This window comes from Saccostrea cucullata, unplaced genomic scaffold (genome assembly GCF_032062105.1).
Source record: "Saccostrea cucullata isolate Sc308-1 unplaced genomic scaffold, CSIRO_AGI_Scuc_v1 ctg490, whole genome shotgun sequence".
Classification (NCBI taxonomy): Eukaryota; Metazoa; Mollusca; class Bivalvia; order Ostreida; family Ostreidae; genus Saccostrea; species Saccostrea cuccullata.
In genome coordinates, this window is record NW_026921142.1 from 1 (window position 1) to 60,000 (window position 60,000).

Consider the following 60,000-nt stretch of genomic DNA (forward strand, 5'->3'; position numbering starts at 1 on the left):
AGGCAAATTAACAGTAAAATTGTATGATTAACGAGGTGAATTCTGTTTTTCCATCGTCAGTTTTCTATTTCTGAGTGGAATATACTCCCGGTCTTGCTTTAAATTGCATAGGTTGTTTAAATATCTAAATTAAATGTAAGAAGATAACGAACTGTATACAATATCAATAGTTCATTAAGCAATACAAAATAGGAGCAGAACAAACACGGACCTAAAAAACACAGGTTGAATCAGGTACGGTACCATGGAGGAGTGACTAACCCATGCCGAACGGTCACACCCGCCGTGTGCCCCTTGTCATGGTCGGCAAATAACGGAAAAATCCATCGACCATTAAATGTGTTTATAACGGCTAACAATTCATATGAAAAACGTCAGTCAGCATTTTACTTTAAAACGATTAATGGTATTTGCTGACAAGGTCATTGTATCGACCATAAAACTTACAAAATGATGACTTGAAACAAGACTGTTGATATTCTTGTTTCAGCACTTTAAAGGTATTTGAAGTTAATATTTTCTCTATAATATTACAACTTATATATTTTAATAGCATTTCACACAAAAATTAATTAAAAATCTTATTTCGTTTAAAAGTTATTAAAACTTTAAATTTTTTGGCGGGTTTGATTGACACATCCTTGCACTTTCACAAATTTTAACTTTATTCTTAATCCTTAGAAAAAGTGGCAATCCTGATGTGTATTAATGAAAAATATTAATACTATAATCCAGAAAATTCAGAGTAGACAAGTACTAAAGCAAAACAAACACACAATATATTGTCAGTCCGTGCAGATGTGGTGAACAGACTTTGGCGATTTAACGCACCCGATGAATCGTAAACACCAAACAGTAACTTTTTACAAAAACCTGTGTACATAACACAGTGTGATCGATTCGCAAAACTCTGTACACAACGGAATGACGATACTTGTGAAGGTGTTTTGCTTTCTAACATTTCTACTCTGAACAAAATTATTCTTCTTGATTTACGTTTTGCCAAAAAATTTAAAGTTTTAATAACTTTTAAATGAAATAAGATTTTTAATTGATTTTTGTGTGAAATGCTATTAAAATATATAATTCGTGATATTATACAGAAAAAATGAGAAAATATTAACTTCAAATCTGTTTCCAAGTACCTTTAACTTATTTGTTACTAACTTACATCGTTTTAAATGTGGTTCGATACACATGGATATTTTTCGTGTTTGATTTATTTTTAAGAGAAAGAGAGAGAGAGAAATTTGGGGGTTTTGTGAGATACATGTATCCTATTTCTAATATTCTTAATTGAATTCATACGTTTTTCAATATTTATGAGAATTAATATTAATATATGATCAATTAAAATCCTATCCGTCTAATTATTGGATGTGTTCCATTCAAGGCTTTTATGTAATCAAAATATTTTTTTCTTGTAAAAGATTATTCAGAACCTTTGACTTTTCCCACGTGTTGATTGTGAAAAGTTGAAACCTTTGCGTGACATGGAAATTTACAAACAGGAATCATATCTGCCAATCCCATGCCAACGTAGGTACAATTACTAGTAGTTCTAAATTTATGAAAAGTGCATTTTCTTGAGAAAAACTGTGTTCCAAGTTTAATTATTCAATCATTGAAAGAGATAAATAATAGTAAAGTACAAATTCCAACCACAGGCCTCAAGAAAACCGAGTTTGCACCGAAGATCTCTTTTAAATATTTATCTTTTTCACAAATAATTTTATTTTTTGTTGTTTATAGTAAGACTAAGTGAAAGCAATCACTCCGTTTTTTCAAACAGGAAAATGATTAAGTCAAATTATTTGCATTAATACATGTAATTTAGCAAATAATCGTTCTTTTCATTTTAGCTCTGTAAACATTTGTATTAGAGATATTTTGACACTTAAAACAGAGTAATTTCGACAGAATAAGTTTTCATAAAACTATCTATTTTACTTATATTTTACTTATATGCAAGAATGAAAGTTCTGAGAGTCTAATTGTCAATTAACAAGGACGAAGTATTGTTTTTATTAACAAACGGGGGATTAACAAAAAAAAACTGACAGCTTATAATTAAAAATGATATGTTAAAAAATATAAAAACAATTTTAAAACAAAGAAAATCTCTAAATACAAAATCCTATTTTGTGGGGGACGAGAGTTGTAGGGTAAGGATGTTAGGTTCCAACCTGCCATTCTTTAAATACATTACCTGATTACCATGATTTATCGTTTATCCTTCAACAAAATGGGGAGGGGGCAACAAACCCTTCAATGAACAATGATACAACGTGTCTTAATTATTCACAAGCTCAAATATAATACGCATAAGCACAGGGATGCATTTGGTAATCACCAGAATATTTCTTGTGAGAAATGAAGACTAGGACACTTTTAAATATTTCTAAGAGTTTCACGTGCAGGCATTTTTTTTTATTTCTGAAATTAATAAAATAAAATATCGTATGCTGACTTGTTCGATTTTGCAGGAAATTTTGAGGCATAAATCGAATTTTTATAAATCTTTTTTTTTTCTAATGAAAATTTTATTGTAATTTGCGAATGTGAAAAAATATATTTGAGAAATTCAATTCAACTTTTTGTAATTTGTTGATTTCTTATTTCTTTTCTTTTTTCTGACGATTTTTTCGTTATTTCCCGATCATGCCACACGGGATCACACGCCGGTGCGACGTGACGGCAGGGGTTGCTCACTCCTCCATGGCACCTGATCTCACCTCTTATGTTATGGATGTCCGTGTTTGCTCTACTCCTATTTTGTCATGATGAATGGACTTTTGAGCTTGAATATTATTAGATATCTCCACATAATTCATATAACTAAGAATGAAAGTTCATAAGGTGCACCTTACAGATCAACGACCGATAGTACATTTTTATGGATTATAATCAAATAAATAGCAGGTCATTGGTTGGAAAAAAGTTTGCATACATCAACAATATGGAAATCAAAATTTGAAAAAAAGAAAACACGAAAAGTATACAAGTCCATGTTCTTATCAATGCCATCATCTATCATGGGACCTTGCAATTTATGTTTATTTTTTAAGGGTGTTCATGTTTTGGATTCTAGCATAGGTTTTGTAAATCATATCCCTTCCACTGCTGGACTGTTAAAAGTATTGTTTTGATCATGTTTTTTTTTTGACAACATGACAAAGGGATTGGACACAAGTTCCAAAAACTTAGATAGTCCTATCCCATAAAAGTATTTAAAAAACTGAAACGTAACGTTTTAATGAAGAAGGAAATGTACAGTATTTAAAACTTCAAAAAGCAAAATACGTTTATTTCTCGTAAAAATCAAGATTTTTCTTATTTTTATAAATTATGATATCCAAATTTCTAATTTGTGCTACATCAATATATTTATGTAACCCCATCGAATAGTTCGCTTGAAATCATATTTTTTTTTTATCTTGCATTGCTTTTTCTTAGTCCCTTTCCCCTTATTTCACTAACTAATTATTTCCTATGAAATATTACATGTCCTCCTACATTTTAGATTTTATGTTCGTCTCGCACTGGCAATTGTAAGTCACGTAGAATTTTCTCAACGTTTGTTGTAAGATTATAATCATAATTTGTGATAAACAAAGTAAAGATGAACAAGTAATTTGGCTTACCTACTTTGTTTGCCATTTTACAGCATATAAATACCGTCGTCTTGCCAGTTATGATGTCATTTATGATGTGGTTTCAGTAGATTTTTCATTAGACTGTAAGCCTCAGTTTTTCAATTGGATAGTGTTAATTTTATGTCTGATGCTAATTTTTTTTTATGGCAAAATGATTTTTTAAAAATTGTTAAATAAATGTTCCTCGCCAAATAATTAGAAAATGACTTATAATTAATAGCTAATTTTGTAGGCGTTGAATGAAAGAAATAATTATGAAGAATATTTTGTACCTTTTTCAAACCCCAATAAGAAATTAAATATTCATTTATATACCAACCCAATACTTAGATATGCAAGTATTTATAATATGTTTTTCAAAAATCTGTTAATCAAAATTATCATCTTACGTATACAATTAATTTTAATGCTTAAAATTCATAAACAATATAAATTATTTAAAAAGGCCCAACTAACTTATATGTATCGCAAAGGACCATTGCAAGTAAAACATTACAATAAGATAGACTCTACATTTAAGATTGTAGTAAAGCAAAAACTATTCATTCCATGCAGCCCCTCCAAATAATAATTAAGTAATTCGAGTTTCATTTTTAATTTCATTCAAGACTTGGAAATCTTTTGATACAGAAATCTTGTTTTAAAAAAACTACATAGCTAAACAAAGTGTTATGCATCATATGGAATATTTAAGTTTATCATGTGATACATTTATTCATTAGGTAATTTTGTGAATTAGTCCTGTTATAACTCTTCAAAAAAATACACTCCTTTTTTTGTCCTTTAAAAGTAATTTGAATCGATTTTTCCAGTGATATGATATTTCTCTGAAAGAACGTTGAATTGCAAATGCCTGCATGTAGCATATTTCTTACACATTAATTCACAGTAAAATGTTGTATGTCCATATGCAAATGATATTATTATTACTAATCAGTCTGCAAATAAATCCTTCAACTGATAAATGTATGAGAATTTGTTTTTTATCTTTTGATTCATTTCAGTGTAGTGGTGCTTACTTTTCTTCAAATTTGTAAACGTGTAAACAATTTTCTATTGGATAAAGAAATCCGTCCTTCAACTGTTCTACATCTTTTGGGTAATTGTGGCTAATGGCATAAATTTTAATTAATAAACTCTTAATTCAATGACGTACACATATTTTTCATGAAAGTTTAATCAATCATTTGTTGAGGTGAAAAACCAAAACGCAAACATATATGTTAGACATGAATGGAGGTGTTGAAAGTACCAACCAAACATCAGAACCATCCAGAATAGTAGTTTAGCATATCTTTTTGCAAAAGGTATGAATAATCAATTCTTCCATTCGTGTTCCTTGTGGTTGTGCATGACAAAATCAAGAGTTTATTTCACATATATTTCTTAGTTTGCTGCGAACACGTCTTACAGAAGTGGAGTACATCAATCTCTTAGTTTTGATAAAATGTCATTTTTGCATTTTTGTGGCTTATTATTTCGAGAAACGATATTTGAAATGGGTGTGCATTTACAATAATTTAATGCGTGTGGCTTTCATGAATTTAGGAGATGATTTACAGATGTCTGAAGCAGTATTTCTGATGATGTAATATATCAGTCTATATATTGTCATATTAGGGCTTTTGTATGCTTCTTTTGATTTTGATTGAAGAGCATTTTCCAAAGATAGCAATGGTCACTTGCATCTGTTGCCTGTTTTACGTTTGTTTTTCGGATATATTTTGACACTTTTGCACTTACTTTAATGCAATAAATCTATTTTTTATTTCTTTTGTTTACAAAGTTAAAAAGATTAATATGTTTAATATGAGCCAGAATCATCAAAGGATCACAAAAGAAGGTTGTAGAGTTTTCCTGAAAAGAAAATCTCATTAACTAGATATTCGTTAGTTATATCAAAAACATATACTAGTACATAAGTATCAATTTAAGTTCTATGGTCGATACAATGAACCTGTCAGTAATTACAATTTATCATTGAGTCAAATGCTGACTGGCGTTTTTCATACTAATTGTTAGTCCATTATTTATACACTGAATTGACGACGGATTTTTCCGTTATTTCCCGATCATGACAGGGAACACACGGCGGGTGTGACCGGTCAGCACGGGTTGCTCACTCCTCCATGGCCCCTGATCCCACCTCTGATGTTTCGGAGATTCGTGTTTGCTTTGCTCCTATTTTGTATTGTTTTATGGACTTTGATATTGAATACTGTTCGTTATCTCCATATCTTTCTTCTTACATTTGATTTAAGAAGATAGATAATTGAACAATTTATAAATAATCTATAAATGTGGCGAAGATGTTTGTTTTCAGTGACATGTTTGGTAAATCATTTTCTATCAAGCATCTATCAAGCAATTTTTTCTTAATTTTCTTATTTTTCTTTAACTCTCTTGTTGAAAACAAAGTATGTGTTACCTTAGTCTGGTTACGGGAAGTCTGCTAAAATTTGTCAGTAGCATTTTGCAAATCCATAGTCATAAATAATATACTCTGATCTCTGGTCCAAGCCCTTGACAATGCAGCATTGCATAAAAAAATTAATTTTGGGGACTATGTTTTACATGTAAAAAGTATGTACAATGTATCACTTTAATTTACTACATACCTGTTTATGAATAATAAACGTCATTCTGAAGTAAATTAAATAAATATATAGGCTACATTGATTAAAATTATTAAAAATGAAACAGTATGTGAGAGCTCATGGTCAACTTTGTCACCGTTTGTTGAAGATGAAAAATATATTGTGGGTTAATGCCTTATCTATTCAAATATTACATGTCAAAAATAGAAATTTTTAATTAAAACATTTTCTTCATACAAATATCTTTGTAAAATTTAATATTTAATATAACTGTACGTACATCATATGTGAACCGTTTCACTTCTGCTTTAGCTTACGAAGGGGAATTGCACGTGTGCCGATTATGATATGATATTTGTCTTTTTTTTTTTTATTATTTTGTATCAGATGATGGACATCTGTTTCAATAAACTGTACTACGTGTTATATGGCATGGAATGGACAACTACATTAAGAATTATAATACAATTAAAAAGTGGTATTATGAAACATGCATAGTGTTTAGTTCATTAGAAGTAGGGTTTTTCAACATTTTAGAGATTGTGATGGACTGAATTTGTAATAAGACAATTACTTATTTAAAAATTTATTAAAGTACATCATATCAAATTTCTTGACCGGTGTAAAGATAAAAAGGCAAATCTTAGATGCATACTTAGTCTGAAATTTATGCGGGTGTAGAGTTATGACTGGTCACATGACCTTTTCTGAAACGGATCTTGCGTCTACTCACTACCTTTCCTTATATATCTTCACGGAAAGTACATTTATGCATGAAGTAAGGTAGAGATACTTTTAGCTTTCTACGAACATATGGTGTAAGAGAACTAAGCAATGAAAGCAATTAGATTATAACTTCGTTTATCCTATTCATGAGAAATCAAGCAAAAGGAAATCCGTTTATAAACTTTGATATGTCGCCCCACGATTAGATTAGGTATCGTGTAAGCTTTAATGTCTAACCAAAGTTTAAGATGTCCAAAGATTTTTAAAATAGCTCCAAAACTAAGTGAGGTATAAAGTTAAAACCTTTACAGTTTATAAATATATCATTGATTAACAGTTAGAAAGTATCACATGGAAATGAATATATATATTTTTTTAAACTGAGAAAAGATATATTTAAAAAAATGCATATTTTTAAAAAACGCACCTGCTTAATTCTGTACTTTTAGTGAAAACCATTATTGGAGAATTAATATTATGTTTATCAATGAAGGGCAAATTGGACGTAAATGGTCTCTGAAAAAAATACGTATAACGACAAGACCCCTATAAAATCCGCCATTTGCAATGTACTTTTGGTCTCAAATCTTAACATTTGGACAAAATAAACAGGGAAACAGCTTTCCAGAGAATATCAAAGTCCAACCTGCTCTTCATTCATAAATATAAACTGTTTCTGCAATGATGGCTTTCAATAAAGTACAGAATTAATTAGATGTTACAGTATTTTATAAAATATATACAATTTTTCTCGATAAATATTTTGTTAATATTTGTTATCAAGTAATAGTAATAGTATTTCTATCTGTTAATCAATGATATATTTATCAACCTAAAAGTATTATTTTTATAAACCATATAGTTTTGGAGCTGTGTAAAAATAAAATTGGATTTCTTGATCTTTGGTTAAACCTTAAACATAGTTCTGTTTGACAATCAGAAACTCTCGAATATTTATCAAGAAAATGGATTGAATTGAAATATTGGTAATTAAATCTCTCCTCCTTTGAAGAAAAATATTTTCAAGTATTACAATTGACCTCCTCTAGGAAAAAATGACAGGTATACAGAGTTTTTTTTTATAACATATAATACTTTTAATTCTTACTTTAGCCATTCTCAGCCCTATGCTTTGATAACCCCAATTATAACACTAACCCTATTTAACAATAATTGTTAATCTAACCTTGCTTATGTAAGCGTTATCTCAATAAAACTGCACTTGAATTTTTACATTTTTTATTTTCGTTGTTACTCCAATTTTAATTAACAAACACCATATGCAGATGATGTCGGGATATTACTAGAAAAATTGACATTGAAAAGCTGAAGTCTTCTCGTTTGCCATACAATTTAATTTTTAGTTGAACCTTATCTTCTATAGGCAGTAAAACATATGAAAGAACTAATGGTGGCTCTCATTTCAGCTGGGGTATATCGATTCAAAATATATATATATATATATATATATATATATATAGGGCTCTCCTTATATTCCTTTAACAGAGCGAATATATATATATATATATATATATATATATATATATATATATATATATATATATCAATAAAAGAACTTGTGTGTAGAATTGGAGTGATTTTTAGTAATGTAATTTTGTCGATGGTCAGTCGCAAGATGTGAAAATATTTGATTTCAATTTTTATTGAAGAAGCATTTGTCTATGATTATCAAAAAGCCTAGTTTATATTTTCTCGTGAGGAATGGTAACATAAAACCAAGAAAAGTTGTGCGTTTTAATGTTACTGGATTTTAAAAATTGTAGCAATCGTAACTTTTTCTAAATGTTTTTTGGATTTTTGAGAAATTTACATCTTATTCACACCACTTGTAGCGTAATAGTATGTTGTTAAGTGGTGAAAATATTTTGTAGAACAGTAAGTCTAAGGTTCCTCCTTTATGAGAGTTAATATTTTTGTGAGGAGTAAAGTTCAGTGTTTTAAATTGCATTTTTTGGACCCAGCGATTGTTTTCTATTTGTAAGGATGATTTCTATGAAGTTTAGGAATCAAATATTGGTAGGATTACTAATCGAATTCATCTTGGTTGATTGGAAAATTAAGTTCTAAGAACTAAAACGTGGTTTTAAGGAATCATGTGTTGAAATATAAAGACAACAAACGGTAATGAACTCACATTGCAACTTGAGATCAAGGTGCCAAAGACACCCCCTGAAAAATCAGAAGTGAAGCCAGAAAAATTGTGAAATTAGAAAATATCTACATTCAAGTTAAGAATGGTGTAATTTTTTTTTTCAAAAAAAAAGGGTCACTTGAATCAATCATAGAATTTGCAAAAAATGTTGACTTTAAACCAGGTAATTGAAACCCTTCTTTCATCAACTTATTTTCAGTAGCCTAATATAGTGTAATATAATTTAAAAAATTTAGCTAGAATATGGATTGAATTGAAATATTGGTAATTAGATCTCCCCTCCTTTGAAGAAAGCTATTTTCAAGTATTGCAATTGACTCCCTCTAAGATATTGACAGGTATACAGAGTTTTTCTAAAACTTATAATAATTTTTTGATTCCTACTTTTGCCATTCGCATTCTTATGCTTTGATAACCCCAAATATAACGCTAACCCTATTTAACAATAACTGTTAACCTAACCTTGCTTGTGTAAGCGTTATCTCAATAAAACTGTACTTGAATTTTTACCTGTTTTATTTTCAATGTTACTCAATTTTTAATTAACCAACATCATATGCAGATGATGTCGGGATATTACTAGAAAAACTGACATTGAAAAGCTGAAGTCATCTCGTTTGCCATACAATTTAATTTTTAGTTGACCCTTATCTTCTATAGGCAGTAAAACATGAAAAACCTAATGATGGCTCTCATTTCAACTGGGGTATATCGATTCAAAATATATATATATATAAAAATATATATATATATATATATATATATATATATATATATATATATATATATATATATATATATATATATATATATATATATAAATATATATGTACGATAAGCTACTGCTGAAGACCATTGTAGGTGTTTTCTTCTCGTGAAGAAATTCTTGAATAAATTTTAACTTTTAGGAATATTAAATCAGGGTTTTTTTTTCAACAGAGCGAATGTTCGTGAGCGCTCTCCTATATTCCTTATACCTCCAACAGAAAGTTAGAGACCGCTCGCTCTGTTGGACATGCATCAGGTCTGTTAGAAAAGGGGTATAAGTGCCCACCCTGAATTCCAACAATTCGGTGGAACACTGGTCTCCAAAAGCTCCATAAAATAAATGTTGCCAATAAAAAAAAAACATTCAGCATCCTTCTCATATCAATAATATAACTTGTGATTTTTAGTAATGTAATTTTGTCGATGGTCAGTCGCAAGCTAGATGTGAAAATATTTGATTTCAATTTTTATTGAAGAAGCATTTGTCTATGATTATCAAAAAGCCTAGTTTATATTTTCTCGTGAGGAATGGTAACATAAAACCAAGAAAAGTTGTGCGTTTTAATGTTACTGGATTTTAAAAATTGTAGCAATCGTAACTTTTTCTAAATGTTTTTTGGACTTTTTGAAAAATCTACATCTTATTCACACCACTTGTAGCATAATAGTATGTTGTTAAGTGGTGAAAATATGTTGTAGAACAGTATTCCGAATGCTTCTCCTTTACGGCAGTTAATATTTTTGTGAGGAGTAAAGATCGGGGCTTTATATTGTATTTTTTGGACCCAACGATTGTTTTCTATTTGTAAGGATGATTTCTTTGAAGTTTAGGAATCAAATATTGTTAGGATTACTAATTGAACTCATCTTGGTTGATTGGAAAATTAAGTTTTAAAATTAAGATTTAAGAACTAAAATGTGGTTTTAAGGAACTAAATGTTGGAATATAAAGACAATAAACGGTAATGAACTCACATTGCAACTTGAGATCAAAGTGCCAAAGACACCCCCTGAAAAATCAGAAGTGAAATCAGAAAAATTAAAACAGGCAATTGATACCCTTTCATCGTCAACTTATTTTCAGTAGCCTAATATAGTATAATTTAATTTAAAAAGATTCAAAGACTATATGCAAATCATCTGTCCTTCCGCTCTGCTCCAATTTTTAAATTTGTTTAATGGATTCAAAAGTTCAAATACAATTCGTTATCTCCATAATTTTCGTCTCTTAATATCAATAAAGGACAAGATAGGGCAATGGCCAAATCCTCATTTGATGTAAAAATCAGAACACTGGTAAAACTGAGTTTATACTTAAGACCTTAAAATGATGCTTGCTTTAAAACCAACACTGATTTGGATTTAAAACTTACATGGAAGCCACTAGAGGGTGCAGAAGAAGGACATTTTTACGAATTTCCTCAACTCTGGTAGAATTTCATTATATTTCAGATACATTTCTCTTCGGAAAACATAGAGCACAAGCTTGCCTATCTGAGATTTTTACATATAAACTGCATTTGATACTAGTATGAAATATATGTATTTGGTAGTTAGAGAAGCTTGTGCTTTAAGTTTTCCGAAACAAAATGTGCTGTAAAATCGATGGAAAATTGTATAATATGAGAAAATTCGAAAAATTTACCTTTTTTCTGACCTCTCTGTGACTCATTTCGTGAGTGGGATGACAACAGGTTTTTATGGATAAACTGTTGCATCACTCTGAAAAACGCCCAAAATCAGGGGCAAAAAGGTTTTTTTTTATATCATGGTTATGGTTGAATATTGTATTTGACGTGCAAATGCAACCAAACAATTCCTGTATGCATAAATCAAGGCTAATCTTAACGTTCTGCAAGCAAATAGTATTTCTTCTTTCATATGCATTCAGTTTTGCTCATTTTAGATACATATGCAAGTAACTGATTTAAGATGACAGATGCATGCGCAAACCTTGTCATTACAAACGCATTGCAATGAATCCCAGATTTACAGATGTTCTGCATAATTCAGAATCTTGCAAACACTATTCATTTTTATATTCGCGATGATTTCAACAAAAGTCTTTGTACTATAAAATCTTACTCTTAAGATGTCGTAAGTAACTGGCGTTCTCAAGATGTTAAAGTTACTAGAAATTACTCCTGGGTATAGATTCCGGAGAGAAACTGGTTCGATCAATTTTTAAACTGACGCGGGCTATCGACGGATAAGTTAATGTCTCTGTGGTTTCAAAAACATCGTTTAAAGTCAGTATTTTTTGTTGATTTTATAGTCGTTCTAATGACTTCAATTTGCAAATAACCTATCATTGAGTTGTAATTTGGCTGGGTTGTTCCATACCGATTCTTAGGCCTTTGTATATTTTGCATTACTGAATCTGACTACGGATAGTTTTGGCTACCTCATCAATACATACCAAGTAGGGCTCGCGGTTGGTGTGTCCAGTCAACAGGGAAATTGAATTATCCTAGGCACGCGATCCCTTTTCTGGATCGTGTTTTATGCCCTCGTCATAGATTTATACTGTTAATATATTTTCGATCGGTGACCTTTTTCACTGAGCTTGGGAAAAATAGGAAACTTTTTGGATATTATCAATGTTAACCTTTCAGTAGTTCCTTATACATTGTTCGTAACATTAACCTTGTTAAATTATAGATTAAGGATTCCATTCTTTAATAACATTTTAAGTAGAACGAGAAGCACTATTGCAAGAGGGCAATCTGACCCTTTTCAAGGATAAGATAACTGCCTTGTCTAAAATGCCTCTCCTTAAATCTCTTTATTCTACAATTATATGACAAAATGTAAAAGTAAAAAAATTCATTTACATGTACCTATTCTTAAATCTAGAAAGACCATTTCTACTTAAGAATCATAACAATGGAGATTTCTTGTTTTTTATATGTCAAATTAATTTCTTTGCTTGAGGAAAGAAAGCATTCATTTCAAGTCAAGGAAACGCTTTCGACAAAATATAAATATATACCAAATTATTTTTAGCTAAATATGAATTGTAACCGGAAATAATTTTCAAATGTTTTTTTCAGTTATAAGGTAGAATTTATCAAAGAATTTTTATATGCCAATAACTTAAGATGATGTCAAATTTGACACAGATTTCTAAAATAACAGAAAATTTTATCAAAGAAAAATCACTACGTCAATTCATAAATGACATCATTCACATGTTAGAAGAGACCTTGGTGTCAGTGAAACATACAAAAGCCATAAACTTTCACTTAATTAATATTTAATACACTGTCTGGCAAGGGAGATAATAAATCTTTTATGAATGAATATTCATTGTGATTCGACGTTACATCTGAGAGAAGTGTTTGGAAATACTATTTCAGGTGAAAAAAGTTATTTTTTGTATTGTTCATTTCCAATTCAGATCAAGAAACATGACATTTTGATATGACCATGGTGACTTTTACATAATTTCCAGGTCATAAAAATAGATTTAAGTAATATCGTTGATTTCTTCATTGATTATATATACAAAAATAATAGAGGAAACATTAATGTTAAATGGAAATATTAAACGTTTCGTAATTGTGACCGCCTACTATTTTTATTAAAGAGAAAAATGAGATCATCTTCCATGATGAGTACGTCACCTGACTTGACGTTCCAAGGCCAGGGTTGGTAATTGTTGCAGACGATTCGTCTGTATGTGGTCATTCTTAAATGCCTTCTCTCATTCACAACGTCATGGGCACAGACGTTTGTCTTCAAGATTATTAATACAGAAATGAGTCCCCCATTCATATCCTGGTAATTTCCCATGTTGGATAATCCGTTCACTGTCTGAGACCATCAGTGAGGAAATACATGTATATTGCAAATTACGAAAATAAGAACAATCTAAATTAGTAATTGACTGCCAGTTAGAGTTTAGTACCAATATTTTTATAATTCTAAGATATGAGGCTTTGAAAACCGGGGATTTTTAAAGCTATATATTTCATTTTATACGTCTGTTGGGAATAAGGGGATGCTTTCTCCCTCTTGACATCGGATTCTTCCACCTCTGATGACTTCAGAGTCTTGTGGCTGCTCTACTCTCCATTTGTTTTGTTTAATTTGACCTTTTCTTTATTTTTAAAAATCATATTCGGTATATTATGTAAAGATTTATTATTTGGTCAAACACGGTGTTTCATTGATTAAGCTAATATTATAAGTCATAAGATCAATTAAAAGCTGTCTAATTATTTAATGAACTATATGTAGAAAATGAACAGTATTCAAGCTCAAAAGTCCTTTACATAATACAAAATTGGAGCAGAGCAAAATATCAGAGTTGGGATCAGGTGCCATGAAAAGTGAGTATCGCCTGCCAACTGGTCATGCCCACCATGTGCTCCTTGTCATATCCGGGAAATAACGGAAGATTCCGTCGACAATTCAGTGTGTATGTACGAGGGGTGATCAAAAACCTAACAATTATATTACAAAAACAATTCAGATTAGAATGAAATTCGGTACTCCCATAGACATAAACTAGGTGTATATATATGTTTTGCTGAATAAAGTTTCTCTCCTTGTTTGTGACGTCACAATGTGAAAAAAATTTAGGTCACTTGTAACGAAAAATGATTTTGTCGATCAACAAAACTGTACAATTTATTGTAATATCTTAAAAATCCCTCTACAGTATCATATAATAATTTGTACACAGTTTATTGAGATAAATGAGTTCCTATAAATTCAATTAATGATTGGATTAATCGTTTAAGTGAAGGAAGGCTGATGGTTAAAAATGATACTTGTCATCTTGCCCAGTGGCAGCAAGTTTGAAAAGATATGTATTTTTAATTAAGCAATTTGCTATCAAAGAACTTCAATTAGCACTTTGAAAAATAGTTGAATATTTGAACAATGATATAAGTATTAAATACAAGAACGTTTACTTTAGATTTTAAACATATTTTGGCACACCAAATTCACAAAAATAGTTTCACAATTGATAAAATTCGACTGTACACACATAGTTTACAAACCGTAAACTACACAAGGTCTATAAATAGTTTTCATATGTAAAACTATAAAGTTGTTTATAGTTTCCTAATTAAGTTTATTTGTCTGTAATAAGCGTTAACAATAGATTTTGTTGATAAAATAGATTCACGTTTGTAAAGTATAGTTAAGAGTTGTTCACATAGTTTCACAAATCGTGGTATATTTATCAGATCGTTAACTATAATTAACGGTTTGTAAACTATAGTTTACAAATCGTGAAACTGTATTTATCAGATAATCTATGTTTTGCAATCGCAAATGATAGTTTTCGGTGTTAAGTATAGTTTACGGTTGTGAAACATAGATTATCGCGTTAACTATGGTTTACCCATGCCCTGTTCACACGGAGAGTCGAATTAAACGTAAAGTTATAATTAATTTAGCGTTACACAGTTTAATTGAGATATTAAATGCATTATCTCCGTGTGAACGCTAAGCGAAGCTAAAATTAAATTTTAATGAGGCCAGAATTAAGTCACATCGTGTTGGTGGTTATATATAGGTATTTGTGCTACATTTGGTTCAAAAATTGAGGGAAAGTATGTTAATCACTAAAATCAAAAACCTGTAGCCACTACATGATGTATCAAAGGATCTTGCATACATGACGTGATTTACAAAAGCAAGTTGACGCCTGACTGTAAAGAAAAAATTTAATTCGCATTAGTTTTTCGCATTAGCTGTCAAACGCAATTTAATTGCATTAATTTGATCATTAGTTTAGTCGCATTAATTTAGCGAATTAAACTCGTTGAAAAATAGATTAACGTTAATATTTTACAACAATGATATAAGTATTAAATACCGATGAACACAGTTTATCGATTGTGAAACTATGATCAGCTCATTTTTGTAAATTTGGCGTGCCATACATATTAGATATGATAAAAAGGATGCACCCATTCTCTATCCACCTTGAATAAAGGTCTCTCCTGAGACAGAAAATTTGTGTTTTAATGGTCGCCATGCTTATTTTTGGAAAGGATGTTATTATCCACCCATTCTGTTGCCGAGATATGACCATTTCTGACAAATTAACTGTTCTTGTCATAAAAATTAACTCACATGGAAAGAAATATAAAACTCGGAAAAATCTTTTAACTTTTGTGACAGAACGCTACGGAGGGGGTCACGTGACCGCCAATATCACGTGATTCGCGCATGCGCAGAACGGTGGTTGATGTGCATTAAAATCGGGGAGGATTAATTTAAAATATAATCAACATTAAAACCAAATATTGTTTCTTGTGTGGAAGTTATTCAATTAGTTTGCGAACTTTTTGATCACCCCTCGTAATGATCTAACAATTATTATGGCATGCCAAATTCACAAAAATGTATGGCACGCCAAATTTAAAAAAAATGAGATAATCATAGTTTCACAATCGATAAACTAGGTTTATCGGTTGTAAACTATAGTTTACAAACCGTAAACTATAGTTAACAATGTTAATCTATATTTCACATCTGTAAACCATAGTTAACGCGATAAGCTATGTTTCACAAGCGTAAACTATACTTAACACCGAAAACAATCATTTGCGATTGCAAAACATAGATTATCTGATAAATACAGTTTCACGATTTGTAAACTATAGTTTAAAAACCGTTAACTATAGTTAACAATCTGATAAATATAGTTTCACAATTTGTGAAACTTTGATTAACAACTCTTAACTATAGTTTACGATTGTAAACTATAGTTTACAAACGTGAATCTATGTTTATCAACAATATCTATTGTTAACGCTTTATTACAGACAGATAAACTTAGATTAACATTCATAAACTATAGTTAACAACCGTTAAATATAGTTTTACAGATGAAAATTATACTTAACGAATCGTTAACTATAGTTTACGGTTTGTAAACTATAGTTTACAGTCGATAAACCTAGTTTATCAATTGTGAAACTATGATTATCTCATTTTTGTGAATTTGGCGTGCAATAAAAATGAGCTAAACCTAGTTTCACAATTGATAAACTAGGTTTATCGACTGTAAACTATAGTTTACAAACCGTAAACTATAGTTAACGATTCGTTAAGTATAGTTTTCATCTGTAAAACTATATTTAACGGTTGTTAACTATAGTTTACGAATGCTAATCTAAGTTTATCTGTCTGAAATAAGCGTTAACAATAGATTTTGTTGATAAACATAGATTCACGTTTGTAAACTATAGTTTACAATCGTAAACTATAGTTAAGAGTTGTTAATCATAGTTTCACAAATCGTGAAACTATATTTATCAGATCGTTAACTATAGTTAACGGTTTGTAAACTATAGTTTACAAATTGTAAAACTGTATCTATCAGATTATATATGTTTTGCAATCGCAAATGATTGTTTTCGGTGTTAAGTATAGTTTACGCTTGTGAAACATAGATTATCGCGTTAACTATGGTTTACAGATGTAAAATATAGATTAACATTGTTACCTATAGGTTACAGTCCGTAAACTATAGTTTACAACCGATAAACCTAGTTTATCGATTGTGAAACTATGATTAACTCATTTTTGTGAATTTGGCGTGCCATACACATCGTTAACTGTACTTAAGAGTTGTAAACTATTGTTTACAAATCGTGAAACTGTATTTATCAGATAATCTATGTTTTGGAATCGCAAATGCTCATGTTCGTTAACGTTGTTAACTATAGCTTACACTCCATAAACTATAGTTTACAACCGATAAACCTAGTTTATAGACTGCGAAACTATGATTAGCTCATTTTTGTGAATTTGGCATGCCATAAATTATATAGTATGAAAAACCTCGGTCAGCATTTGGCTTAGTGATAAATTGTATTTAAGCTGACAAAGTCATTGTATCGACCATAGAACTTACGGAATGATAACTTTAAACGAGACTGCTGATATTCTTGCTTCAACAAGTTGTTTATCGATATTTTTAAACATAAATTGTTCATACGTAGAGCATGCTCTTGCTTATCGAAACAACTGAGAGATAGAAATACCGTATGGAGGTGATGGAGGTATTGCTGCATAAGTAAGGAAGTTGACGATTGAGAAGTCATCTCGCTCGTCTTACAGCTTGGTTGCTAGGTAACCATTAACGCCTTTTTCAGGTAAAATATCTAAATATTAAACAGATGTGTCAGACTCTGTGGTATCTATTATTTTAGGCTCACGGGTATATATCATATTAACATAAATTTGAAATAACCATTGTTAATACTGACAATACGTCGTCGATATATCTAAATCTCGAGTTGAAGGCTACATTAAGTGTTTTCTTCTTTTCACGTGTTTTCTTCTTTTTCACGTATACCCGACGAAATATAGCTGAAATATTGCCGACTCGGCGTTAAACAGTAGTAATCAAACAATCATTCAATCTTTTCACGTCTAAGATTTTGGACAAATTCTGCTTCAGATGAATACTTAAATAAGTCTGCTGAAAACGGGGCGCAATAGGTGCCCATGGGAATTTCAAAAGATTGTCTAGTCTCCAAAAACCACATATATACTGAAAGGAAAAAGAAACGCATAATAGCATAATAGCGAAAAATATTTAACTATGTGGCCGAAAATTGTGAAAATTGGTCAGATGTGTATTTTGGTTACTGTGCACTAAAATCGCTGGTCAAAATTACTCAACCATGAAATGTATGGTGTCACGTAGGGGAAGTTATAAAAAGCCAAATACACGTGCATGTTGATGATGACAATTTTGTGATCACATTTTGTAGTGCCAAGAGATGCATTAGAGTTATAGACATCGTTTTCCGATATTTGCAGTCAGTATAAATTTCTTGCAATCATGGTATGGCTGACGTAGGTTACATTGGGTCTAGTAATTGAGTTGCATAAGTTAATTAAAAGGCAACAACATGTTGCTGTGCAGTTTGTTTTTAACTTTCCAACCAAAAAAGTTTTTTCGGGTGTCAGAGAGTAACTTAAAAGGTTTCCAACCAACCATGAGGGTGACGTTGGCGCGTAACAACGTCACATCAAGATAGGGCTTTTCATCATGCTACCTCGGTTATTGTCAAGTCATTATCACTGAAATCAATTTTTTTACGGCAGGCAACCCTACTCATATTTTCACCCTAATACTGACAGAAACTCTCCGCTCTAGTTTGGTACGCAAGCTTGGCAACTTTACGTCGATTTTACTCTCACACGCGCACGTACGCGCCGTATGCATACTGTTTTTAGCATGTTCACGCAGTAAAAATGTAGCCAGTATTTGTCGATACTTCCTTACAAACATTCACGTGTACCAAATCAGCTAGATTCTGTAAATTCTATCCTAAATCGAAAATTCGTGGGATTCATTGGGCGGGGGGATTTCTTAGCTTTGGAATAATACAGCTGCTCTCAACCATTAAGACTACCGTCGGAAGGCTCTAATGATAATCCTTGAGAAAGATAAATGCTCTTTTATCAGAGATGTATCTCTTCCACTTGAAAAGATATCTCTTTCTCCTTTAGAGATATCTCTTTCGTGAAATGAGATATCTCTAAACGTTAAAGAGATATCTCTTTCACCTAGAGAGATATCTCTTTTACTTTTAGAGATTCCTTTCCAAGTTAAAGAGATATCTCTTTAAGTAAAAGAGATATCTTTCTCAGTTTATCTAAAGAGATATCTCTTAAAGTGAAAGAGATATCTTTCAAAAGTGTCTAAAAGAGATATCTCTCAAGCAAAAAGAGATATCTCTTTCTTGCAAAGAGATATCTCTCTTCATATTTTTTAATTTAAATTCCATTTCAAATGACTTCTCTCTACCGGAAGTAACCTTTTTATTGACGGAAATATTCAAATTAGGAATAATTGATTATTTCATAAACTGAGAAAATTCGGTCCATTGCATTTACGATTATATAATTATATGTATACTTTCGTTTTCCTGAATATTAAACTTTTAGCATTTTTATCAACGAAGTTACCATTATTATTTGTTGTTTCAAGTAGAGAATTTATAGCATTGTTGTCTACAGTACATGTATTATACTGGGTAATTGCTATATAATTGCTCAGTCTTTTTTTCTTATAACATCGAAACTCATCCAGAGACTTTACTTCCTGTTTCACTTTTGTTTTAAAGTGGAGAATTAATTATTCTATTTTAAGCATCACTGGAAAAGAGATATCTCTTTCATTGAAAGAGATATCTCTTTAGCTTATAAAGATATCTCTTTTTGAAAATCTAAAGAGATATCTCTCTAACTAAGATAGATATCTCTTTTAATCTTGTTAAAGAGATATCTCTCTAACTTTAAGAGATATCTCTCTAGCTTATAAAGATATCTCTCTAAGTAAAAGAGATATCTCTCTCACAAAAAGAGATATCTCTTTTGTTTAAAGATATCTCTCTCTAAGGTATAAAGATATCTCCTTTAGTCAAAGAGATATCTCTATAAGCTAAAGAGATATCTCTATATGCTAGAGAGATATCTCTCATATTGGAAGAATTTTTTATTTCACGAATAAATAGTAAAAGGGCTTGCCATAGATTTCGGTTAATTGTTGTTTAAAGTTGAATTAAAATGTTTGATAACAATACTGGAAAACATATTGGAAATAAAAGTTTTAATTCTATTCAAAAGTTTATTATGCGTTTCTTTTTCCTTTCAGTATATATATTGTCAATCAGAAAACTCAAGCATATTTTTAATATCAACTTCAGAGTACTTGTGTGTACAATAAGAAATGTTTTTTTAAGAAAATAATTTTGCAAATGACCAATTTTAGAGTTCCGGTTTTATTTAGAAAGCAGTAGCTGTTAATGATATCGAAAAGTCTGGACTTTAATTCATCGTGGGGATTGGTTGCATATAAAATTGAAAAGTAGTAAGTTTTTATGCTGTTGGTTTTGGTAAAATCTTTTGATTTCAAATTGTCCAAATAAGGACAAAAAACCCAAGGAAATATTTTTTTTCCTTCGTCTCTTTAAAATTTTGAAGTATCCACCTCTGATTTAAACCACCATTTTTGAAGATGTCAGCATTTCGCTTGATTTGTGCAAAAATTCAATCCTTGTAAACTATGATGGGATAAACATACTTTTACAGTAACTGTTGAACCAAATTTATCAATCATAAGCCATGAACTGTATCCTTCAGTCTAACGATATGTATACGTAACGGTAGTTACCAAAGGATCTGTCTGTAGTTCAAAATGTGGTTGTTTTGTTAATAAATTATCGTTAATAAATTTAATTAACATTCGGTGACCAAAGTTTAGAGTTGTAAATCATTTCTTATGATGTATCAAATGACCTATTGTTTTATATTTTGTAAATTTTTAATTATATAGTCAATGATACTTTTTCCTTTTAAACTTTATTTAATACCAGGAAACTGTAATTTAATACAGTCGTGAACTTAAGTCTATAATTAACATTTAACTTTATTAAAATCGTAAATTATAGTTTTCTTAATCTTCAATGAAAATATCGTAGAGAAGTCAAATCTAATGATACTGTAAACTGCCTCTCCATATCTCCGATTTAACAAAACCACTTTTATAATAATTATAATTTGAATTGAACACAAGTAATTGTTGAGGATTGTGAACTATAGTTTCAAAAAAAAAAAAAATAATATAATCATAATTTCATAAATTTAATTATTGAGACAAGTCCTCTCTTTTCATCTCTTACCTGAGAGTGTGACTTTCATTTGAGAAACTTTAGCCTTCTACAAAAGCTGCCCTATAGGGGCATCAGTGTTTCAAAAACACGCCTTTTTTGTCCCCCGCTTTCGCGAAAGCGAGGGGACATTAAATCTCATTCGTCTGTCCGTCTGTCATTCTGTCCATCTGTCCGTCCGTCACAAAAACTTTAACCTTGCCCATAACTTTTGATAAAGTGGAGCTATGACATTCATATTTCACATGTGTATTCCTTGTGACAAGACCTTTCTTTGGGTACCACCAAATTTGACATTTTGACCTTGACCTAGGAATTAGACCCACTTTTACATAAAAAATCCAAACTTTTACATTGGCCATAACTTTTGAATGGTAGATACACGGACTTTTATATTTCACATATGTATTTTTTGTGGCAAGACCTTTCATTGGATACCAATAACCTTGACCTATTGACCTTGACCTTGGAGATTTCTGTACTTGTGAAAAAACTTTAACCTTGGCCATAACTTCTGAACGGTAAGAGATAAGGCTTTCATACTTCACACATTGAATTAATGTGAAAAGACCTTTCATCGGATACAAAAAAGTTTGACCTTTTGACCTTGACCTTGGAGTTTGACCTACTTTAAAAAACATACCTTAACCATAACTTTTAAAGGGTTGGGGCTAGTGCTTTCATACTGCATATATTTAATCCTTGTGACAAGATCTTTCATTGGATATCAAAAACTTTAACCCTTTGACCTTGGTCTTGGAGTTTGACCTACATTTTAAAAACATTAACCTTGGCCATAACTTTTGAACAATATGTAGTAAGACTTTTATATTTCACATACACATTTTTTGTGGCAAGACCTTTCATTTGATACCAACAACTTTGACCTGATGACCTTGATCTTGGAGCTTTCCATACTTGTGAAAAAAACTTTAACCTTGGCCATAACTTTTGAATGGTAAGAGATAAGGCTTTCATACTTCACAAATGTAATTAATGTGAGAAGACCTTTTATTGAATACAAAGAACTTTGACCTTTTGACCTTGACCTTGGAGTTTGACATACTTTAAAAAAACATACCTTGACCATAACTTCTGAAGGGTTAGGACTAGTGCTTTCATACTGCATATATTTATTCCTTGTGAATAGATCTTTCACTGGATATCAAAAACTTTTACCTTTGACCTTGGCCTTGGAGTTTGACCTACATTTTAAAAACTTTAACCCCGGCCATTACCTTTGAAAAATATATACTAGGACTTTTATATTTCACATCTGCATTTTTTGTGGCAAGACCTTTCATTAGATACCAACAACTTTGACCTGTTGACCTTGACCTTGGAGATTTCCGTACTTGTGAAAAAACTTTTACCTTGACCATAACTTTTGAATGGTAAATGCTTGGGCTTTAATACTTCAGATATGTAATCCATGTGCAAAGGCCTTTTCATTAGATACCATGAACTTTGACCCTATGACCTTGGAGTTTAACCTACTTTTAAAAACAAACCCTGACCATAACTTTCAAATGGTTAGGGCTAAGGCTTTCATGTTTCAAATATTTAATCCTTGTGACAAGGGCTTTCATTGGATATCATGAATGACCTTGACCTGCGGGTAATAATATATTTAATTTGCATTTAAGAAAAGTTTAATCTTCGCTATGTTGCCATACGGGTCATCAGTGTTTCACAAACACACCTTGTTCCTTATATTGAGAACAAATATGGCTTTCATATGCATTGACATGTGCATTACCTGTGACAATATATTTCCAAGCATGCTATGATTTGTAACCCATTGACCTTGACCTCCAAGATTGACCTTATTTTAAAAAAAATCAACTTCAGTGATATTTTCTAAATGACATATATTAGGGCGTTCATATATATTTGAGACAATTTGTCATAAAAAATGACCTCTCACTCACAAAGACACCGAAAGCGGGAGACCACAATTCTTTGAATTTGCTTGTTTAATATTTTAAAGAGCTAGTCCGCGAGAAAACCATGCAAAATTCAAAAAATCGTCCAAATGGAAGGTTGCAACTTGGGAATTTTTAGTGGCTTAAAATTTTCTACATAAAGGTAGAAGTCAGAATATCCACACAAAAATGTTGAACCCAGCATCTATTTTTAGTAACAGCTCATTTGCATATTTGTCGAAAATCATACAAAATTTGATGGAAAATCTATACAAATTGATCAAGTCAAAAAGTTACCTTTTATCATCAGTTTATTTTCAAATTTTATTTTATTTTCAAAGTCATGGTCCAATTTACACAATTAATGAGGAAAAACTTAATTCAAATAAATATTTTATTTTTTACACATCTATTTATAGATCCTAAATAAATGAGTATGATTTTTTAGCCATGTTTAGATACTCGTTTCTCTCAAGACCAAGGTTGAAATTAAATTAAATTAATTGTTACTTTAAGAATGATCTAAGGCCTACTCTGTCTTAAAATATTGAGCTTGGGAAATAATATCTACATGTTGTAAATTAAATTTGAAATACCACATTTTGCTACAATTTCACATATTTTAAATAACCGTCTTTTACCATATTTTTGGATTATTTTTATGATATTTAAATGAAAAAGAGAAGATTCTTAATCTAATATATTTTTTAGAAGAGGAATAACTGATTTTGATACTTCATATAACTTTCTTTTGCTTATTTTAGCCCCTTTTTACCATTTTGCTGGAGTTAAATTGTTATCTCCCCTTGTTGGAACTCTTTTGTATTATTGGGTAAAAAGTGACAGGTATGTCAATATGGAAAAAAGAAAGTCATGTATGATCATTTTTTACTCAAGCCCTAGAGGGGCTTGAGTTATCTAAAACGATGCTAGGTCATCGATTTACTCAGTTAAAATACACGAACAGATATTATTTTTGTAGATAAAAATATTTCTAGAAACAAAAATGAAGCTTATCTTGAAAAAGTCTGTATATTCGAAGATATTAAGCGTTAAATGTCGGATTCTTTTTTTATGGCGAATGAACAATGAGTAAAGCTCCGCAGCCGCAACAGTTTCTATACAGAGATTTCGTGTTTTCCTTTGCGTAGGAATCTCAGGTAACTTTTACAGACGCCGACAAAGCGTCTTTGGACGAGTCCACTGTTTACTCTGAAAGGTGACGCAGGTTACCTCATCGTCAAAAAATTCTACTATGCATGGTCAGAAAATGTATGGTTGTACCCCCCATATTGAAATTGCCTCTCACGGGTCGATGTGTGTGAACTTTGAGTGACAGTAAAGTAATAGCACAACATTAATGTTCAATTCTCCCTCGTACGTTTTTCTCTAATTTCAAAATATTGCACTAGTTATCTTCAGCTTTGGTAACGGAACCTATATAACTTCTTTTGGATTGTATTAGATATGTATCATTTAAGTATTAACAAAAATAATAATTTCAATTAATAAGTACTTAGCATATAATTATAAACTTGATGCAAACTAATCTCTTATATTTAGTAGCTATATGTTTTCTATAGGGTTCTGTCCTTGGGGAATCTACATGTATTTCATGGTAATTAACAGTTACAAAATTTTTCCCAACACGTACAATTGAATAGGAAATTAAATCCAATACATGTACAAACAGTTGAAGGCAAAGGCTTTAAAAAAACTGATGTCCATCGTTGCACCAAACTACAAAATACCGTCCCGTGATACTATAAAATCTAGGATCGTAAATCGGCTCTGTCAAGTTCAAGACAAACTGTACGACTGATACCTGGACGTCAAACGCAACAAAGAGTACGTTACATTACAATTACGGAGTAGATTATTTTTTTAACAAAAACACCATGAACCACTTACAATTTTATTTCTTGTGTTTATCTGATAAAATTGAACTTAAAAAAATGTTGTAGTAGATTTCGTTGGGCACGAAGTTCTCATCATTGTTACATGTATTAGATATGTCGCACAGATGAAGCCTTGATCACATGGATTTTTTGGAACCCGGACTCGGTAGTAACCCCCCCCCCCCTACTTTGAAAAACTTTTCTACTTGTAGGCTTGTAATTGGCTATTTGGATTGATGTATATTAAATTTTGATCGATATACTTCATTAAGCAAAAATGATAATTTAAAAAAACCGTATATTTAGTTTAAAGTATATCACCATAAAAATATTTCATTAAATTAAGAAAAGGCCACTATGCTCTATAGAATATTCCTGAAAGTGAGTAACGTAAATTCATCTTAAAAAGTAGTATGATTAATTGTATTTATTCTTATTAAATTCAATATATGAATTTTCTTTCACATACATGTTATTTTATTCAACAGAAGATTGAACTCATTAGCCCTCATCTTATACCATTATAGGATATTAATGACACTTCCTAGATGGCTTTCTACAGCTTGAGTATCTCTGACGTTTTGTCAGTATATACTTGTTCTTCACCTAGGGAGTTGTTGTTGAGCATTATTGCACTATGAAAGAGGGAAAACATATTTTAAGATATTTGAATGTAAGAATGAAACAACAACTTAGCTATAACAGGCCCATAGGAATCAATTCAGTGTGGGGGAGGGTGGGCAACCTACATTATCAACTACCAAGAATTCCATAGAAAGTAAAAAAATAAAAAAGGTTCAGCAGATGTTTTTTTTTAATTTGGGGCATATATATATGTTTATTCACCAATCAAGGGCCCGCGGGGGGGGGGGGGGGGGGGGATTGAACAAATTATTACAATATGATTACATTGATTACAATTCTATATTATTATATAGGTGACCGTGTATAATGTAATATGACTAGTGATTAAGTTTGACATTGAGAAGTGCATCACCACAAGATGTGTATCATCATGAAAATGTAGGATTTGTTACATATTCAGAGCACAGTCTCACACTGGATCAAGAGTATAGAAAATCATAGTGAGAATATGCCGCAGCAGCGGCCCTTCACTTTATTGGAAGAAGAAGAACCATAGGATGATAAGAAGAAAAACAATTAAATAAAAATAATAAATATAAGATAAATAAAAAAAATTCTTGTAATAATGGCAGTACTCTGATATATAACTAGTGCATCTTGAATACAAAAGGCACCAGGGGATGATACCTCTACACAGCCAGTCTGGCAAACCTGCACCCTAAGCATTGAAGACGTTCATTAAAAAAATCATTTAAGTATTAACAAAAATAATAATTTCAATTAATAAGTACTTAGCATATAATTATAAACTTGATGCAAACTAATCTCTTATATTTAGTAGCTATATGTTTTCTATAGGGTTCTGTCCTTGGGGAATCTACATGTATTTCATGGTAATTAACAGTTACAAAATTTTTCCCAACACGTACAATTGAATAGGAAATTAAATCCAATACATGTACAAACAGTTGAAGGCAAAGGCTTTAAAAAAACTGATGTCCATCGTTGCACCAAACTACAAAATACCGTCCCGTGATACTATAAAATCTAGGATCGTAAATCGGCTCTGTCAAGTTCAAGACAAACTGTACGACTGATACCTGGACGTCAAACGCAACAAAGAGTACGTTACATTACAATTACGGAGTAGATTATTTTTTTAACAAAAACACCATGAACCACTTACAATTTTATTTCTTGTGTTTATCTGATAAAATTGAACTTAAAAAAATGTTGTAGTAGATTTCGTTGGGCACGAAGTTCTCATCATTGTTACAACAGAAATGCATTTACGTGTAAACCTCCTATCAGAGCATGTGGTTTTATTTCTACAAGTGTTTACAATGTTTTACATTCATCAATTTACTTGTTCATATTTATTTACACTTTTACCAAGTACCCGGGTACTCGATCGGAAAAACGTCCGAGTAACCGAGTATTAAAAATTGACCGATTTGACATCCCTAATTTGATTGCATACTCTCAACAAATTCAAAAATAATTGGTAATTTCAATCTACATGTAAATTATTTACATTTCATAGATTTAGTGTGTTTTAGAGTTAACCAAACACCGTCATTCCTAGGCATATATTGAATTTTACATTACATACTTTAAACTAGCTGCAGATCTGTAGCTCTCCGGAAAAAAATATATTGATAGACCGGAGAGCTACAGTGCCGCCCATTGAAAAAAACTGTATATTTATTGCGCACAAAAAAGTGTGCTCGGTTCTCGATTTATTTCTCCATGTTTTTCAAACTGCAATCTTAAAATATTACTAACCGTGTGTTCCTAACATATTCTTTCGTTTTTTTCCACAACCAAAAATTCCTCATAATTGTTGTTAATAGTCCTCCTGTCCCTGATATTGTAATCATCGAACATTTCGCTTATTTATACTGCCATTTTGGTTTCAAAGATAATTCGGTCCAATATGCTTCGTTCGGATGTCAACTACGAGAGTACTTGATAGAAGATAAAGGAATTTTTTGAAATCTTTCCTTATTTGCAATTGAGGTAAGAATTTGGAAGAATTGATTAAGAACCGAGCGCACTTTTCTGTGCGCAATAAATATACAGTTTTTTCAATGGGTGGCACTGTAGCTCTCCGGTCTATGAATAAATTTTTTCGGAGAGCTACAGATCTGCAGCTAACTTTAAACTACTGTGTTACGTAACATTCATATATTGATAAAGTCAGATCTCCCATTAAAATCATCAGCTCAAGAGGAAATGCCACCGATTTAGGTACCCCACCAATATAGGACCCTCCTCGATAAACAATGGCAAAATTATTCGGGGAAGAGTACTATCCCCCCCCCCCCCAAGAAAACATGAGTCGTTACTGCAACCAAAACTTTGCTAGTTTGCTTTACAAAGTGGTTACAATTTAAAACCGGCTATAAACCTGATAAAAGACTGGATTCATATTCATTGATTCAAATTGGGGGGGGGGGGGGGCTATATCAAATTTTGTCAAAATTATTTTCAAAACATTATTAATAAAGTGGTACATGTATAAGGCTTTGTAAATTAATATATTTGATACTTTTTCTGAACAACCATAATGGCATAATTAATACATGTAAACACTGAAAACAGTTGGGGGAGGGGGCGTATAAGTCGATCAAGGTAGGGATACTAGTATTAAATATACGAGTGCATCTAGTACTTAATCGTTTCACCCCATCCACCTCCCAACAATTTACATACTAATATTGAAATGGATAAAATAATGAAAAACGATAATGGGTCTGGAGGGCTGTTGCTAAAACGAGGAACGGAAAACGTATTATATTTTTTATTTTAGATTAAATCACCTTAAATACACAAATTAAAAAACAATATATATTTTATAGATTCAATCCCCCATTATTTAATTCAAGTTGATTTTTTCATGTTCATAAAATCTCTTATTCACGAAAATCGCAGTCATAACAGTGACGTAGAAACGATTTTGGAAGGGTCAAGGGGGAGGGGGTAAAATTAAACTTACCTGAAAAGAATTTGCCAAGCGAAAAAAGAAGAAGACAATTGTTTGATTCGGGAGGTGTGATAAGAGTAAACTCCAGCATCTTTCATTTTCTTAAACTCCTTTATGGGGAGTTTTTTGTATAACATCTCCTGTCAGTATTTTTATAAGATTGTACCAATTTAAAATTGGCAGAAAGCAAACAACTTACTGAAGGCTCAAATTTTATATGTTCAAGTCTCAAAATTTATATGAATGATACTGAAATAGAGTCCGTTTGAATTTAAATACTTGTAATTTCCCTTTTATTTATTTAAAAGAAGCTAACTTACAAATTGGCAAAATGCTAATCCTCATATTAGTATGGAATGCCATATACGACAGCCAACTGCTTACTGCCAACTGCTCACTGCTTACTGCCAACTGTCACACATATTTGAATAAATTTTAAAATTTATGTGAATATTTATGTGAATTGTCAAAAAAAAAAAAAAAAAAAAAATCAAAATTTAAAAAAAAACATGGATCCAGGATTTTTTCCAGGAAGGATCCACCCCAGTAAAAATAAATCGAACTCAGAAATTTCTTGACAAGAAAAACAAGTATATACTGACAAAACGCCAGAGATACTCAAGCTGTAGAAAGCCATCTAGGAAGTGTCATTAATATCCTATAATGGTATAAGATGAGGGCTAATGAGTTCAATCTTCTGTTGAATAAAATAACATGTATGTGAAAGAAAATTCATATATTGAATTTAATAAGAATAAATACAATTAATCATACTACTTTTTAAGATGAATTTACGTTACTCACTTTCAGGAATATTCTATAGAGCATAGTGGCCTTTTCTTAATTTAATGAAATATTTTTATGGTGATATACTTTAAACTAAATATACGGTTTTTTTAAATTATCATTTTTGCTTAATGAAGTATATCGATCAAAATTTAATATACATCAATCCAAATAGCCAATTACAAGCCTACAAGTAGAAAAGTTTTTCAAAGTAGGGGGGGGGGGTTACTACCGAGTCCGGGTTCCAAAAAATCCATGTGATCAAGGCTTCATCTGTGCGACATATCTAATACATATTCCGTACGAATCCAAAAGAAGTTATATAGGTTCCGTTACCAAAGCTGAAGATAACTAGTGCAATATTTTGAAATTAGAGAAAAACGTACGAGGGAGAATTGAACATTAATGTTGTGCTATTACTTTACTGTCACTCAAAGTTCACACACATCAACCCGTGAGAGGCAATTTCAATATGGGGGGTACAACCATACATTTTCTGACCATGCATAGTAGAATTTTTTGACGATGAGGTAACCTGCGTCACCTTTCAGAGTAAACAGTGGACTCGTCCAAAGACGCTTTGTCGGCGTCTGTAAAAGTTACCTGAGATTCCTACGCAAAGGAAAACACGAAATCTCTGTATAGAAACTGTTGCGGCTGCGGAGCTTTACTCATTGTTCATTCGCCATAAAAAAAGAATCCGACATTTAACGCTTAATATCTTCGAATATACAGACTTTTTCAAGATAAGCTTCATTTTTGTTTCTAGAAATATTTTTATCTACAAAAATAATATCTGTTCGTGTATTTTAACTGAGTAAATCGATGACCTAGCATCGTTTTAGATAACTCAAGCCCCTCTAGGGCTTGAGTAATAATGTAAACTTTCGTAACCGTGAAAAATTATTTTTGCGGTGTGGATGGGTTAAAAAATTATGCACCATATCTGCATATCTATGACTTTTCATACAAATTAACTTAATACAGATCCGCGTTTTCGGGGGGTGGGGGGCGTTTCAAGGTCAGTTTTAAGTACTTATTCTAAAAATCATTGACAGAAAGTTAATTGCTCTTATGTATAACTCCTTTAATAAGGGGTAGATTTTATCCATTGAAATCAGACTGAACATATCATCAGATCTTCAAATACTAATGAAAATGGATAAACGACTCCTTAATCTCATCGTATGTTTTTATTAATGTAGAATTAACATATGAGATTGATAAAGTATATTATTTTTTATTTGTTATCTTACAAAATGACTATTTTCCTGTTTTTAATCCCCCCCCCCCTACATGAGACAACAAAATCTTTGGAAAGGATAAAAACTGAAAAAAAGGGATTTGTTGTTGATTCACGGGGGAGTTATTTTAAAAATAAATTTCAATTTCCCGTTAATTTTGAACCTTTGATATTTTTTCTCAAAGATTTATATCTCTTTGTTTTTACAAAATAAGTTATGTTTTATATGCACAGAGGGTGGGGAGGGGGGTCCGGACCATCCCTATGAAATTAGTAAAGGTATTTAATGTACAAACTAAACCAACTGAAATTTATATAATGCATAAATTAAAAGGGCCTTGCCCCCCCCCCCCCTAAAACGCGGATCCATGTTTAATTGAAAAATCTCATAGACTTAAAACATGAGACCCCCTCCTGCCAAAATAATTTTTCACATTTAGGAATTTAACTGAGTTTACTTTTTTTCTTGTCAAAAAATTTCTGGGTTGGTTTTTTTTTCTACCCGGGTGTCCCTCTTGGAAAAAAATCCTGGATTCGCGTCTGTTTTTGTTTTTTTTTTTTTTTGAAAATACACATGAATATATCAAAATATATATGAAAATTTATTCAAATATGTGTGGCAGTTGGCAGTAAGCAGCTGACAGTTGGCAGTTAGCAGTTAGCAGTTGGCTGTCGTATATGGCATTCCATATATTAGGGGTAATTTCTGACAATTTAGTTTTATTTAATTTTTAATTTAAATATTTTTCAATCTTAATTATTATTTCAATGAAAATTGTTACATGTTTTAATATCTAACAACAATTTTTTTTAATTTAAAGTACTGTATTTGACTTTGTAACCCATTTGAGTTTGAGCAATTTTTTGGAAAATTGGCAATTTGTAAATCCCCATATCTCAATTATTTATTATTTCCCAAGTTCAATATTTTGCAAAGATAATATTTAGAGTTATATTTGTACAATAAAATCAAAAAAATTAATTTCAGAGATTGGTCTTGGAAGATTTTGGGCATTAAATTTGTAATACTTTTGGCAATTTTTTAAAATTGGCATCATGCCAATATTCAAGAGTTGTCTGCCCTTTGAAAAATTGCATATTTGATTATGATAAATGTCAATTTTGAAAGAACATAGTCTTATGTTACTTAAAAATACCTTAATGGAAATGCAAGTTTAATTTTGAGTAAAATAAATCAAATGTGAATTTTACCATTTTTCTTGAATTTTTTAAGTGCATTTGCACTTAAATGTGCAAAAAGGAGGTGGCACTGCCCACGGCTTCCATGTTGAATGATGGGAATTTTTTTGGTCATTTTTTAATAACATATTATAAAGTCTAACTACCCACCAAATTTCATTAAGATATGACAACCTTCGATTTGGACAGTTCTGCATGGTTTTCTCGCGGACTGGCTCTTAATATTCTTCAGATATCCAGTGATTTTTTTGTAAAAAAATCTTTTTACTTGAATTAGTTTCTACACGGTTGAATCTCTATGTTATTGATAATTGTTGAAACAAATTTAATAAAAAATTTCATTCAGCAATTTCATAAGGTTTCCAATCCCACGGCTATGTTAGTTTTAGCTCGCCTGAGTCAAAGGTTCAAGTGAGCTTTTCTAATCACATTTTGTCTGGTGTTCACCTATAAACTTTTCACATTTTCGACTTTTTCTCAAGAACCATTGGGTCAATTTCAACCAAACTTGCCACAAAGTATCCTTCGGTGAAGAGGATTCAATTTAGTTCAAATAAAGGATCATACCCTCTTCCAAGGGGAGGAATTATGAATTATTGAAAAATTTGTGGCTTCCTTTAAATATCTTTTCAAGAACCACTGGCCAGGAAAGATGAAACTCATGTGGAATGATCCTCAGGATTTTAAGTTTATAATCATGACCCGAGGAGTAGGGTGGGGCCACAAGGGATGATCAAAGTTTAACATAGCATTATACAGGAAAAATCTTTAAAAATCTTCTTACAAAAGCAAACAATGATTGGTCATATGTACCTGGAATCATCCTTGGATGGTGTAAATTGAAGTTTGTTCAAACCATGAACCCCAGAGGAAGGGTTGGGTCACAATGGACGATTAAAATTTTACATAAGAGAACAATTTTAAAAAATCTCCTTTGCAAGAACAGCACATTCATGATTGATCCTAGGTTGTGTAGATTCAAGTTTGTGTTCAAATCATGACCTCCTGGTAGGATTGGGCCACCATGGACAAACAAGTTTAACATAGGAATATATATAATGGAAAAAAAAATTTAAAATTTAATCTTCTTTTCTGACAAGATCAACAAAGCCATGATTGGTCACATTTACCATATATGGAAGCATTCTCAGGTAGTGTAGACTCAAGTTTTTGTTTTCAAATCATGGCTCCCAGGGGATGGGTGGGGTCACAATGGATGATCAAAATTTTATCTAGAAGTATACAGGAGAAATCTTCTTTTCAAGAATGGAATAACATCGACTGGTTATTTGTGAAGATTCAACTTTGCTTAAATCATAATCCCACTACCCCTTTTTAGGTAGGTCGGGACCATGGGCCTCTTGTTTTTAATTCATTATAAAATAAATATAAAATTTTAATATTTTATTCAAATAGTTGTTTTTCTTTAATATAATCAGTAACAGTTTATGAAAATATCAACAATTTGATACCTACAACCACGAGTGGTGGATGAATGCAGGCTTTTGTAACTTTTGAATTGTTCCTCTGCCAAACATTCCACCACTTTACACCATACATAGGTCATACATGTATACACTGTACATAACTAACATATGAAACATAATGCCGATCAGTTCTGAACAATTTTATGTTCAATTCACCATGCACTGCTTGCAGCAATTCTCCTTTACCAACATGTAGAGCACAAGCATTCCATTTAAATTTCTCTCTGGGCGTAATAAATATTTCATTTTTAAATTGACTTTCAGCTCAATTACGATAAAAACATTTTATTCAGGGAAAGATCACAGCCAGAAGTCATGCAATGAAATTAAGACTGGTTTGACCAGACAATGAGCACCAATGAACAGTGGCCAATCTTGTTATCCAATGAATGGAGGTCAATCCCATCGTCCAACGAATGTGGGTAAATCCTGTCATCCAATGAATGATGGCTATCCCGGTCGCCTGATCTCAGTCAGACTCCATGTCTTCTTCCTCCTCCTCAGTGCCGTTGACTTGAGCGTGGTCTGTAGCCCCCTCCGTATCCGACAAAAATAAATCATCAAAGTCCTACAACAGTTAGATAAAGGTAGTGTACAGATTTAGGCAAAGAAAGACAACTTGTTAAATAATGTTTATTTGTTTATTTCAAGTTGAATTGTGCATTTTCGTCCTTCGGATGAGACAGTATAAATTGAGGCCCCATTTCGCATTAAATGCTGGCATGAAAAAGATCCCTCCATGCTCAATGGCCCTAAGTGCCGATTATAGGTCAAAATTTGTAGCTCTCCACCAGCAAATGGTGGCATCTCCATATGAGTGAAAAATTCTCGAGAGGGATGTTATACAACAATCGATGAATGAATGAATTGTGCATTTTTTTTTACCTCTGTGTCTGATCTCTCTGGCATCAAGTTGTCTATAGCCATATCATCATCTGATGACTCTAAAACATAAAGATTTTGTTACTTATCAAGTTGATTTTCTATTGTATCATTATCTATTCTTCTCCATCCTTAAATTTAAATATTTTACAGTATTTATCAATGAAATGCCTTTTACCTTCCTGATACATAAGAAGTGGTCTCTGATCTGGGGTAACTTCTTCCTCCTGCTGAGCTTGGCTTGCAATCTGTTATATATGTAAACTAACTTGAAGAAATATGTGTATGCATATATATAAATTAAATTATTTATTTACTTCTATTTTTCACCAAAAACAAAGATTTTAAACAACCGATTTCAATTTTATATGAATCTACATAAATGTTTAATTCTTTTCTTTTTTTCCTGAATTTTTTACAATATTTGACAAAGATTCAGATTTAACCTTTATAAAAAATCTGATGTCTGCCAAAAACACATTTAACAATACCTGTGATAACATTAGCTCTAGTTTTCCTTTCAGTTTAGACAAGCGGTCCACTAATCTGGTCCGTGAATCCATTGACTGATACAAGACACTCAGGTTATCTACCATGTCAGGGAACTACAATTAATACATATCACATTTAAATGTTTTAAAAACATACCTATGTAAGGATTTAAACACCTCTTTAGTTTCTGGTCAAACATTTCTTCAAGTAGTGATTTCAAGTTGAAAATATATTACTATGAGGTAAACTTAACTTAATATTATTCCTAACAAGCTATTTTAAACTTACATTTTAAATGTAGACATGAGCTATTACATCAAACCTTTGCAACAATCCAGTAAATTAACTAGCATAGTAATGAATTGTGCATTCAGGAAAACAACATAATTAAATTGACAAATGACAAAAGACAAGGTCTTTGTGAAAAACAAATCTCTTCGCAGATCATACATGTACTTGTAGAAATGTAATATGTATTTTTGGCAGAAACTGACAAGTAATATGCTATTATGATGCCATACTTGAATTAAAACTACATACTGTAATCAGGTAAGAAGTGTGAACTGTAAGCAGAGTCTTTAACCATTTTACATATAATCCACCTCTGTAAATACAAAATAAACACTTGACATAAAATTCCATGGCAATAAACCAAAAAGATATAAAACCAGAAAACACTTATACATGTTTAACTAAAACATTAGGAAAAAAGCTCACATAGGCAGTGAACTGCTGCCCAATTCCAGTTAATATTTTAAATGTGAAATAAAATTTGGTTTAAATTGAACCATTCAGTTAGTATATCATACTTTTCAGATGGTCCCGATACACAACTTGTCAGTTCTTTAACCAGAGGAACAATAGCCTGAACTGGAAGCATCTTGATGGTGTTGGTTATAATGGTGTCACTGGTGGGCCTGCCCAGGACACTCTACAAAAATAAAACCAATTCTTAAAAAATTCTTTGAATATTTAAATGATGAATAAAATATGTACAGAGTAATAAGGGTTTCAAAATTGGCACTGCATCAGAGATAATGATCAACATGACAGTTATGGGTTTGTATGGGGTGAGTAGCCCCTCCCTTAACTGTTCAGTAGGATCCATTGTATACATCATATGCAGTTTGTACTAACAGGGTCAATAGATGTGTCAGTTCTTACTTTGAGAATGTTTTTGTCTTCGCTCTGTAGTCCCTGTGTCAGCAGTCTTACTAGTGTGTCGGCTTTAGGGGGTTCCTTGGAGGTCTCTGGTTTATTTATACTGATGGCATTTAGCCTCTCTTCCATATTCATCTAAAAATAATTCAAATTAAGTGTTACTGTTAGTTCATAATTTAAAGAACTGTTACTAATGTATGCAATATGCCTATCTTATCACAAATAAATCAAAATAGAAAAAAAGATGTACATGTACTCTATTTACAACTATTAATGAATTCTTATCTTAATTTTCTTTTCTCTTGCACAATTATTCTAAAGAAACTTCCTGCATTAATAATTTCATTTAAGAATGTGCTTGCTAATTCATACTTTGATGGACTACATCTCAACCTTACATCTGATACAGATGGTTTCCTTTTCCTTTTTTCCTTCAAAGAAGGTCCAATAGCAACTGTGTTCTCAGGAGCAAGCACTGTTACATCATTAGAAACAGCTGGTGTCTTTACCTGCAAAGGAAAATTCAAATCAAAATGTAAATATCAACAATAATCTTTCTCATAAATGAATATATATCCAAATAAACATAAAATTCTTTCAAACAAAATATGGCACGTTCTGTACATTTAATAACCATCTATTTAAAGCTTTCAAAAGAATGTATTACCTTAGAAACATCAGCCTGCTTCTTCACTGATGATAACACAGGTTCATCTCGTATTAAACACATATCTGAACTTGACATATCCAAGGCCTGAAAAGAAAGAAAAGGTACAACTTCTGTCTAAACCTTTAAAATCAGTACTAAAACTATGATTTAAACACAAAATTCCATTGAAGTCTCCATACTTGATTTATTTGATTTAAGAGAATTCATTTAACTATGTCTCTCTCTCTCTCTCTTTCTCTTGCTCACGACATAAAATCTTACCACTTTTTCAAACACAGGTTTGAGGTAATTTCCATACACCAACAGGAGGCGCTGGTCTTCACACAGATGAGTGGCCAGTATGGAGATTGGTTTAGGAATGGAGTCACTGCCCCCTGATGAGGCTATCTGGATCGTCACTTTAGGTTTAATAGGTTTCTTCACTTTTCTACATAGAACATTTTTGTCATATTTGTATCATTCTCTGCATTCAATCATTAAAAAGGCAAAAAAACTCATACAAATAGTTTATCACATTTGTTGTTACCGATTACTTGAACAAATTAATGTAAATCCCCTACCCATTCATTGTGTGGTCAAATACCAACACTTGCCCACTTCTTGTCACAGCAGCTAATATTACCTAAAATACATTTTACAATTTAATTTTCAAAAAAAAAAATGTTACCTTACACATACATACATGTACTTTTTAAAACTTTTGAAATAGGTTTTAAATTGTATTTTGAAAAAGTGGTATCATTTTTCCCCTTTATATGAAATTCAAAAGGCAGTGATCAAGTATACAAATTCACAGACCTCTTCCTGTATTTTCTGTAAATCTAACATAACTGGTTCCTCTGGGAGTGAAAATGAGGCTATAGAACTTTTATCTTTCACTGAAGAGTTTACTTGCCTATAAAAATGAAATGCATTTCCTTAGTGATTTGTATATATTTAGTTAACATTTTTATAAACTGTATCATAAAAAGAATTTGTACAAAGAATCAGCAATGGAGTTTATGTAACAGCCAGAACTGGTACATCTTCAATTTCAGCAAAATTTAGAAAATTTCATTGTATCTGATTTTTTTTACTTTAATAACATACCAGACATTGACAAGTCGGTCATTCAAAGCTGCTGATAAGAAATAAGTTCCCTCTGGACTCTCCGGCAATTCTGTCCGACTAGGGAGTATGGGAAGTAACCGGAACACTTCTGTAGCATGACCAGTAAATTTCTGCACAAGAAATATCATTTTATTTAAATTTTGAACTATGAACTGAATAAACTGAAACCAGTGATATAAATTAATCATATGGAATTTTTTTTCACAAACAGAAATGATTGATTATTACATTAATTTACCACAAATGTCTTATATTTAGTTAGCGTGTACAGTTTTACAACAAAATATTTTCCTAAAATTTAGAGTAAATTTATTAAAGTTCAATTTTGAAAGTGCTAGATGTAAAAATATTCATAGAAGACATTAAACAATGTACTTGATTTGCAAGAAGCTGCCTTCAGCTAAAATTCCTAGACAGAATGCACAGTCAAACGAGATACATATCATATACATTATAACAATATAACACAAGGAAATCAATAAAAGATTTTTAACAGTACTATTTTCAACTTCATTCAGTTGTTCAGTATACTTCATCACTATCTTTAATATTTCAGTCAAATACCTTAAGTACACTATAAGTCTCTAGATCCCACAGTTTGATTGATCTTCCTGATGACAAAAGGTGATTCTGAGCACAGAGACAAATAGAATGTATGCTTCCACTGTCACCTTTCCATTTGCTGAAAGATCAAGACAGAAATACCCATTTTAATTATCTTACCAGAATACGACGGCATTGCTGTCAGTCTAACTAACAAAAGTATTCTTTGGCAATAAGCATATAATTTCAAATACTAATGCAATGGAGAAATCAGTTAAACACAACATTTTAACACAACTGCACCATGTTATAACAATTTCAAACTTTTATTTTATTTAGCTCTTGTCTCTGCTTTTGAAGTTTGTAGACCTGCTTTATATTGAACTTTTGGAGATGGTATAATAAATTAATAATCCTTACTGTTTGGCTTTTCCAGATTTGACATTCCACTGGATGATATGTCTGTCACAGGAACAACTGATAACGGTGTTGTTTTCTGGATGCCAGCACACATCATTGACAGTGTCTGCATGACCCTCTTCCTACAAGGGATTATCTATTCCTTCAATTTCAATTCACTGGTAACAAAAAATGTGTACATAGACTTTGAAAAGTTTAACACTTCTAATAATATAAAAGCTTCCATTTTGGCCGGTTTAGAAAGTTTCCAGTAAGTTTTAAATTAGTTTATTCCTTTGAATCCTTTACCATATTTATTTTAAAGATACTTTATTGCTTCTACTGATTACATGCAATTTCAATTTCATTGATCCACTATACATTGATTTAATTTAGCTCTGTGTATTCTAAACTCATTATTACAAATATTTACAGCAGGCACAGTGAGGCACCCTATGTTTCTCTGATTTACAATGCGTGAAAGTCATTGAGAATATAGTAGAAATCAGTTAGCCTCAATGTCACTAAAAATGGTGCAAGATTACCATAATGGTTTTGACATCTCCTTTTACAATGCTGTAAATAAGGATGCTTCCTGCTGTCGTTCCCACAGCAATTAAATCATATTGTTCTGTAACAGCTGTGCCACCAGATTTTCTTCTTTTCTTTCGGCCTGGTGTGTCCTTTACAAAGAATAAAAAGATTGTTTAAAGGCAGAGAATATAAGCACCTCACCAAAATTTACCTTCTCTAAGGACCCCCCCCCCTTATCAATCAAGCAAACCAAGGCCTTTCATTGGATGCTAGAAACTGATTAACATTTAGTTCCTTATCTCTGTGCATACCTTGTTGATTAGGTTATAATATTTTTTAATGTTGATTTTTATTCAAAGAATAGATAATTGTGGTGTGGGTACATAAAATTTACACGTACATTGATTTTACAAAAAACTGAAATTGTTGATGCACATTGAAATCATTATATATGTTAAAAGCAGGGATTTGTATTGGTCAATAATGTTTTACTTTGGCTCAACATTTGAGAAATGAATTTTCAAGACTGAATGCTTTTCATAAACAAAAACTAATGTTGGGTTAAAAAAGGGCCAAATGCAGAAGCTTGATGATGAGTATTAGTTATCATAACTTGGGAGAGAGTGAAAGTTGTGTAAAACTGGAAAAATTTTACTCTCATTAGCTAGGGGAAATGGGGAGGTGCAATAAGCTTCTAACAAATTCGTCATGATAGGCTATCTTTTTACATGAATTTATATGGAAATTATATAAATATTTTAAACACTGATCATAACTGTGGTTCCATTCACAACAGAAGCAACTGCCAAACCAAGATATTTTAGGAAGTGTCTATCCGCACGACGGTCGTGCCGATTATATTCGTTATTCGCACGACGGTCGTGCCGATTATATTCGTTATTCGCACGACGGTCGTGCCGATTAGAAATCTTATCCGCACGACAATAACAAAGAGAGATAACTTCTCTAAAATATTGTGATGACACGCTGCACGTTTTGCTTTAAAAATGGCAGTTAAATGGCGTGAAATGGCAAGTCATCATAAAAATAATGTGGCATTAAAAAAAATTGGCTTTAACCCCCCCCCCCCCCCCATGTAATAGGATTTTGGGAATCTTTTTTTTTTTTGCTTGTCAACTTCTTCAGGTAAGGAAAAAAAAAAAAAATTCTGGGTACACCCACGTTCACAAACGAATACCCCTCAGTTACAATATTATGTATAGAGGAGTATTTTTTGTATGGAACGGTTATCAAGATTTCTTTTAACTAAATTTTTCGCATTGAAAACATGAAAAGACAGTGTAATAAATATAAATTGTAAAATAAAAAAAAAAATCAAGGGGTCATATATTAGTGTGTGGCACTGTACAATAATGGGGTCATAATCCCATTTCCTTTTAAAAAGATCTGCATCTATTATACAAATTGTGCTACATGTTTGTTGTTTTTTGTTATATAACACGTATATGAACGGTTTCGCTTTAAGACTATTAATGAAGTCAAAATGTTTTAAGAGTTCGAGTTATTTTTGAGACAATCCTTTTAAAAAGTAAAAGAGTTATTTCTACGTAATATGTTGATTAAATATTTTGTCACAATATCACGCTATTATTCTTTACTTATTTATGGGAAAGATATTTCTTTGTGATAAATATAATATACAACCACTGGACCTTTTTAACCTTTCTTATATCGTAAAGTAAAAAAAAAATCCCCATATTTCAATGTTATTATTATGGCTGCAGCATGGGAATTTTTCATTTATTAAGAGAAATGTTTAAAACGTCAATTGACTTAGATTAGAACCGTAATACACTTTTGTTTATCAGCAGAACTAGAATTATTATTATTCTTCAAATCTTTCGAGTACTGGTTTGTCATAGCTTTTGATACTGCACGTCAATTCTCGTTTTTAAAATTCCCCCGGGTGATCAATGGCCCGCCCCAAGGTACAGAATCGGCCGAAGTTGGCCAGATTTGTATTATTTTCAAGAGATCATGAGGATGCTGTCGCGGGAAAATGAGATAGCGCAAAAATGGAGGAAGGGATGGATGTAGGCGACACATTCGATACTTATGAAGATTTTGAAAAAGCTTTAGAAGCCTACTGCGAAAGAGAAAATGTTCAATACACCATCACAGACAGCAAATCAACAAAAAGCGAGAATCTAAAAGTGAAAAGACCTTATGATGAAAAATTTCAGATTCAGATTTGTAAAATATGAATGTAAGCATAAAATAAGAACAAGGAAGAAAAAAGTGAAAGGACTTGGGCTTCGACCAAATCAGAGGTATAGTAATAATTATGAATGTCATTGAATTAATGTTTAGGACATATGCAACATAGTGATGAAATTGATTTATTTATTGATTTTACAAAACATTTGAATTACAATTACATGAACAAAATATTTATTTTAAAGAAAAAGAAATATGTAATCTCTTATACGTGCATAATGTGGTGTATAACCATTGGACAGTCCAAAGACTATTTCTACCTATGCAGCTAAGTAATAGTAGCATAGTAATTTTTGCAAAATTGTTGCTTTAATTACGAAGTTTTTAATTTTTTGCCACAGTTTTGTTGTATTCATTATCATTTGTTTTACCAGTGTGTACAATAAGTTGTGGGTATTTTAGAGGAGTTATCTCTCTTTTTATTGTCGTGCGGATAAGATTTCTAATCGGCACGACCGTCGTGCGAATAACGAATATAATCGGCACGACCGTCGTGCGAATAACGAATATAATCGGCACGACCGTCGTGCGGATAGCCTCGGCCGATATTTTAATGCACTATTCACAAACCAGGTCCAGTCCAAAGACTATTTCTACCTACGTAGCTATTAATAGCTACCTAGGTATTTAAAGCTACCCAAAGTAGCCATTTTTACCTACTTTCTGCTTTACTTGCATTTTGTGGCCAAATGCAGGAACGGCGCAACATGGTGAGCACAAAATTTCTTGATACAGTCACACTGATCATGAATATGACAAAAATTTGGCCAAAAAATGATTACTTCGTATATTATCAATTTTGCATAGAAACTAATGTAAAATTGCCGATTCAGGAAGTAATCATTTTTTGGCCAAAATTTTGTTGTATTCACCATTAGTGTGACTGTATCAAAGGTTATGGTATTCACCATGTTGCGCTGTTTGGTCTTTGTGCCGCAAAATGCAGAAATTTTAAAAAGTAGGTAAAAATAGCTACTTTGGGTAGCTTTAAATACCTAGGTAGCTATTAATAGCTACGTAAGTAGAAATAGTCTTTGGATTGGACCTGCAAACCCCTTGATGCTGGAAGTTGCATTTAACTTCATAACACGAGGTGAGCAGTTATGCGTATTTACAATATCTTCTAGCACAAAACTTCAAAAATAAGCTATCACTAATTTCTGCTCCCTTTCTGATGATAATGTCAGACTAGATGAAAATATTATTGAAAAGTTCAACACATTTTTTATACCAGGTTTCTTTTTGGTCCCCATGAAAGACACGTGCACGTCGCTGACAAGTGTGCACTGGGTGTATATTCTTGCTTTAAGACACCATTGTCTGCTTCCCACAGCTTCAGCACCCCATCGGGACTCGAATAAATGCTATATTGACTGTTGTCCGAGATCGCAAATGGTGTGATGGAGGCCATTTTCAACACGTGTTTGGCTTTGCGCATGCTCTAGTGAAAGTTAATGCTAATTGGTGCATGATGAATTCATCCTACAAATAAAATTCAAAATAGAAAAAGTTTGTAATTTAGTCTGTTACCAATAATTTCATAAAAATTCAATTTAAAATTTACATATAATATAAGAATATGAATATAATTGCCTTTTCCCGATAGAATAAAAAATGTTTTCATCGAAAATAATTTTATTATTGTTGATGTGATATTAATTGCTTGGATTTCTCTCCATTTCAATGAAATTCGTCTGATTGAAGTAATTAAAATTTAAAACTATCTCTAAGAATTTAGAAATCTAAAACAAATATTTTATGCATTTTTTGGGATTTTTTACTTTATTTTCTTCCTTCTTTATTACTGTTATTAGTCTTTCCAGAAATTCATTTCCGGCTTTCTGCATGTAAACATTGGTAAAACTCAAGGATCTGAAAAAGGGTATATGTAGAGAAATGTAGAGCCATTACAGTTTATTTTTGTTAAGAAAATTTAAAATGCAAAATATGTCATCTTAAGATTCTCCCGTGATACTGTATATTCACCCCTTTTATGCAATTTTGCAGATCTACATTACTGGAGTTAAACTTGCAACTTTAGTGGTCATGTGATAAGCCTACTGCAGGTCCAGCACAATACCCTGATAAAGGTATATAGCTTGGTAAAGCTATATAGCTTTATCAAGGTATACAAATACTTTGATCAAGGTATTTTATGTAAAGAAAATACAAAATAAATTCTTTAAAAATTTAAAAGTTGAATTATGAGTTGTGCCTTGTGGTCAGTGTGTTCACTCATGCATGAAAAGTACTTGGGTTTCAAAAAGACAGCATAAAAGAATGTCTTCTCATACTGATTTCTTTGTGTTTGATTACTTTACTTGCATGAGTGAATTTACTGACAACAACTCAGAACTCGAATTTCACAGTTTCAGAATTTTTTTTTTGCATTTTTTTTTTGTATTTTCATTACATAAAATACCTTGATCAAGATATTTGTAATACCTTGATAAAACTATATAGCTTCATCAAGCTATATACCATTATCAGGGTATTGCACTGGACCTGTACTGTAAGCAGTGTCTTTAAAAAAAAAATTAAAGGTGTAGAACATTTAAAATACCATATAATCCCTATTAACCGCCCCGGGTGCTTAGAAAATTGCGAAAAGGGGGCAGTTATTTTGGTATTCTCTTTATATTATTTAATGTCATTCTTATACTTCAAAAATTTTAAAGAACAACTAAAATAATGTCGAACTTTACTTTAAGTGAAGATAATCCACCCAATTTATGCGATATGATTCATTTTCCACTGAGAAATTGGATAATAGACAAGTTACATTTTCACTTTGTTCAAATTTTGGCAGACTTTTGATACGATTCTAGATGATTTTAATCACTGTACAGGGGGCCCTTATTTTCTGATAATTGAAAAAAGACCTAGGGGGCGCTTATAGGGGCAGGGGCGGTTAATAGGGATTATACGGTATTCAATAGTTTAGCTACCCAAGTAAGACTGTATAACAGTTACTATACACCACAGAGGGATATATTTATATACAAAAAGTTTAATCAAATTATACACAACTATCCTGGCACATTGGGTTTTTTTTTTACCTTTTTAAGAATTATCCTTCATTTATTGCAAAGTTTTAAATACATGTACAGTATTATTCTTAGAACATCTTGGGTTAGAAAGATAATTTATGCATCTGTCAATGAAATTAAATTGTAATGGTAAAGGAGAAAAATGAAACTGGACCAGACTGGTCTTTAGTCAAGCTCCCTGAATCTCCAGTCAGGTACTCTACCAACTGAGATATCTGGCCACCACTAATTTAACCAGTCGGACTGCTATATTCCTCCCCCAATATGTTCAGCAAAAACATTGAAATAAGTTGCATATTTTAGTAAAAGGTGATTCATTGACTAGGGCTGGGTATTGGCCCGAGATTTCGTATTGCGATATATTGCGATATTTTAAACTGTATTGCGATATGTATTGCAATGTTTGCAAGGTAATAAAAATGGCATTTTCGTACTATATTTACTCTAATTTACATGCAGAATGTACATAACTATGATAAGTAGCCAATACGGAAAAAAATCTTGTTCATTTCAGTTAAGTTATGCTCTGAAATGTTCCTACAACACAACTTCTGACTTCCTGTCTGGCTTAATACTGGCTTAATAACAAACTTTCATAAGTCCATTTTTATTTTTAATGACAAAATTCCCTAATCTAAGCATATTGCCAATATACCGATATTACAAAATTGTATTGCGATACGATATTTTTTGTCATTGTATTGCAATGTATTGAAATATCGATATTATTGCCCAGCCCTATCATTGACTGTACTTTCCCCAAGTGGCTCTGCACTTTGTTGAAAATTTTTCTGAGTCAGAAAAAATACATGTACAATAAAATTTTTGAAGAAAATGGACAAAAAGAAGAGACTCTCTCCATGTACGTGGTATACAACAATTACCATAACACTAGTAGTGTGGCACAATACTATGGTACACTTTGTTAATAACTACTGTGGACAATACTGAGTGCTTACTCAAAACCAGCTGATCCTCCAACACTATCAATGGAATTTACTTCCACAGAATTGGTCCACTCACCCATAGTAGATATAATCGTGTGATTTCATTTACTTAGAATCTTTTTTAGCTCACCTGAGCCAAAGGCTCAAGTGAACTTTTCTGATCACAATTTGTCAGTTGTCTGTCGTTGTCGTCGTCGTTGTCGTTGTTGTAAACTTTTCACATTTTCGACTTCTTCTCAAGAACCGCTGGGCCAATTTCAACCAAACTTGCCACAAAGCATCCTTGGGTGTAGGGGATTCAAGTTTGTTCAAATGAAGGGCCACGCCCTCATTCAAGGGGAGATAATTGGGAATTGATAAAAATTTGGTGGTATGTTTTAAAAATCTTCTCTTCAAGAACCACTGTGCCAGAAAAGCTGAAACTTATGTGGAAGCATTCTCAGGTAGTGTAGATTCAAGTTTGTTCAAATCATGACCCCTGGGGGTAGGGCGGGGCCACAATGGCCGACCAAAGTTTTACACGGAAATATACAGGACAATTCTTTAAAAATCTTCTTCTTAAGAATCACTGTGCCAGAAAAGCTAAAACTTATATGGAAGCATCCTCAGCTAGTGTAGATTCAAGTTTGTTCAAATCATGACTCCCGGGGGTAGAGCTTGGCCAAAATGACCGATCAAAGTTTTACATAGAAATATATAGGAAAATTCTTTAAAAATCTTCTTCTCAAGAACCACTGTGCCAGGAAAGCTGAAACTTATATGGAAGTATCCTCAGGTAGTGTAAATTCAAGTTTGTTCAAATCATGACCCCCGGGGGTAGGGCGGGGCCACAATGGCCGAAAAGTTTTACATAAAAATGTATTGGAAAATTCTTTAAAAATCTTCTTCTCAAGAACCACTGTGCCAGGAAAGCTGAAACTTAAATGGAAGCATCCTCAGGTAGTGTAGATTCAAATTTGTTCAAATCATGACCCCCTGGGGTAGGGCGGGGCCACAATGGCTGACTAAAGTTTTACATTGAAAGATGTAGGAAAATTCTTTTAAAATCTTCTTCTCAAGAACCACTGTGCCAGGAAAGCTAAAACTTAAATGGAAGCATCCTCAGGTAGTGTAGATTCAAGATTGTTGAAATCATGATCCCGGGGGGTGGGGGGGGGGCAAAATGGCCAACCAAAGTTTTACATAGAACTATATAGGAAAATTCTTTAAAAATCTTCTTCTCAAGAAAAGCAAAGCTAAAATTGATCATATTAATATGGAAGCATCCTCAGGTAGTGTAGATTCATGTTTGTTCAAATCATGACCCCCAGGGGTAGGGCGGGGCCAAAATGGCCAACCAAATTTTTGCATAGAAATATATAGGAACATTTTTAAAAATGTCTTCTCAAGAATAGCAAAGCCGTGATTGGACATGGGACTACTTTTAGATTTAAACTTTTGAATAATAAACCAATTTTTACTTTTTCCTAGCCAATGTGCTCAGGTGAGCGATGTGGCCCATGGGCCTCTTGTTTTTCATGTGCATACATGTATATTTATTAATCCAGCCTCTGTTGATGTCTTGAACTTTCATTGGTCGAGAAAAATACTGTATAAAACCATAGCAGAATTTTTTTTTTTAGAATAAAGATCAGATGTTTCTCCTTGGGGCATCATGCAAGTACATGTATATAGTCTTATATATGTTACATGAATGTCTCAGTAATGTTGAACTTTCTGCAGCATGTGTAGATGAAACATTGTATTACTCTCAACCAAGTATATGAGATTGTTGAAAAACTCTCAGTGGCTGAAAAATATAAACATATATTTAATATTTTACAGTTGTGAAATGCCATCTTGAATCTCTCATCATTTGAGCTTTATAAGAATCTCAATCCAGACCAGCTGAAATGGAATCTGAAGAACAAGAGTCCTTACTGCCTCGATCTAGACAACCCCCACCACCTGACAGGCTAGTGAAATATATGTTTTCTGTAATAAACAGAAATCAGACAATACATGAACAAAGAATGCTTCATTTCTAAATTAATCTGTGTGTAACTTTAGAAAAATCAGAGAGATCTGTAGAGGATGAAAGCAAACTATGGAATTTTCTAGTACAGTGTATATGTATATCATTTGCTGAGATTTACCAAAGTTGGTTTAAATGAAGTGGGAAAACAATTATGAACAAAATACTTGATTTATTATATCCCTGATTGGTTAGGGAAGTGTATGCAGTGGCAGATTGATCCGAGGTGGGGGGGGGGGGGTTATGGGGGTTGCAACTCCCCTTTGGATTTGCAAAACAGAGAGAAAGAAGAAAGTCCCTAGTTTTTGTTGTGTTTTCACTGTAGAAAATGTTCAGTGAAAGGCTAATGTTAAAAATGTATTTTAGAAAAATCGGTTGTGAAAACAAAATGAAAACCCAATCCTTTTACAAAATAGGTATTTTGGGTTCTGAGATTTATTATTTTGTTTTTCAAAAACTTTCAGGTAATCCATACAAGTATTTTCCCAGGTTGATCAACCTCCCACTTTTAAAAACCATGCTCCACCCTTTATCCTATTGACTTATTTAACTACATGTGTATGTAAAATGTACATTTACATTATAATAACTCTTTTCCTCTTCATCCCCACCTTTGAAAAATTCCTAGATCCGCGCCTGTGTATGAGTATTTTACTTTAATTCCTGAAAGTCATTAAAAGCACCAGTATAGTTAATTACTTTCATAATGTTACAAATTCCATTGATTTTTAAATTTGTTCATTTTTTTTGGACTTCTTGATACAGGTTTAATGCCATTTTCATTGTGTTCTACTTTATTGGTATTGGGTCGTTGCTTCCTTGGAATTTTTTTATTACTGCAAATAAGGTAAGCACGCCTGAAATTAAAAAGCTTTTTAAAGTTATCTTGAAAAATCTAATTCAAATTTACTTTTCTTTCTTAAATAATCCATCATATTACACAGTAGAAAAGTGGAAAAGTTTATATATGACTTTTTTTTTCTGTAGTATTTCCAGTACAAACTCAGGAATACTTCTCTTCCCTGGGATGATGGATTTTTTAAAACTGATCTTCAGTTCAACTTTGAAAGCTCAATTACAATTGCATCAACTGTGCCAAATGTTTTGTTTAATGTCATCACAGCCATTATGGCAGCCAGGTACACTATATCTAAATTAATTTGATTTTTATAATAGAGAGTTTTGAATATGCTGTATCGTGATTATGAAATGGTTTGAAAAAAGTTTTCGCCATGAAAGAAAGACATCTATGTATGTTTAGATTAACTGGTCAAGAGATTTTTTTAATTGAAAGGGGAGGGGTAGTGGTAATATCAATATTCATTGTTTTAAACTTTGCATATTTTGAATTTTTCAGAATTCCGCTGAAAGGGAGAATGGTGTTTTCTAATGTTACTGTCGTAGTTTTATTTATGATTACTCTAGCATTGGTAAAAATTGACACTGACCACTGTAAGTATACAGGTCTCTTTCATATTCATTGCAAGATATACTGTAAACATTTTCATTTTCATATTTATAACATTCATTTCTGAGGAAGAATTTTTAGAAATCATTCAAGAAATAGATGTTGAAGATAATTTGAATTTTCTGTCAACAGTTTGATGATTTTTTAGTTCATTAAAGTTTGAGCAAATAAAATTTAAATTGCAGTACTTATGATTGTATTAAACTGTGTACATATGTAAATTTTTTACAAAATAACTAGTTATCTGTTTCATAAATTCCTTTTTATGCCGGAAAACAGAGTGTGGTGAACATTGATAAAATGCATTTTTCCTTCCTATTTTCAGGGCAGACAATTTTTTATTCCATAACTTTGTTGTCAGTGGTTATTCTGAGTGGTAAGTTAATGTGTTTTTTCATCTATCTTTACTTTACTAAAGCTCTATTTTCTTTTACATGTACACTGATTTTAGATGGGTCATCTTAATGTGACTTAGCCCATTGATGAATATATTCCCTAAAAATTCTGTTCCCTTAAAACTCTGTTCAATATATTTTATGTGATATATGTAGATCATGCATGGATTCCTGTTGTAATTGTGACTAGTGAATTTGACAAATTAGATTTAATAGACGTTTTTTCCCTTATGCTTCTTATTCTTTTACCCTTCAGTTTGAGTTTAGAATTACAGTATATTATAGATAGAATCATGAACGTCTTTTTAATTCACTAAAGCATTTCAAGATATAAAGTTTCATGAGGCTAATGATATGCATCTAATTATATTCTTTTGATGGTTATCATGTTTAAAACATATGTTGATAATGCTTACTTTCAGCTGCAAGCTCTGTGTATATGGCTTCCATGTTTGGCTTAGGAGGGATGTTTCCTATCAAGTACATGCAAGCTGTCATGAGTGGACAGGTAATTCTTGGGCTTTTTACTCCATAATTTCTGGTTCTCCGCTTTTTTGTTTACAAAGCAATATGTCATCAGTCAGTGTTTTCAAGAGACTACATATTTATTGGTTTTTTAGCTCACCTGAGCCGAAGGCTCAAGTGAGCTTTTCTGATCACATTTTGTCCGTCGTCCGTCCGTCTGTCTGTCCATCTGTAAACTTTTCACATTTTCGACTTCTTCTCAAGAACCACTGGGCCAATAGCATCCTTGGGTAAAGGGAAATTTAAATTGTGAAAATAAAGGGCCAAGTCTCCTCAAAAGGGGAGATAATCAAGAAAAGACAAAACTAGGGTGGGGTCATTAAAAAATCTTCTTCTCAAGAACCACTGGGCCAGAAAAGCTGAAACTTATGTAAAAGCATCCAGGTGAAGTGTAGATTCTAAATTGTTCAAATCATGGCCCCCGGGGGTAGGGCGGGGCCACAATGGGGAATCAAAGTTTTTCTTAGAAATATATAGGAAAAATCTTTGAAAATCTTCTTCTCAAGAACCACTGGTCCAGAAAAGCTGAAACTTATGTGGAAGCATTCTGGGGTAGTGTAGATTCTAAATTGAAAAAATCATGACCCCCCGGGGGAAGGGCGGGGCCACAATTGGGAATCAAAGTTTTACATAGAAATATATAGGAAAAGTCTTTGAAAATCTTTTCAAGAACCACTGGGCCAGAAAAGCTGAAACTTAAGTGGAAGCGTCCTGGGGTAGTGTAAATTCTGAATTGTTCAAATCATGACCCCCTGGGGAAGGGCGGGGCAACAATGGGGAATCAAATTTTTACATAGAAATATATAGGAAAAATCTTTGAAAATCTTCTTCTCAAGAATCACTGGGCCAGAAAAGCTGAAACTTATGTGGAAGCATCCTGGTATAGTGTAGATTCTAAATTATAAAAATCATGACCCCCCCCGGGGAGGGCGGGGCCACAATTGGGAATCAAAGTTTTAAGTGATTGCTATGAACACAAAAAAGTTTAATATTTAGAAATCTGTTAATGCACAATAAATTTAAGCGTTCAAGAGGACTTGCGCCAAGGGCGCTAAAAGAAGTAATGCTCCATATTTTCTCGTTTTACAGTACACTTATCTCACTTTATTTAAACAACTCTGACTTTCATTTATGTGTGAATGACCACTTCCTTTCAGGCTGTAGGAGGAGTGTTTGCAGCTGTGGCCAATATTTTATCAATAGCACTCAGCGGGTCTGATGAAAGAGACAGTGCTTTTGTGTTCTTTACTATAGCAACAGTGACAAGTCTTATAGCTCTAGTGGGATACCTTACTCTCTATACAAATGTAAGTCAAGAAAATGGTACGATTTTTTAAAAGTCAAGTGGATTAGTTCAAGTACTTTGTTCTTTGCAAAAAAAAATGTATTTGCATTGCGTAATGCATTGAAATTTATATTGATATCAATGATATGCCATGTTTATGTATTTTGATTTTTGAATGAAAGTAATTTCATGATGTCATGTACATAAAACTGTTAAGAGTTAAACAGGAAAGTGCCATCGTAATTCTACTAATTTGCCATAAACTGCATGCATCTTGCATCTCGCAGTATTATTGCTTTTGAATTTATGCCCATTGCAGGAACTTGATTGAAGATGCTTATAACATCTTTCTATTCATTTTATATGCATATTCAATCAATGTATACTTCTCTACACTTATAGATGTTATTTGTAGTTTTCTATTGATTTTCAGGATTTCTCAAGATATTACATATATTATCAAGGTAAGGTCATTCAAATAATGATGTTCAATTATGATATACATGTACATACATGTATTTTTATACATTTTCTGTTTTACTTAAAGTAATAAAACTTCAGTTTATGCAAGAATCTTTTACAAGTCAGTTAAGAGTAGGCTCAAATACTTCAGTAGTTTTACCTTGCTTTCTCATTCAATGGATACATACTGAATAAAATATAGTTTAAATAAATATATCATTGTAAATGAGAACAGAATTCATGTAGTATTAATTAGCTCTATTGTTGTACATTCCTGTCATCCAGTAATATATTGTTGTGACATTTTCAGAGGAGCAGGTAATATCTGTTAGTCCACCTGAAGAATCTGAGGAGGATGATACAGTTGTTTTGAACAAGGAAAGCAGTGTACAAAATACCAATACAGACACTAGATCACCTTATCGAGTTGTTTTTGAAAAAGTAAGAAAATATTTTTTGAATTTCTCACAATGCTGTTCTAATAATTGAAAATTTAACTCACATCATAGGTTTATTAGCTGTGTTATATCACTAGGTTGTGAGCTACCAAAGCAATTTATGATACTGTTTAAGAAATTTCTGACAAGGTTAACTACAAGATTACCTATTAAATTTTTATATTTTAGGCCCCATACTGAATGAAGTATAGGTAAACTTGTACTGGTTTTGCTTACTGTTGTAATCCTTTTTAATTTCCTTTCTAGATCTGGCTGGACAGTTTAGGAGCAGGCTCTGTGTTCTTCGTCTCTCTGACATGTTTTCCTGCCCTAGCTTCAGCTATCGTGTCCACTATGGATGTCTCCAGTGTCTGGAAAGGTTTGTACTGAAATAATACTAAAACAAGAAGTAAGAAGGTACACATTTATTGTAACAGGAAACAAAACATATCAACCTTGAGTAACAAAAGTTATATTACATGTACTAGAATAAGATTTAATTGTAAAATGTTGATGTCCTCAAATGGCAATTCATAATAAAGGTTTAAGTTTCTGAAAAGCAAGTCAAATTTCAAAGGCAAGACATCAAAAATGTTGGTACTCTAAGAAAGCCCTGTTCACTAGAAATACACCTGTGAAGTATGAAAGCCTCAGTGCAAATTGTTCAAAAATTATTGCCATGAATAAGTTTTTCAAAGTACACTATGTATATCAAACTCCAAGGTCAAAGGGTCAAAATTAAAGCTATATATGCCGTATTAGTGTTTTATTTTAAAAGTAATAAATATATGCGGTGTCTCATCAAGTTATACAAGTTATATACTTTCTGCAAATAAGACAATTCCACTCCATCACTTTTAAAAGTTATGAAATGTTATTTGGTAAAAATTATTTTCTCTCCGTGTCGGATAAAAAACCGCCTCTTATTGAAATATTCATGATCACGTTGTCTCGCATGTTTACAGCAAACAATGGTCCAATCTCGTGAATGAACCGAAAAGCATGATGGTCTACTACGTTTTTACTACAAACACGTGAGTTAGGGATTGTCAATATTGAGAGCACCTCATAGTTGGTTGCTTTTTGTACCGAGGAATAATCACGTGCAATTGTCTTTTCAATGGACATTTTCGGTTGGGTGAACTTCTACAGCTGTCAGCGACTATGGATAAAGAAGTGTGGAAACCATGTTGTGCCAAAATGAAATAACCAATACAAACAAATTATATAATTTGATCAATCAAAATGTTATTAGATGCATTCGATTCTGCATTTCTTAATGGTTCAAAACAACAAAAAGTATTCCACAGAATATAATGTATAAATCTGCACGTCAATATACCGAATGCCAAAACCAGAATACTACTAGATAATATAATTATATTCTTTACATGTGAACCACAGTAATTCTGACCCCTTGAAAAAAATATAAAAAATCTTGCAAGTAGGTTATCAGCATTGGCTCAGGCTAATTCGAAAGTGAAATTTGGAGTTTGGTAGTAAATTGTAGTGAATGAATAAAATTTAGTAGTGAAAGATATTGGAACCTATTTTACTTGTCAGATTTCTTCGAACTAGTTGATTTTTATTCTAACTGTTCTATCCCCCCACCCAATTTTAAGAAAACGATGCTACCTACCTGAATTAATTTTTCTTAATGGTGTTCATCGAAATGCTTGGTTGTGCTCTCAAACTGGAATAGTTTTTAGAGGCCTGGAATTCCTTGACCAATTTTATTTTATTAGCCCAACTATATTTCTAAGAAGGCAAGATGTATGGTATGTAAGTTTCATCTACATATGTTATGTAGTTCATATTAAAAAACGGAAAGGGATAATTGACGATATCCCATTCAGGGTGTAAACATAGCAGTTTAATTACTTTCCATACATTGTATTTGACATAAAATATCTTTTGCGCATAATATGCGCTCCATACTGAAGATCAGTAAATGTTCACCCAACCGAAAATGTCCACTAGCAGTACAGCACGGGGAAACTCTAAACAAACGACCTGTACAATGGAGTGGGGAAAACTTTAATTTTCATCATTGTTAATCATTTGTATGCAAATATGAGCATGGGATTAATAGATAATAATGTATATAATGCATCAAGTCTTTCTGAGAGCGATTAAAAAAACTAGCCTTTTTGAAAAACACATGTAGTATTTTATGTAGTAACACATAGATGCATTAAATGCAACTCATTGAAGTGATTGGTCTATTTGTGTCCCTCACTGAACAGACGTCACAAAAAATATTTTCCTCGACCTGATGATTCTCGCGATGCATTTCCCGCGCACATGCGCAGATCCAGGATAAACGTCAGTCCTTTATAAATATGCATGAGAATATCATGTTCTTTTCCTGACTAGTACTTTGTTAATACCGAATAATACTTCGTCGAATTTGCAAGAATGCTTCATTTTTGGTAGTTATCATACTCCAGAAATTTTTGTTCGGTTTCAGCTGTGCAAAAATACTGTTTAACACGGCATACATATCTTTAATCAGGCCAAAAGTACAGGAATAGAGGTGAAATATGAAAGCCTTATCACCAACCATCAAAAAGTTATGGCCGAGGTAAAACATTTTCAGAGTAGGTCAAACTCAAAGGTCATGTTTTCACTAGAAATGCATAAGTAAAAATATGAAAGTCTTAACACTACAGTTCAAAGTTATTTTCAAAAATGGGTCAATCTCCAAGCCATATAACAAGACCGATATAAATATATAATGTACATGTACATACATGTATATCTATAGAATTTGCAATTTACCAAAAATAATTGGGTATTGGGAGTGTTTTACATTATAAATTAATGAGGACAAAAAGCAATTAATGTGACATTTTTATGTAATTACAGATCAGTATTTCAGTGCAGTTGTATGCTTCCTTCTGTTCAATATGGGAGACTGGTGTGGGAGGGCTACAGCTGGTGCCATTAGATGGGTAAGATTTTATCTGGAATATACTTAAATCAAATTTTATTCAAAGCCTTTCAAAGGAATCTTATTTTCAGGTAATTACACGTGATAGTATGTTCGTGAAAATATCATTCTCACATACATTACTGGTAGTATTTCTAAAGATTATATAAAGCAGTAACTTAAATTCTTGAAAATTTTGTCTTGCCAATAAAGAGTAAATGTATATCTCGTGAAAAAAATATGCTGTGAAAATTAAATGATGTATGAAGAAGCTCCGTTGAAAATACAAAGGTTCTACTTTATATAAGGACATGCAGTATGTATGCATGATTATATTCTACCCAAAATCTCCATCTCCTCCCCCCCCCTCCCCCCTTGGTTCAGTCCTCTTTGGGGACCAACTTGGTTTGTACTATATACAGGTTATTTTTGCTCCATGTTATTTTCATATATCGCACAACCAAACAATTTCATCCTGTTTTTAATTTGCCCAGGCATGGTTGTGATGAAAGAGAATTGCCTTCTTCATTGTAAATATATATAAAATACATTGGAATTGCATATGCCCAAGAACTTAATAGATTTTTTTTATATTTCAGCCAAATGAACACCATAGAAAGAAAATTCTTCTTGTTTGTGCAATAAGGATAGTCTACATTCCACTTATCATAATGTGCAACATTCAACCTAGAAAGAATGAAAATTGGACAGTATTTAAGAGTGATTTTGCCCCTTTGGTATTCATTCTTACTCTTGGACTTACCAATGGATATTTCTCCACATTGTGTATGATGTATGGGCCAAAGTAAGTATAAATACAGACATATTTATTATGATTGTGAATTGTCTTTCAAATCAAAAATTTTCTTTGTATTACATTTTCATATGTAATACAAAAATTTACAATATTAACTTGTTATTCATATATGAATTGCAATAGATTAACATGTTTACAATATGGAGTACCTTGCATCATGATGTCACAATAAGAAACATAAATTTGATCCTTTTGCAAAAGACACAGCATAAAATCAGTGTAAAGACAATCTTCAATAAATATTTGTTGAATGATTGCTTAATTGTTTGTCATGTTTATGGGTACATGTTTCTGAAATATTCCATCAAAATAAATTTAGTAGTAAAATTATTATGATTGTTAACATCTTAAAATTTATATTTCAGGAGGGTAGAAAATAGATATGCAGAATATGCAGGGACGTTTATGTCGGTTGCTTTGACAGTGGGATTAGCTGCTGGATCACTTCTAGGGTTTTTCCTGATAAGGATAGTGTAATTCTAGTCAGCTCAAAGACAATGCTAATCTAACAAAAAATCTCTTCTTTAATTTGGCTATTTCTGTCTTAATAATAAATGCTATTAGTAATCTCACATATTCAAGGATATAAAATATCTTTATTAACCTGGACATTTGATCATATATTCTGTGGGTTTTGAATCTCCTTATAGACCTTCTTGAAACATTATTGATATATGTATTCGGTTATTTTATTATATACCTAATGTGTATCACTCAATTTTTACTGTTGATTTTTTGCAATCTCAAGTGACATCGTGATCCGACTTTCCGGATCACCACACTGTGGTTTTCTGAATCCATATCACCACTCTCTGAAACTCATGATTTAGTAGACAGAAATATGACGATATTTTTCTTGCGCGTTAAAAAGTCCCTTGTTATTATGCTTTGTTTTATGAATAGATATTATACAATTCATCTGTTAAGTTTTATTTTGCTAGTTATAAGGGGTATATAATAAATTTTTCATTATAACGGTAACTTGATCCGAAGAGCCATATCACATCTCGTTGACAGGCGCGGATCATTATATTAAACTCAACGCTTCATGTCTCCTTTGATCTGATGATCCGCGCTTGTCAACTCGACATGATACGACCCTTCGGATCAAGTTACTGTAATGATAATAATATATATGTAAATAATCTCTTATTTAGAAGGATACAAAATCTCTTCAACATGGACATTTAGTCATGTATTCTGTTGGCTGTGAACCTTTTAATACGAGATTTTTTTTAAAACCTTATTGATATTTGTCTCGTGTATTTGTATAAAAGTGTAAAGGAATGATTTTCAGCATTCATTTTTGCATGGAGGGATTTTTTTTTATTGTTAACTAAAAAATTAATAAATTTTCAATATAATGAAAAGTCTATTGTTATTTGTGTTTGTAAGCAATCTACCATGATTTTACTAAAAGTTGTAAAACATGCTTTTTAAAATGATTGAAGAAAATCATTGAACAATTTTGAGGTAAAGGTGGTTTTTTGCATATGTGTATATGGACTGGTCAATCTAAATAAAATCTGAATTTTTGGTTGGTTACCAAAACAGATGTCTTTTATTGGATCATCACATTGTGGGTCCATTATAAAATGTCCTTAACCTTAAGACATTTCCTTAAAGGTACTTGGACACAGATTTGAAGTTAACATTTTCTCTATAATATTATGACATATATTTTAATAGTATTTCACACAAAAATTAATTAAAAATCTTATTTCATTTAAAAGTTATTAAAACTTCAAATTTTTTGGCGGGTTTGATTGACACATCCTTGCACTTTCACAAATTTTAGTTTTATTCTTAATACTTAGGAAAGTGGCAATCTTGTGTATAAATGAAAAGTATTAATACTATAAACCGATAATTCAGAGTAGACGTGTTCGAAAGCAAAACAAACAAACAATGTACATGTATATTGTCAGTCCGTGCAGTTGTGGTGAGCAGACTTTGACGATTGAACGCACCCGGTGAATCGTAAACATCAACAATAACAGAGCTCGTGCCCTGTTTACAAAAATTGTGTACATAACACGAGTGTGATCGATTTGCTAAACTCTGTACACAAAACTAAGCTCGGAATGACGATACTCATGGAGTTTTGCTTTCTTACATTTCTACTCTGAATAGAATTATTTTTCTGGATTAAAGTTTTAATATTGCTCATTTATACACAACAAGATTGCCACTTTTCCTAAGGATTAAGAATAAAGTTAATATTTGTGAAAGTGCAAGGATGTGTCAATCAAACCGGCCAAAAATTTTTAAGTTTTAATAACTTTTAAATGAAATAAAATTTTTAACTAATTTTTGTGTGAAATGCTATTAAAATATATAATTCGTGATATTAAAATACAGAAAATATTAACTTCAAATCTGTGTCCAAGTACCTTTAAGTCATTGTAACAACACACTTGGATGTGATCAGCATGAACACCCCAACTTTTAATTCATCCCATTCTATAATCCAGACTGAGACAGTACATGTATTTCACTTCTCCCTTGCCTTATGATGTCTACCTTTGAGAGGTGACCTCTGGGGTATGACCTTGACTTCATAGTTCATTAGCAAGGAGATACAATGTATCTATACAGTATGAATTGATTTCAATCAAATTCCAAAATATATTATCTCCTTTTTTACTATTTTAGGGGATCGAGCCAGCCCCAGGATCATGAAACATCTTAAGTCAATATCTTTATTTTATGGTAAAATATTTTTCTTGTAAAAGTTAAGCAGACCAAAATCGAAATATTTTTCAATATTGCTTCACAAAAGCGTTGTTTCTAGCAAATATAGAGATTAATTCAATAATTAATAAACATTTAATATGTGATTGAAATTTAGACTTAAGTCCAAGTCTGTTTCATGAACCTGAGTCCAGAATGTAGAAGTGGTCTTGTCCCCAAACAACTTTAAAGTTTTCTATGTATGTTTTACTTCATGTTAAAAGCTAGAGTCCAGTAAGAGAAAGGGATCAGAAGTGCTCCAATTACAGTAAAATGTGCTTATAATGAAACATGCTTACAATGAATTGATGCTTACAGCAGCAAAGAGTTTTTCATTTCCCGTGGCTTAAAAAGTATACCTGATGTTAAGAACTGAATAGATATAAGAAAATATGTTTATAACAAAGCAAAATCATTCATCCCTGGTATTTCTTTATAAGCTTGAATGTTTATGTCCTTTTAAAAACATTTTTATTCCAACAAAATATATATTGATCACAGACACATTCTTTTGGTGAAATGTTACAAATAATATACTTCAGCGGTAACACACACAAGTTTCATTCAGTATAGCATTTTAAGACAGTAATTAGGTATTTTAGTTTCTATCAGAAATACTGTAACAATAAAACAACATTCATACATCTTTCTCACACCTTCATATTAAGTAAAATTTATCACATATAATCTATACTTTCATCTGTGCAATACACAGAAAAGGTTTGACTCGCTTGTTGAAAGTAACACAATTTTATACTTTCTGTTATAGTTTACATTGCCCTGTAGTTTTTTTTTTCAATAAGTTGGTTAATACATCACAGTACTTTAGCACTGAATCTGTATTCAGGAAACTTGGGCAGTCTCAGCTACAAATGTACCAGACTTGGTTTGAATTGGAATTTCTGTGGCATCCATATTAGCCTGGGTCAAAAATGTACTGTCAGGTTCTTCAGGTGGACTGAAAATGGAAGGAACACTATTTATTATAAACAGATATGAACAGAAAAATTGTCGGATTTTTTTCTGCTTAAAAGTACAGTCTACAGTTTAAATTCAGTATCTCCAAAGCCATGGATTTGGAAATTATATTTTTGCATTTAAACCTTAAAAAATTGCAATTACTCAGATATCTTGAGGCTTTTCTTGGTCTTTTTTGTATAGCCAGTTCTACTTTTGTCCATTTCAACTGTCCATTTACCTTGGTTCATGTGAGATACTG

The 60,000-nt window shown here is 31.9% G+C and overlaps 3 protein-coding genes and 1 long non-coding RNA gene across 4 annotated transcripts in view; 1 reads left to right on the forward strand and 3 right to left on the reverse strand.

The window, feature by feature from the left end:
• Positions 1-33,589: 33,589 nt before the first annotated feature.
• On the reverse strand, positions 33,590-43,149 carry LOC134259255 (WD repeat-containing protein 43-like). The gene is made up of 17 exons (XM_062741855.1): positions 42,948-43,149; positions 39,490-39,627; positions 38,966-39,087; positions 38,567-38,684; positions 37,982-38,112; positions 37,691-37,787; positions 37,453-37,514; positions 37,154-37,319; positions 36,890-36,976; positions 36,621-36,731; positions 36,226-36,357; positions 35,871-35,992; positions 35,602-35,665; positions 35,061-35,174; positions 34,748-34,817; positions 34,573-34,631; positions 33,590-34,255 (listed from the first exon to the last, which is right to left on the reverse strand). The coding sequence occupies exons 1-17, from the start codon at positions 43,125-43,127 to the stop codon at positions 34,157-34,159; spliced, it is 1,872 nt and encodes a 623-aa protein (XP_062597839.1). The 5' UTR covers positions 43,128-43,149; the 3' UTR covers positions 33,590-34,156.
• A 362-nt stretch (positions 43,150-43,511) lies between these two features.
• On the forward strand, positions 43,512-57,412 carry LOC134259261 (equilibrative nucleoside transporter 3-like). Its single transcript, XM_062741866.1, has 14 exons — positions 43,512-43,598; positions 47,538-47,667; positions 48,493-48,574; positions 48,715-48,866; positions 49,085-49,179; positions 49,521-49,571; positions 50,013-50,098; positions 51,273-51,422; positions 51,834-51,864; positions 52,173-52,303; positions 52,567-52,678; positions 55,168-55,253; positions 55,831-56,036; positions 56,414-57,412. Exons 2-14 carry the CDS (start codon positions 47,606-47,608, stop codon positions 56,523-56,525), a joined length of 1,356 nt encoding a protein of 451 aa, XP_062597850.1. The 5' UTR covers positions 43,512-43,598; positions 47,538-47,605; the 3' UTR covers positions 56,526-57,412.
• On the reverse strand, positions 45,027-45,784 carry LOC134259254 (uncharacterized). The gene is made up of 2 exons (XR_009990309.1): positions 45,521-45,784; positions 45,027-45,093 (listed from the first exon to the last, which is right to left on the reverse strand). It is a non-coding gene; the product is annotated as an uncharacterized LOC134259254 (long non-coding RNA).
• Positions 57,413-59,237: 1,825 nt separating the features above from the next.
• Positions 59,238-60,000, reverse strand: part of LOC134259256 (basal body-orientation factor 1-like) — a 9,676-nt gene continuing 8,913 nt past the window's right edge. The window contains exons 10-11 of the mRNA XM_062741856.1: positions 59,980-60,000; positions 59,238-59,739 (exon numbers count right to left, since the gene is read on the reverse strand). The exon at positions 59,980-60,000 is cut by the window's right edge and continues 159 nt beyond it. Coding sequence (XP_062597840.1) covers positions 59,625-59,739; positions 59,980-60,000 — 136 coding nt within the window. The 3' untranslated portion in view covers positions 59,238-59,624. The remainder of the gene's footprint in view (positions 59,740-59,979) is intronic.

What these genes read in the sequence shown, in the direction of transcription:
- LOC134259255 (XM_062741855.1), bottom strand. Translation starts at nt 43,127, where the DNA reads ATGGCCTCCATCACACCATTTGCGATCTCGGACAACAGTCAATATAGC. An exon ending in GTATCGGGACCATCTGAAAA is followed by an intron (nt 35,666 to 35,870) that starts GTATGATATACT and finishes TTGTATTTACAG; the next exon opens with AGGTGGATTATATGTAAAAT. An exon ending in ACTTCTTATGTATCAGGAAG is followed by an intron (nt 34,632 to 34,747) that starts GTAAAAGGCATT and finishes TTTATGTTTTAG; the next exon opens with AGTCATCAGATGATGATATG.
- LOC134259261 (XM_062741866.1), top strand. Translation starts at nt 47,606, where the DNA reads ATGGAATCTGAAGAACAAGAGTCCTTACTGCCTCGATCTAGACAACCC. An exon ending in ACAGCCATTATGGCAGCCAG is followed by an intron (nt 48,867 to 49,084) that starts GTACACTATATC and finishes TGAATTTTTCAG; the next exon opens with AATTCCGCTGAAAGGGAGAA. An exon ending in ATATTACATATATTATCAAG is followed by an intron (nt 51,865 to 52,172) that starts GTAAGGTCATTC and finishes TGACATTTTCAG; the next exon opens with AGGAGCAGGTAATATCTGTT.